Source organism: Babylonia areolata, chromosome 1, assembly GCF_041734735.1.
Source record: "Babylonia areolata isolate BAREFJ2019XMU chromosome 1, ASM4173473v1, whole genome shotgun sequence".
In the NCBI taxonomy this organism is placed as follows: domain Eukaryota; kingdom Metazoa; phylum Mollusca; class Gastropoda; order Neogastropoda; family Buccinidae; genus Babylonia; species Babylonia areolata.
The window spans coordinates 49,774,247-49,846,335 of record NC_134876.1 but is presented as its reverse complement, the minus strand read 5'-3'; the positions used below and the strand labels follow the sequence as shown (position 1 = coordinate 49,846,335).

Here is a 72,089-nt window from a genome sequence, read left to right as displayed (position 1 = left end):
CCTTTTTTCAATGGCATATTTTATCACACAAGCAGGTGTAGATAGGTCCTACAACTCGTCCGATCCGCCGATCACAAATTTGCCAAAAATAATTGAATCGAACGGAGTGATTACACTTGAAAATGCGTTTGACGATTTAACGAAACAAAAAAGTAGTGTCGTGACAGGGACAGTTTGTTTGATAGATCGATATATTGTGATCGTAAAACAATGAAATGTCGTTCGATGTGGCGTGCTTGAGAGAATTGCTCCGTTTCCAGCACACGTACGACAACACTCGTTTTTGATGACAAACAAAAAATATAATATCCAAATTTCCCGCTTCTCCTTTCTCTCCGTTTATTTATTTATTTTTTTTTTCATTGCAGGAATCCCACGTGAGCAATGAAAACATGAGTGATAAGTAAATGTCCATCTTTAGCAACCTAAATTGCTGGAGCTAAATCCACGGTATATTTCGTGTCTTTTCCAGGCATGAAGTATAATATCAATAACAATGATTTTTTTTTTTTTTTTTTACCTTTGTCATCCTCTCTGAGTAGGTAAATTGTGGTTTAAATAGACTGAAAAACCTCCGTCATAACCCAAAACAAACCTGATAAGGACATCACACGCTTTTCTGTAATTGCAATTTGTACAGGAAAGCGTGCATGTCATTATCAGGTTGGGATTGCGCTGTGACGGTGGTTTTTCAGACAATTTCTTCACAATTTACTTACTCAGAGTGGATGAGAAAGGTCAAATCATTGTTATTTATGTTATGCTTCATGCCTGCATTGCAAAAGACACGAAATATACCTCCAGCAATCTATGTAGCTAAAGTTGGACATTACCAAATAGACGATTTGCAATATGAATATATTTCAATGAGTTGAGTATAATGTCATTTGTGTATCGTTTTGCGTGACCGACTGAGGTTGAAAGACGACGAATTCGGTCAAGCAGTTATGGCGACATGCAACGGCAATAAAAAATAAAAAAAAAATGACGACAGTCAGCAAAGAAATCAGCAGGAGAAGCACACGCCCATAGACCACACAGACTGACACACGTACACAACCTACATGCAAGCACGTACAACGGATAAATCTGAGGACAAACAAACATGCAGCATTTGTGTCCTGGCCCAAGGACGCATGTAAACTCTGCTATTGATTCATGAAAATAAATGTATTTTTCTTGTTCCTGTGCCATTCCCACTTATTTCCATCCTTATACCACATCCCTCTCTCTCTCTCTCTCTCTCAGACGACGAGCGCGCTGACATTTGGCAACTGTACATGACATTGTTATAGCGGTGATCACCATGATGATAAAGCAAAAAAGAAAGTTATCGTACCCTTAATAAACATTCATATTTTAAAAGAAAAGTCTATCGCAAACATCTATCATCGCAAAATGGCCGCCTTTCTTTCCCACATTTTTTAAACTAAAAAGCACGCGGACACATGTTCCAACATACAGACACACGCATGCGCGCGAATATGAACAGAAGAATAAACAACGGGTCGCGGATAGTGACGCAGAACAGAAAATAACTTTAGACAGGCCTACCCATATGTTCCAGTTCAATAGCAATGTCCTCTCAAGAAATAGGAATTTTTTTATATTCTGTATTATGCACCTTAACCACCCACGCTGCGTGTGTGTGTGTGTGTGTGTGTGTGTGTGTGTGTGATCCATACATTTTCTTCAAAGTTGAGAAAAACATTGGAGAGGAAAAAAAAGTGTTGGAAAGTGTGACTGCGGAAGGGGAACCGAGGATCGAGGGGGCGGGGGCATGGGGGTGTGGGGGTGGGAGTGGGGTCTTGAGAGCCATCGTGTGTTGTTAATATATGCGGGTGCGCACGTGTGCGTGTGTGTGTGCGCGTGAGAGAAAGTTCACAATCCTTGACGGTCTACCCCACAAAGGTTTTTTGTGGGTTCTCTCTCTATTGTGTGGTTCGTGGTATGCATTTGCAAACCCACGGAAGAAAAAGGGTATGCATATGTTCGTCTGCAATCATATTGTTATTTCTCGCAATAGACTTACCCATCAACTTTCGCCTTCCAGCTTCACAATTATTAGATACACTTCGCTATTAATCTATAAAAATTAAATGCCAAAATTCAAAACCCAAAAAATCAAAAATTGAAAATATCTCCGTGTCGAAATCTTTAGGAATACACACAAACGCGCACTTTTTCCAATATTTGTCGTCACCGTAGTGACTCATGAAGCGATGACGTCAAGTGTATGTGACGAGTAGTGCGGTGTCGTGAAACGTTTAAGCATGACCGGGGAAAGTATTGTGCTGTTGAGATGCTGCAAGAAGATGGGGTGGGCACCATAAGAAGCTAGTGGCCCGCTTTCGAGGTAAGATACTGAACTGGATATTGTACTTTGGTTGTTCTACAAAAATATAAATAAATATTTCCGTAAAAGTGTCATTTTGGACTGCAAAAGAAATCGCAGTCATACCATTGTGAATACTTTGCTAGTCTCAAATCCCATTACCATTATTCGCAGACCATTTGTGGGAGTTTTGTGTTCGTGTGCAAAATCATATGCTGTTAAATTACTTTATCTCTCAGCCATTCACAGAAAGACTTTTTTGTCGACTTTATCTTTAGTTCTGTTTGATACCTTATTATCAGGTTTATCCCGCATATTTACACTAACCAATCTCTTTTTTGGCTTCCGTGGGTGTTTGACACAAGGTAAGTCTGTGTGATAACCCTGTATTTCGGTTCTTTCGCTCTCACTGTGTGTGTGTGTGTGTGTGTGTGTGTGTGTGTGTGTGTGTGTGTGTGTGTGTCCGTGGTAAACTTTAACAAAATCGTTTTCTCTGAAAATACTTAGTCTACCGACTCCAAATTTGGCTTAAAACCGGGAAAAATTAAGGTTTCCACACATTCCAATTATAATCACAATACACTTCTGTGAAGGGCACAAAAATTATAAAGAAGCCAAAATATTGCTGTAGGCATTTTACTGTTAGTGTTATATTATTTCTTATTCACAAAATTTAACACTTTTATTTGGCATACTGACACGCTGATTAATAGCAGCTGTAAAAAAAAAACACTTTTACATGACATACTTATGATACTGACACGCTGATTAATAGCAGCCGTTTTATCATTTTCTGTTCAAACTTGTTTGATATGGAATTAACCTTCACGCATACATCTCTCAAAATCAAAAGCAACAAAATTCTAGCACGTAATGGGACATTAATCTGAATATACCATGGGAAATATTTTTCAAACAGATCTCACTCATCTCATTTGAAATATCAAAATGTAGAATTTGACCCGAGATATAGTAAGGTTTTGTGTTTCACACCCAGTGTAAAGGTCTTGCGCTGTATTGATTCGCCCAAGTGGTCGTTTTGTCGTTGAAAGCATTGCAGAGTCTTCCTTTCATGAATATAGATGATCATTGCAGAGACCGAGAGAGTCTTCATCACAAAAATATAAATGATCAAGCACGTGCTTATATTAGTAACCGATAACATTACTGGAAGGAGGCGAAGGAAGCCGGTAATGATTTGTGTTTACGCCTCCTTTATGCCTCATCTTACTCAGTTACTGTAAAATGTCCTCGAAAGATGAACAAATAATTAAGCTTTATCAATAGCAAGATTTTTTTTTAAACGAGGCCAACTTGAACTTATGTTATTTTTCTACAAAGAAACGTTCATACATAACCGTAACTCTTAAAAGTTCAGCGTTCGTATTCATGACAGTAAGTACCCTTTTTTCAATGGCATATTTTATCACACAAGCACGTGTAGATAGGTCCTACAACTCGTCCGATCCGCCGATCACAAATTTGCCAAAAATAATTGAATCGAACGGAGTGATTACACTTGAAAATGCGTTTGACGATTTAACGAAACAAAAAAGTAGTGTCGTGACAGGGACAGTTTGTTTGATAGATCGATATATTGTGATCGTAAAACAATGAAATGTCGTTCGATGTGGCGTGCTTGAGAGAATTGCTCCGTTTCTAGCACACGTACGACAACACTCGTTTTTGATGACAAACAAAAAATATAATATCCAAATTTCCCGCTTCTCCTTTCTCTCCGTTTATTTATTTATTTTTTTTTTCATTGCAGGAATCCCACGTGAGCAATGAAAACATGAGTGATAAGTAAATGTCCATCTTTAGCAACCTAAATTGCTGGAGCTAAATCCACGGTATATTTCGTGTCTTTTCCAGGCATGAAGTATAATATCAATAACAATGATTTTTTTTTTTTTTTTTTTTTTTTTTTTACCTTTGTCATCCTCTCTGAGTAGGTATATTGTGGTTTAAATAGACTGAAAAACCTCCGTCATAACCCAAAACAAACCTGATAAGGACATCACACGCTTTTCTGTAATTGCAATTTGTACAGGAAAGCGTGCATGTCATTATCAGGTTGGGATTGCGCTGTGACGGTGGTTTTTCAGACAATTTCTTCACAATTTACTTACTCAGAGTGGATGAGAAAGGTCAAATCATTGTTATTTATGTTATGCTTCATGCCTGCATTGCAAAAGACACGAAATATACCTCCAGCAATCTATGTAGCTAAAGTTGGACATTACCAAATAGACGATTTGCAATATGAATATATTTCAATGAGTTGAGTATAATGTCATTTGTGTATCGTTTTGCGTGACCGACTGAGGTTGAAAGACGACGAATTCGGTCAATGGCTACAAGACGCAAAGAATGGGCACACAAATGAGGAATGAAACTCCCAAAGTTCACATAAACTTGAAGAAACATCCTTACCTCAGCTGTCGCTAAAAATGCCGTTGTCTGCATGTTTGCGTCAAGTCCGTCAATGCGCATGTCCACGGTTCATGTGACAATGAAAACTGAGAAGTCCGTGGAAGGAGTCACAACAGCTATTCACACAATGTGAAAGCATGGTGTTTTTGTTTGTTTTTTGGATGAAACGATAAAATCGTGGTCTTTTGCGTAGCAGTACACTTGGCTAAAGTAATTGTAATAAGGTTCATTGCTGTTTGAATTTGGATAAAAGGATTAAAACATGAAAAAAATATTCCTGAATAAATCCTGTCGACGACGCCGGATTTGTAACCGACCGTGAACCGGGGTGGTATGTGTACAAAGATGATTTAAAGGATTTAAGAATTAAGGCTATCAACAGTGACCAACGCGAACAACGTCAAACCATTTTGGCTGACGAAAGATTAAGGGGGTGGGGGTGGCCTGTCCTTTGGTGACATGCTGGTGAGCATACCGAGTTTCACGAGCGCAAATCTTCTTTGGCAAGAATTGCAATGAGTCAAATCAAATCAAAATAAATCATGTTGCTCATCACACATCCGATAGCAAAGGGGCAATTTCAGGCTGAGTTGTCATGTGTAATAATGAATAATACAGTACATTGAGATACTTGATTTGCCGCATTGTAGTGCCAGCAGCACAACATACTGCAGCACAGTATAGTATCTGCATTTTCAACAAGCTACCAGTCAAGCACCAAAGACCGCATGCCGTTGCTATCTTTGGTGTTTGTTCTTGATTTTGAAAAAGTATTGAATTATGGTGGATAATGAAGACGACGACGATGGATATGACAATGATTTCAAGGTATGTGAAGGCGCTGTTTGGGTCGTTGTGGTCAGATGGATGGCGAGGACGTGCTGGCCTACCTGTCCTTTCTGCAGGAGGTGACCAACGCTTACGCCACGGCGCTCATCTGGATACTGTGAGTCCAGTTCTGCTGTCTCGCTCCCTTTCCTGGCTGCATCTCTACTTTTCTCTGGGCTTCAGCTCTGTTGTGTCTCTGCTTGGTTGCAGTCAGGTCGACCTGATAAATGGTTGTCCTCATGTTAGAGCATTGGTTTGTCCTGGCAAGTTAAAAAAGAAAAAAAAGACAGAAATAAAAAAGTAAATGATAAATCTGTAATTCACGTACGGTCAAGCGGAGAATGCAAGCAAGGGACAGTAAAAGAGAGCGGTAAAAGCTGTTCACATTCTAAATCAAGAGACAGAGGAAGAGAGCGAGTGAAGAGAACAGGCACAAAGAGGGAGAGGAGGGGGATAGACACACGGACAGAGACAACTATAATTTCACGAGCTTGGAAAAAAAATAAGGTGTTGGGAAGGGTGATTCACGAATTGACACTTGAAAACGTCATTCGTTCATTTGCACACTCATTCATTCAATCAATCCCTCATTTGACTTTGCATCATTTCTTTCTTTCTTTTTTCGTTCGTTCCTTCATTTCTTTTTTTTCCCTCTTTTTTTCAGCGCCCTTGCACTGGGATTAACATGCCTGTACATATGGAGGGTGCTAGGTCTTCAAGAGGCAGCTCGCAAACATTCTCAAATGGTCAGTTCCAGACCCGTCTTTACCACAGTTCCCACTCAGTCCACTAAATCCATCTCCTCGACTTTCCAGTCGGTGAGTAGTCAGTTCCAGAACTGCTGTAGCTTGTCAGTGGAGATGCATAATGGAGTTGATATTGGGCAGCCTGGCTAACGATTCACAGGAGGACCGCAGTAGTTTTCTCCCTCCACCTGTGATGTTAATGTTTGTCTTTCGGTCCCGATTGCTGCACGAAACGCAGAAAGAAAAAAGAAAAAGAAAAAAAGGGGGTGTGGGTAGTTACCTGACTTTAAAAATGTTTGAGGTAAAAATTAATGGATGTACATGCAGATGCGAAAAAAAAAAAATGAGAAAAGGGGTTGGTGCTTTACTGTGTTTTCTATGCGGACAACAGCCTGATTTTACATACAATTTCTTTTAATGACAGTGTGTTGTAAAATACAATGCAAAGCAATGTAATGCAGAGTAATACGATTATAGTTGGATAACTGCGCAGTTATGGTCAGGGCCTTTTCATTTCTATTTAAAAGAATTAAAAGAGTTATCAGAACGATTGATTCTTCACATGCCTATAATACATTTGAATGAGCATGGCAAACAAAACCAACATCGTATTACAAAAAAGGCATGAGATATGCGCATGCCTTCTCGGTATAGCTGAAGCCATTGTGCATTCGCAGCATTGGTTAAGTGGAATGTTTATTTTGAGCCTTATATCTGCATTGTTCTCCACATCTGAAGCTTGCGGGAACTCTTCTCACTCTCTCTCTCTCTCTAAGCTGTATATATATATATATATAATATATATATATATATATATATATATATATATATATATATATATGAGTGTGTGTGTGTAATTATGTATATGTGTGTGTGTGTTATAGTATGCAGGTAGTGTCACCTATACTCCCCCATCCTTATTCCCACTCCTTCCGCAGTTCTTTCTTTGAGGTTGGGACGACACCTTACCCTCCTCCTCTCGCCTCCCCCACCTTCTCTGTTCCGCCGCGGTTCTTTGCTCTGTGATGTCAGGCCGACGCCGCGCTCCTCCGCCCCCACCTTCCCTCTTCCCCATTCCTCATTCTTGGTCGGTAGATTGATGCAGTTTCTGAGTCCTGTGTTTGATGTAACCAGTTGCTGGTGCGGCTTAGCAAGAGCAGTGTGCTCGCATGTTATATAAAGAAACAGGGCGTTCGATCTGGTGAGGAGATATGGCGTTCACTGCCTTTGCTTGTTCCTCCCCCCCCCCCTTTATTTTCCCCTTCCCAACCCTTCCTTTCCTCGGGATACCGGCCTATTTCTTTTGAGTATTTCCTGCCCCTGCTATTTTGCTACAGATATTTTAAGTTTTGTTACTATGTGTATGAGGGTACATCATTCCTTCTGTTCCTCCTTCCTGCTACCTCCTTAGTTTCTCATCACCCTTCTGTCCCATCTCTATCCCACCACCCTATTTTCACACATACACATACACACACACGCGCGCGCGCGAGCGCACACACACATATATATATATATATATGTGTGTGTGTGTGTGTGTGGGTCGGTGTCGACTTTTTTTTGGAGGGGCGGGGGGAAAGGGGTGGGGGTCAAAATAATAATTTTGAACGGGGAAAAAAACTTTTGACAATTAGACTTGTTGCACGTGTCTGAATCAGTGAATGGTTTCTTGGCTGTTCGTAGCTCAGGAGTGTAAGCTGTAAAAAAGCAAGATTTAAATTCAAAATCTGCCTCATCTCTCTCCCCCCCCCCGCCACCCCACCACCCCACTCACCCCCAATCCTTCCCTCCAAAACTAAAAGTAAACGACCTGACTTGGAACACAATGTCGAGGGAACCGTCTTGGCACAAGAGAGTTTTTTGTGTTTAACGTACAGAGCTTATGCAACACGGGAAGTACAAAAAAGCTTAATCTTAAAATGCGTCTATATACAGGGTTCACAAACAGTTAAGGACCACTTGCTAACTTGGAGTGTTTTCTTCTCGGGGGCATAATGAAATGATGCTGAATTTCTGGGAAACAGCGGTGTATGCAGCCAGTGTAATTAGCACCATTCATAACACGTCTATTTCCCTTTTTATTTTGTTTTTTTTACTATGAAAAACCACAGCTGTCGTTCACAAATCACTTGGTGAATCATTTAATGTCAAATTTTGGTCGAAACATCGATTTTTCAAACATATTTATCAAGCAGGTTATGGAGCACTTTTGCCTAAAACGGCTGTTTATGTATTTTATTCGATCCCAGTGGTAGATCACAAGCATCCTGCATAACGTATGATACAATGATCTCTCGATTTTTAACATTTAACATACCAGCTTTTATGGCATAGGTTTTGTGAACACTTTATCTTTCGAGAAGTTCCCACCAACAGATCCTGAAAGATATATCGCATTCAAAGACATGAGTAATATCGTTCACATACTGCAATGTATCAGGATCAGACAACAGAGTATACTTCACTTGACTGCCATAAAGAATTTCAATGTGACTTGGGCTGAAGGAAGAGTGACTGACATTTCATGTCTTTTGATGACATCGTAAGAATTGGAAAAGACATTCAGATTGCTGGTGGTGGTGGTTTGGCTGCAGACGATGCACGTGTTTGAGCCAGTATCTTTCTTCCTCACAGGCATACAAGAATCGATTTGCTCACAGAAAAACAGGGCAAGGTAAGTATTCTGATTTTCAATCTCAAAATTATCAAAGCTTCTGAGAAATGTTCACAATATAGTTATTCGCTTTTCATTCAGAAGGTGTCACTTTGAATCTGTTAAACTGTATGACTTCTGTCACTGGGAATATGAACAAATAAATGGAATACTTCGAAATCTTAGAAAATTGTTGTTAACCATCCCGGGATCAGATGAAAAAGATTATGACAATAATGACGCGTGCGATGTCTGTACCTCAATGCTGAATAACAACACTGCTACTACTGCTGTAGCTGCTGCCACAAGCATATACTGCTACTGCTGCTGGTGCTGATGCTGGAGGTTTAACAGAAATCTTTTAAAAAATTACCCACGGATTGATAGTGATGATAATAACATTTAAGAACATTATTACTACTGCTGTAACTAGTGTATACACCACATAGAATAAACCAATCATTTTCTTATCAATAAGAAGAGAAATAACTAGAATTTGCACATATATGTAAGCTTTTGATGTTCGCAACCCTTTAGCGGTGGCGGGGGAGGAGGGCGTCGGTCATAGACGATTGTGAGTGAGAGGGTGTGTGAACGCGCGTTTGCGTTCTTGTTTTAGTGGCTGGTGGTAGAAACAGCGATGGTGTCGACAGAGGCGATGGTGATTGTAGTAGTCATTTGATTCCTGGCTACCATTGTAGATTGTAGATTCACATGACGAAGATCGAAGACAGTCACCGACACCATAAGACGCACAAAGACAACTGTCATAACAACAGTGATAACCATCAATTAAAGCAGTGGTGATTACAGTAGTGTTGGCAGCAGTTGTGTATGGTTGTAGTAGCAGCAGCAGTAAACAAATGAAAAAAAAAGTTGAGTCACTCATGTTTAATGTTTCAGATGAACAAAGATTGAACGCTGTGGGATATGATGTTCTTCACACGTATGTTTGTTCAATATATTTGCCTGTCTTTTCCTCTCTCAGACTGTATATGTCTCTCTTTTTCACACACGTACCCAAAACATACCCAGACATTGTTACAGTGTGATGAATTATGTGTTCTTTTCATCCATCTTCTCTCTCTCACACGCAGGCGCGCACGCGCACGCCCTCTGTCTCACTCGCTCTCTCTCTCACACACACACACACACACATCTGTGACCGAGTTCAAGTCGTAATTCAGCTTGGAAAGGGCACGAGCAGTACTCAAAGGCGTGGGTGACTGCACAACTTAAAACAAAAATGCCAGTAACTGGGACTAAGTTCAGTACTTCCTGACAGATTCTCTTGGTTGTTATGACGGTACTTTTATTTTTTACATACATACATTATTTTTTTAAAAACCAAACAAACAATAAACAACAGAAAAAGACAAGACAGATAGAAAAAACAGGATGCTGGTTAAAGTATCTCAAATGAAGACTGGTATACATATAAACGTCGGGCACAATTGTGAAAACATGGTAGATCAGAGCTGCTTGTCACACAATAATGAGGCACATCTATGCACTGAGATGCAAGACACAGGATATAGTTATGTCAGTATCAGAATTGCAGAATACATAGGAAACTTATAACTGACTTTAATCTGTACTCATAAACTGCCCTTGTTGTGTTACAAAAACTAAACTACATAGGTCACTTTTCAGAGGCCCGATCTCATTTAGTAGAACGTTTGTTCCGATACATCTGTTTATAATTCTTAACACATTTATGCCCAAACTTTATTCTTATCACAAAATGTGTGCTGTACGATTGGTTTTTATGTATTTTAAACATATCTAACATTTATTTTTAAAAAAGGTTAGTAAAAATTTGATTTTGAGCATAAAATGTAACCGTCCCTTTTTAGGGACAGTGGGATCAAGTGGGATGGGGGTTTTCAATGTCATCACACAGTAAGAACACAAGCCTTTTCCTTCTCAGTTTGCCTTTTATTGATCTGAAATGAATTTAAATTATATCAGTAACAAACAACAAATCAAAAAGTTCAATTGTTGACAAGTTCATATCCACTCCCCCTCCGCCTCCCCCCTCCACACGCACATTTTCACCCGTTTCATCAAACTAGCACCCAACTATCGAAAACAACTCTTTTTTGCAGCTTAAGATAAAACTTAAATGAAATATTCTATATTGTTACAACATGTCTTGTCCATTCAAAAGAGTAATGAAAATAATAAATAAAGAAACGAAAACAGAATTTCAGCGTTTTCCCCCGCATAGTCGTACTTGAACTAAAAATGATGTGATTATCTTGTTTGAAAATAGTTTCAGTACCCTAGATGTTTCCACTGATTCAAGAAAAGTCACTATGTCTACAAAGAAAAGGCATAAAGCACAGGGTAACAGCAACTTCCGACTCCTCCAGAGTGTGGGCAACTCCATTAGTATCTAGGGCATGTGAAACCAATCAAAGCACTTGTCAAACACTCCAGCTTTGCATTTCTTGCATTTGCGATACATATTCTTTCCACAGTAGCAACATCTCAGTTGAGTTTTCCAGAGCAGAATGATGTGGTCGATCCTGTCATAGCGTACCTTTGAAGGCATACGTTTGCTTACAGCCAACGTGGGTATTCTTGGGCGGCCAACAGAGGATGCCTGTGATGCTTGCGCAAGGTAGACCCTGGCTATGGAATGCCTGATGTCCAGTATATTCAGGGGCTTATTCTCAGCTGCTGGTATTGCCCTGTGCAGGACACTGGCATCAACACTGAAGAGAAACAGTGACCACCACCACTTCTTGGAACATATGGAGATGACCTTGTCTATATTTTGGTCCATCTGATTCATCTACATTTTGGTCCATCCAATCCACACCACTCATCGTCTGGTTGTGGCGTTTTACCAAGAACGGCTGTGTGATGTCCAATCACTGTCCTTCAGCTCCAAACCAGCATTTTACTGTTTGGACGGGTTCAACTCCAACCTTGTTTGACATGGTGTCGACAACAAAGAGTTCAACTGGTTTAGATGCAGATGAGAGAGGTCAGTATCTTTAGCCTTCCAAGGGAAGCGTTCTGTCTGCCTTTTTGGCAGGTCCACTCTTCTGCAGTCTCTTCTAGGACCATCTTGGCTTGTGGTGGTAGGTGCTGCAGTAGACTGTTTTATTTTCCTCCGTTTTGTGGATGCTTGTTGACTTGGCAGAGTTGACCATGCTGAGGTTGATGGCACTGAAGATTCAGTTCTTGAGTCTGTCTCAACTTCACTTGGTAGCTGCACAAAAATGACACGTTATTGTTTGGCACACCCAGAAAACGACACTGTCTATTTATATACCTTATTTTTCAGTTATACTGGAGTACCCTGAGTTGATTACCTTTTTGCATGTGAACAATATTTTGAGTAACTGTTGGCGTTTCTGTAGGGAAAAATTGATATTCAAATTTTTCAGTCGGATTAAAATCAACCATAGGTCAAAACAAGAACAAAACAACCCCCCCCCCCCGCTCCCCCCCCCCCCCCCCCCAAAGAAAAGAAGAAGAAAAAGAAAAAAAACGAAAAAGAAAGAAATGAAAATCTGAAGTTGAATCTACAAACCTAAATTTGTAGCACCATACAAACAGATAAACACGTATAAAAAGAGTATATATATATATATATATATATATATATATATATATATATATATATCGAGATATATATATATATATGTGTGTGTGTGTGTGATTTCACAGACCTGATTACTCACTTTTCTGCTTTCAAGTATAAGCAAACTCACAATTCCGCCTGTATCAAGGTTTTCTCACACGCCATTCCTGTGTAATGCAGCAGTTGCTGCAGCGGTCAGCTGGTGCCTATTCTAGTTAGATACTGTGCCTCCTCAATCTTTGTCACCACTGATCTTGTCATTTTCAAAGCCACCCACAATGGGTGGATCAATGTAGATCCATGCTTCATGAAAGTCAGCATCATCTTCAGGTATGCTAACTACTTCATGAACCATGCATAGTCTGAAAACAAGTAACTTTTGCATGGAAATGTAATAGACTGCATAGAGAATAATGAACAGAAACCCTACCACTCTTGATCCCACTGTCCCTAAATAGGGACGCTTGTTTCAACCCACACAAAATCAACAATAATTCATTTCTGGTAAAAACAAAGAAATACGTTTTCAGGTTGTCATATAATGAACACTTTCTCTTCCTAATGACGTATAAAAACTTTTAAAACTAAAAAAGTGATTGGCTTACCTTTGAGGGTGACTCATTTTGCAAGCCGAAAAGCCCCCAAACTTTGCCTCCACAGTGCACTGCTTGGGATTCACTGAAAACAACTAGCTGTGAATGAAAGTAATGACTTCCATTGTTTATCTAAAAACAGGAAACTGAACTGTCCCAAGATTTAAATGGAAGGGGTGAATATTATTCAGCGTCCCTAAAAAGGGACAGTGGGCTTAAATGGGTTGATTGAAACCATTGCATTTTTACATCATTCATCCCATTTTGAACAACACTGGGGATATATATCGTTTAAAAGTATGCCACGATACAGTTTTGGACCTTTAGATATAGACATCAACTTCTTAATATAGACACATTCAAATATTTATCATTATCAACAGTTATATTCGTTTCATAGATGTATTCTTTTAATGCTGATTTATAACCAGTAAATGTAATAATGTTGATATCAACGTTATGTTTACGTTTAAATTTCTCATAAGAAATTTGGTGACAATTTTCAAGCAAAAAGTGCGCAATGCAGTGTATTCCTTTGTTGACCCATCTTTTACCCCTAATAAATGTTCCCCTATCTGTATTCTTTTGTTATAAAACACCTGTTCAGTTCAATAGAATTTTTACAGTTCATTTCATAGAAAAATTGCTTGCATACATTAAATACTTCTCTCCAAAATACATTTGATTTAGAGAAGAATGATGTTATTTCTGACCCGTATATGTTAACCGTTAAGTACAGGAAAATTGGACAATGCAACATTTTCCTATTTATCGTGTATGATCATTTTCCGCATCCAAGTCAGTTTTAAAGAAATCCAAGACCGCCATCTCTGATATACTTGTATGTGCTGTTTTTCTGTTGATTATATCATTCTCTTTGTTCCAGACAAATCTGTAACACTGATTTTGCAAAGTACGAAAGAAATTATCTGGTGAGTTAGGCAGCAACATCCATAAATGGATCAGTTTGACGAAATTATTTATCTTAAAACAGCCACCCTACCAGGAAGTGTTAGTTGTCTTCTTATACATACCCAAAATAAGTAATATCATATCAGCTTATTTTTTCTGGGTAGTTTATATTTGCACAATTTTGTAATTCTTTTTTTAACCAAATTCCTAAGATTCTAAATCTAGTGGGTTCCATTCTTTACCTAAACGTTCCATGTAATGAACACAGGAAATTTTCGTGTTCCCCAGCCAGATTGCAGTAGTTTCCCCAGAATTCATATGTAAGCCTGCTTTACATCCAAGCTTGTCCAGTATGTGTACGCAAGTTTCAAATCATTTTTTATCGCCTGATAAAAAAAAATTCAGTCTCATCTGCATATTGAGAAAGTTTATGCTCCATATATCAATCACTGTGCCGTGCACATCTTTGTTTTCACGTGTCATTGCCAGTATCTGGACACGTAAAATGAACAAATAAGGTAATAATGGGTCTCCCTGTCTACATCCTCGTTCTACACTGAACCAGCTAGATACATGACCATCAAGAAGAACACAAGGTTTAATATTACTATAAAATGTTTCTATCCATTTACACATCCCGTTTTTGAAGCCAAATACTTTTAGTACTTTGAACCTGGAATCTCAGCTAACTGAAACGAAAGCTTTCTCTGTCAATGTTTAACAAAAGTTCGAGTCGATCTACCAATATCACTCACTCACTCATTCCCTCGACCGCTGGGGTCGTTGGGGGGACATGAGGAAGATGTCATAGCTCGCCACGCCGTTCTGTTGGCAGCTGTGGTGAGGAGATCTGGCATCGTCATTTTGGTCCATTCCTTGACGTCGTCGGACCAGCTCTTTCTCTGCCGCCCCCGTCTGCGCCCTCCCTCTACAGTCCCTTGCAGGATGGTTTTGGAGAGGGTGTTATGTCGTATGACGTGACCAAACCATGCCATCTTCCGTCGTTTGACAGTCGCCAGCAGTGGTTCTTGGGGCCCAACAAGGCTGCTGACCAGGTTCCTCACATAGTCATTGGTCTTGTCCTCCTTGTAGGAGATGTGTAGTAGTCTCCTCAAGCACTTGGTTTCGAATGCTTGGATTCTTCTTTCTGTTTCTGCCATCAGTGTCCATGTCTCACATCCATATAAGAGGATGGAGACCACCAGTGACTTGTACAGCAGGAATTTTGCGTGGAATCTGATGTTGCTCTTCCATACCCTGTTCAGTCTGGCCATCGCTGCCGTTGCAGAATTAATCCTATTTCGGATTTCTGCTGTGCAGGTGCCGTCTTTGGACAGGGTTGCTCCCAGGTACTTGAAGCTGTTCACTTCTTCCAAGGGCTCACCATTCATGATTATGTTGGCACTGATGTTAGTTGTGCTGTTGACCATGACATTTGACTTCTCTGTGCTGAAGAGAATATCTACCAATATATCTGCTCCTAATAAATCCAGTCTGATCTTCTATTTCCCCCCCTATTCCTTGGTTTGTTTTTATTCAAAACATACAGCAACCAGTTCGTCTTCGAAAATAAATAGCTTAAAAACAACAGCTTGAAACAAAGCACTGTTATTAGAAAACAACGCCAGTGTTAGAGATTTCTAATTTTCAACAGAAAATACACGGATATTCCACGGATCTGTTTTTTGTTTTTTTTTTTGTTTTGTTTTTTGTTTGTTTGTTTGTTTGTTGTTGTTTTTTTGTTTGTTTGTTTGTTTGTTTGTTTTTTTTGTTTTTTGTTTTTCTGGGGGGGAGGGGGGGGGGGCGACTTTATTACTAAAATATTACTCCGTCTCTCACTCTCACTCTGTATGTGTGTGTGTGTGTGTTGTTGTTATTTGGTGGGGGTTTTTTTTAATATAAAGAGGACGAGAGAGACTTGAGAGGCTTATTCGTATGTATTCTTTTTTTCTGATTATATATACATACACATAAACATACACAGACAAAATATTCGTGTCAGCGTGTGTTCTATGTGTATATATGCAGTGTTAATGGTTTGAAAACGTACCCTAAAAAATCCACTTCAAAATAATATGCCCAAAAGTTTTATACTTTTATCATGGATGTGTGTTACTTTGACCCCATACAATGTGATGGTCAGTTTGAGGTGGCCTTAGTGGTCGGCGAGGCTCTAGGCACCATGTCTGATTTGCTCTGACGTTCCCAGAAACGGTATGCTTCCGCTCATAGACTAAGGAGTAATCAATAATTAAACTCAAACAGTATAGTACGGGCATACTTGTCACGCATTCTCTATTCAGTGTTCCCACGTCAGATACATATTGTTTCTGTGGGCAGGTACGACCTCAGCCCCTGCCCTCGTCGAGCCGTGTTCCGGGCGCTATGGAAACGCCACAGCAACGCATCGGATCATGAACAAACGCCGCAGGTCCAGACTGAGAACTACATCAGCGGGAATCGTCTGTGGGGTGGCGGCGCCCGGTCTGCTGGGCCTTGGGTCAGTCATTCCAAGTCTCCAGCCTTTTCCGCTGGCGACTTCAGTTCCTGTCCCGGTTCTAACTTTCCCAAGCGCGTGCCGGCACAGCGATATCGGAGGTTGGTCTGTAAGCCACCGTTGGTTGATTGGTTGATGTGTGCAGTTTTGTCTGCATGGGCTGTCTTTGTTATTGCAGGTTGGTTCCGTGCACCATGCATGGTGGCGGGCTGGTTTATTACTGCACTTCCTTGGTCTTTTATTGGCATTACAGTTGGGTTGGTTTGTGACTTGAATCAATGAAAAGCGTTGTTTGATTATCCAGTGCTGACCATTTATGCTTACTGAGCAGTTCTTTCAAGTATGCAGCATTCACTTTTCTCTTCCTCACTCCCTACACCCTACAAAAAGAATCGGCTCCCCATACACACGCACACGCGCATACACACACACACACACACATATACGCGCGCGCGCAACCCCGTTACCCCCACCTCTCACCATGGGCCCTCCCCCTCAAAATCAAGCCTACATACATTTAATGCACAGGGTAAGGTGATCTGATTCCGACCGATTTTTCATGGATCTAAACCCGACCGCTTTACACAGTCACCTTCTTCCCATGTTAAGCAATGCCGATCAATTCACGGCATCATCCCGGGGAATCCTTGTTCAGTTCGCCAACGGAATAAACCGATCATTTTGACCAATGAGAACATCACGGGAACCCGACCTGTGACGTATAGTGGCGCGAAAAGCGCCCAATGTGTGTGCGACTTACTTGACGACAGTATTGGCGCCAAATCGCTTTGACATGAACGCACTGGTTTGGCATGTGTCGCGTTACAATGTAAGAAACAGTTGATTCGCTAGTTTTGTCTCACATGCCTATGATTGGAACATGAGTCTGGGAAGTGTTTAGGTTAATTTCAGCTGGTTTCATGGCTGTTTTTGTCCAGGCAGTGACAGACAAAATCGGTCGAGGTTAGATCCATTATTTCAATTGGTGGATCTAATCCCGACCTATTCAGAGGTGACGTGGACTTTATTTGTGTGTACGCGCGTGTGCGTGTGAGTGTGTTTGTTTTGTTTCCAGTGAATATATCCCTTCTCTTGGCCATATATTGGTATAGGAATCACACACACACACATATATATGTATGTGTGTGTGTGTGTGTGATCCCTGTACCAATTCTTACACACTGCACAACACACAAACGCGCGCGCGCGCACACACACACGCACACTTACAACACTGTGGGGAGTGGAACAACATGCGTGACGACGATATCACGTCAACTGGCTTCAGGCAAACAGTTCAGAGCACATCACTTGACCCACTCCTGTGCGGAACCCCCACTACCCCCCTCCCCGTGGCGGGTACAGTCAATTTCAGCCTCAGCAAGTACATATCCAGATGCAGATACACGTATTCAAAACTCTGGTCGGCATTAGATCAACATGGTCGGGCTTAGACTAGGCTGGTCGGATTTAGATCAGGCACACCAACGTTTTTAACGGCTTCTGCAGAACTAAAAATAGGACATAGAAACATAATACACATTGTATTCAATCACAGACAGTCTGCGAACCAAACTGATATGCTGTTAGTCGACAGTAATGCCTTGAGAACCAAAATACTGTCTAAATCGGTCGAGTTTAGATCCACCCGGTCGGATTTAAATCAAGCACACCTAACTTTTTTAACGGCTTCTGCAGAACTAAAAATAGCACATAGAAACACAACAGGCGTTGTATTCGATCACAGACAGTCTGATAAAAGTTGCTGACTGTGCGAATCAAATAGGTATGCTGTTAGTCCACAGGATTACCTTGAGAACCAAAGGAGGTGACTGAACCGGTCGGAATTAGATCACAAGACCCTATATCTGTTCCCTCCACAAAAAGCCGTGGAATAATATATATATATATATATATATATATATATATATATATATATATATATATGTATATATATATAGATCCCTAAAATGATTGTTGAGAAAAATGGGTCAAAAGGTTCTTAGAATGAAGTGAATCTAACAGCCATGAGAATTCAAATTATACGTGACGCCTGGCATGTCGATCTAAAAATAGAATTACAGTACAAGACTGTTGTTGCCTGTAATTCTTATTATTGATCAAATTTAAAGACATCGAACATAACGCCTAATCTGGCAGTACAAAACTGTTGGCCGAAACATTCCCATTTTTGTAGTTTATGGACAATTTGACCAGACAGGGAAATATAAGAATTTGTTATCGAAAAAAAGCCAGATGTGATTGACTGATCTTGACTTTGTAAAAGACAGTTGTGAAGACAATCAGATATCAATAAATTATTTTACAACTAACATGCAACTCTATAGTCCTCAGTGCACATGACCACTTTCTTATCTGCATGATTATGTTGAAAAAAAAAAAGAGAGAGAAGATGTAAATGCTCAAAAGCAAGGCCTGAATGCATTTAAAAAAAAAATAAAAAAAATAAAATAAAAGACAAACTTCGCTGACAAGTTTGGCCAATTATCAGATATTCCAGCAACATCCGTGTACTTAAATGATATAAGCCATGTACACAAGACATGGATCATACACCTAAGGGTAAAGTTGACACATGTTGTTTTCAGGCCGGAAGACACCGAGGTCAGAGATACTCCAGTCAGAATGCCGATTTACCAGCCATGCCTGTCCAGCCGAACTCCAGATCAGCTGCAGAAACTTCACTATGAGCAGACTAAACAAAATCAACAAATGCAAAACAGCAGGAGGATAGACAACTGTTTCACCAGAAACCTCAAACACTGGCACATAGATCAGCTTGGTAATAGTGCGTCCGAAAGGCCAGATGGCATTTCGTCCCAAAGTTCAGATGATAGCCCTGATCTCTCAATGTATCCTGTGCCTTTGCCAAAACAAAGCAAGGTGACGGTCAGTCAACCAGTCAAACTCTCCAAACACCTGTTTATGCTCCAGCAGGCTGGTATGGAAATGAGCCATAGAGTTCGTACAAACGCAGAGAGACGTAAGAACGACAAAGAACGTGGTGATATGACAGAGAAAGCCCAGAATAAAGCACTCGGCATTACAGATCATAAGGAAGAGTTGACGGAAACTTCCCAAAATCTACCAAGTATGATCAAACAGTCGTCATCTTGTAACACAAAGCACAAACAACGTTTCAGTTCTGGTGATCACCAGGTCTCAGAAAGCAAGCTGGGCATGAGGGTCAGAGATGTTGAAAGGCACCCCAAAGGATACTGTGTGCATCAAAAAGAGACCACCACTGAACAGGAAACGAAGGAGGATCAAGTAGAGAGACAATCTGGGCAGTCTCAGTCTTGCCACTCAAAGAGAGTGAAAAAAGAACAGGAGTTGGCAGAGCCTTTACAAGGCAAGGCAAAGCAAGGCCTTGCAAAAAAAGAACAGGAGTTGGCAGAGACTTTACGCCACAAGCTGTTCAGTCAGGGTAGCTCTTTGTCGCAGCATAAATCAGTTTCTGTTCTGGAATTTAAGCGTGCAAAGTCCTTTTTTACCGATCGTCAGAAAATGGAACAAGAGACATCAGAGCCAAAAAAATCATCCTCAGTAGAAACCTTATCTTCAAAATCAAACAAATCTTTTCGAAGAAATTCGACCACCCATGATTGCCGAAAACGTTCCAAAACTACCCGCACACCAGAGCCTCAAGCAAAAGACTCATCACATGTTCGCAGAGAAACACTGGCTACACAGCCAAAAAAGAAACAAGAGCCTACAAGAAAGGACCAGTCACATTCCCGCGGTGAAACAAAAGCTAAACAGTCAGTTAAAAACAATCAAGAACATACAGAAAAACATCGATCATATTCCCCCAAAGAAACACGGGCTGAACAATATTCCCCTAAAGAAACACGGGCAACACGGGCTAAACAATATTCCCCCAAAGAAACACGGGCTGAACAATATTCCTCTAAAGAAACACGGGCTAAACAGCCAGTTCAAAAGAAACCAGGGTTTAAAGGAAAAGACCCATCACATGCCTCGAAAGAAACACAGGCTACAGAGGCAGCTGAAAAAGAATCCTACGACTCGGCGGTCCTTCGTGCAATAAAGGATGAAGAGGCGGATAATACATTCCACGAAAAGAATCTTAACAATTGTTTGAACACTGCAGAGACTTCTTCAGAAACAGTTGAGTCATATAGCAAGAAACGCAACAAGAAGGCCACTGGAGAAGACGAACATGATCAAAATACAATGCATGAAGCTGGTCGCCGCCTTGCCAAACTCCGAAAGCGCTTGGAAGATTCTATACAGCTGATACAGAAGCAGCCTGGTTTGAACATGGAGCTGTTGGAAATGGCATGTTCAAAGAAAACGAAAAGGCAGGGAAAAGATGAAGTGAAAACCATTTTCATGAAAGAGGATGTTCCTGAACTTGATTCACTTTGCAATAACAAAAATTCTCAGAATATAACCAGTCCTGAACTTACACCACAAGGACAGAAAATGGAGTCAAAGTGTGTGGAAACCACAAATGCAAGCAAACCTGATTATCCGCAGTCTTCACCAAAGGAATCTAACCAGACAAGTCAAGATGTCTGTGATGGAGAGCCGAACGTTCCCACCGAAAAAGCACAGACTGCATTACAATATTCCAGTGTGAATGTTCCAAGCACAGGTGCAATACAAGGAAGTAGAGCCTCTGCAGAGCTTTCTGGTGGTAAGGATGAATCATTTAATATAGGTAGCAGTTACACAGCAAAAGGAAAATCACCAACACGTGATGATAAAAAAGCATTCAGTGGAAAGGAGAAGAAGAATCTACCGGCTGATAACGCTATGGGTAATAACATACCTATTAGCCACACCGAAAAAAAACAAAATGATAATGCAGAATCGAAATCACATGCTATCAGATTTTTGTCAAGCAGTGGAAAGGTTCTCGACGAAGGAAGTTTGGAGGCTATTCTTGAACGCCAGAGCAAAAGAAGAGAGGACCTCCGGCAGCGGAAAAGAATTCACATTGAATCAGTGTTGGCAGGAATAACTGGACGTAAAGATAAACCTGCCGAGAATGAAAACCAAGATTCACATCAGGTTTTTGAAGCAGAATATCCCGGTTGGACCAGAGAAAATACTTACCAGAGTTCTGAACAACAGCCGCTTGGCCCTATGAATCGTTCCAAATTAGAAAATAATACCAACGTAACAAAAGAAACAGATTCAAAACAAATATCCCCAATCATCATGGACGGAACACCTTTCTTGGTCGACCCAACGGAAACGAAAGTTAGTGATCAAGAAGCTAGCAAAAACGGTCCAGACGAAACATGCAAAGATTCTGTTAACGAAGAAGGGTCGACACTGATTGATATGTTAGACGTCGGTTCAAATGTGTCCACACGACGCCTCAATTATTTGAAGTATGAAGAGCCTGAAGTGCAGCTAACTAAAGTTGACGCCACGAAGACCCGTCAGTCGTCTGAAAAGAGATTCAGTTTTGTGAATGGGGAACTGACAAATGGATTTGAAAGAGAAAGTTCAGCTCGCAGAAGAGTGAGATGGAGACGGCAGGCAGAGAGAGCTGAGAAACAGCGCATGGAGGCAGTAAACGGGAAGACACCGCCGCCTGTACCTCCAAAGATGACGCGTTTGAACTACATCGTTGATGCTGAAATACTTCAGCAGCACCGAGAAGCCAAAAATACCGAGTCAAATCAAGAAAATAATCACGCAACGGAATATAATCACACGATACTGATGAATCAAGTGGAAGATAAAAATAATGCTTCTGAATCGCATGAACCCACAAACCCTGAACTGTTTCGATCTACATCCTTTCCTTCCTCCAGACTGGTCCGCGGCTCTCTTATCTGCCCAATAAGTGAAAATAACGCAGTGCTTGCTGCAGGAGAGACTGGGCTTGCCAAGTGCCCTCCAGAAAACGTGGAAATATGCGAAGAAAATTCGCTTACACCCAGCGAAGCAGCCTCTGTGTTTGATCCCAAAGCTCAAATGGAGAAGGAGAAGGAAAAACACGAGGCAGAGCGAGCCTTGAGAGCAAACAACAGGGAAGGAATGCCGTCACTTCAGTTCAGAGCCAACATACAAATGTTTGAACGCGGATTGGCAGAGGCAACTGTTGACCAGCTTAATTATTCTAAGGTTAAAGCCAGTGTGAAGATGGTCAAGGACAAGTCCAAAGCCCAACGAGCACAGTCGGCAAGCCCTGAGCGACGAATCTGTGGGCGCAAAAAGCGTAGCCTTCCATCTCCAAAGCCAAACCAGGAGCGCATTTTTTCCAAAGAAATATAGAGTAATTCACCATCAAAAAAGGCTTAAGTCATTAATATTGCAGCATATTGGTTGGGTTTCTTAAATTCGAAACAATAAGAATTTCGGGACGTCACATACTAAGGATTCAGGATGGTAATTAAACATTGTTCTTACATACGGTTGTACAGTCACAGTGCATGCACGCACATGCACAATACAGCACCTCATTTTGAAATCAAAATGAAACTGTATAGGGAAAGAAACGCAACCACAAGCAAACTTATACCTTTGCCTGGATTGCCAGTATATACTTTTTGCTGTCAACAAAGTATTTATGACAATCTCACGTATTCTGCAAAGAATAAACTTAGAATTTAATTATGTATATTTATCAATTCAATTATATATTTTTCTAGCATTGCTTTTCACATAATTATTTACCAAGTGTTTCACGGAGACAGATTGGGTCTCATCAGGTGACTGGAAAATTCCTTGATCATGAACGTGTCGTGGAAAAGAGAGGCATGTGGTTTCTGCAAAATGACACATAGTTTTGTCTATCTATGGGTATCAGAAGAGATTATCTTATATTCTCTCTGAAGGTAGCAAACAGAAATATTTGATCTGCTGAAATGGGAGAGAATGTAGGGACCATAACTAGAAGAAGGCAAATCGTGTTCCATATTCACTTTGTTTACAACTGTGTCCACGGCAGAGTGATGCTGGGCATAATCTTACGCAAAATTGGGTCCAGTGATAGCATAAAGTTAGTCTCCTATGTACAGACAGATCCTTTTCTGGTAACGTTTTTGTATTTTTTCCATATAATCTGTGTTATGTGTTGTGTATTTTACGTTTATGATCAAAAAGACATTCCAAAATATTGAAATGCAGCCAACAGACCAATTGTAATGCGCTGTACGGTCCTTGTAGCCACCAATAATGATTTGCAAAATCATGGAGATGTAAATTCTCTTATTCAAACGCAATGACTGGATGTTAGTGAAAATGTATGGCCAAAAAAAAAGTGTTCTGTGTGCGTTGTATGCCCGTGTGCACTTAATTGCCTGTAACTAAAAACAGCGTTTGAAAGATATATGAACTTGTCTTTCATTCTCATATAACTGAAGTTTATTGAAAACGTTTTGTATTGTATGCCAATAATATAAAATATCACAGATCTTTATCCAGACACTCAAATTTTCATTGTTGAAACGAGAAGAATCCTGGCTGAGAGAAGTATCTGGAATGTAACAAAAAATTATCACAATTGAATAAAAATGTCCACAAGCTGTTGCTTGTGTGCATGTTTCTAAACTGTCACAACAGAATTAAAAAAAAAAACTGTTCAAAAACTGTGCTGGTGTGCGTGTTTCTGACTGCACATGCATGCATTCATATGTATGTGCAAGTATATGATAACCTCAGAATGTGCTGGGCGAGTATTTTGGTAAAATCAGTTATGTGTCAACTGTGGACAGTAAAGGGACATGTTACATAACAGAATTGTAGAAAGATGAAGGTATCATTAATTTCCGTGGCTTCACACACACAGACAAATTACACTGTTTGTACATATCAAATCCACCCATACGTACACTTCTTACTGAATAAAAAAAAATTCTGACTATGGATGCATGCATGTGAGAGAATGTGAGTATACATTTTTGTATGGATAGTGCATGTGACCACTTTTTCAATTTGTTTAATTTCTATTCATTGTTAACATATTAAACAATTGCTATCATATAGCTTGTCATAAAACTAATACCAGATGAAATTTTTAAAAACAAGCAGCCATTACATGGTTCCATTGAAGTAAGTTGGCTGGCTATTCCAGACACTACATAATGTGTAATGGAAATTTGATCTGTGAATTCACCAAGTTTTATGTATGGAATATCTTCCTTGAGAACTGGTTTCACAGGAAAGGGTGCTCGGTAAGCATCTGAATGCACTCACGTGGGCGCACTTGAAACATAAAATGTCCATTCTAGCATATCGATGTATCCCCCCTCAGCTTTCACACCTTTTCCCACTCTTCAAAAACCACCGGGTTTCCACATGATGACACTGACTGCACCATGCCTCAAAATATTATAGGTAGGCAGTGGCTGACATACCAGTCTGAGGTCACTGTCTTTCCATCCTGAATTGGTATGGCAGCTACGTGGTAGGGTTTTGAAAAGAAATACACAACCTTTTGTTTGTCTGCTATTCTGGATCTTCATAATTTGACACGCGAATTCTCAACTGGGAAACTCTAAAGACTGCTGGCTGTTGCTTCATCTGTTTCGGGATTATATTGAAATACCTGCGTCGAAGTCTCTATTTACAATGTCACAATCGTGATTTGATCTTTCTCCGTCATTTCTTTAAGCATGCCTTTATCTTTTGTTCATCAGAAAATTGTGAGGGACCCCATGCATGCAATGTGGTTCCCAAAGACAAGGTGATCATGGAAAATGACAGTGATACTTCCTGATGAAATGTTCAGTGAATTATCTGTTTCATCATAGGTAGTCATAAGATTTTCCTCAGTCATTGACCTTACCCAGGACACCTCTGGAATAATGTCGGTTACTGGACCTTTTTACACAGTTCGCATGCTGCTGTCACTGTGATGGTGGTCCTGCACCCTTGCCAACATGCGGTCGTCGCTTAAGTTGTTCCAGTCTACAGCTGTTCTTACGAAGAATGAGATTTTAAATTGTTCAGCTTTTATTTCTAGAACCTCAAATGCTGTATCATTTTGCCTAGGCTGACCTCTCCACGAAGTTGCTGGAGACAAAATCAGCAAAGCGCCTGGGTTGAACGCGGCATTTGTGTGTTGCTTGTTTAGTGAACTGGCCAGGTGGAAGGGCCGCTATTGACCCCTCATTTTAAGGGGAAGCAGAAGTCTCTTGCAGGCTTGGAAGCTGTAGTTCTTTCAGCATGGTTGAGACACAGCTGGGTTCTTTATTCCTGTTGTCTCCGTTCATGAAGCGTGCTGCTCAATGTTGTATTCTTTCAGTCTTGTCTACATCGCCTTGGTGGAAGGGGTCCCGAAATATTGTCTTCAAAAAGGGAGAAAAATACATAGCAGCTACTACCGCCCCATCTCCCTCACCTGCATAGCCTGCAAGCTGATGGAACACATCATCACCAGCCACATCATGTCCCATCTTGAGAAGAATGAGATTCTCTGTCCAGAGCAGCACGGCTTCCGACGCGGACGGTCATGTGAGACTCAACTCCTAGGGTATGTGGATGAAGCGACCAGAGAGATAAAGAAGGGAAACCAGGAGGGCACTATCGTCCTCGACTTCTCAAAAGCGTTCGACAAAGTCAGCCATACCCGACATGTCCACAAACAACGTCGTTACGGCATCAGAGGACGCACCAATGCCTGGATCAAGGACTTCCTCAAGGACAGACAGCAGGCTGTTGTGGTGGAAGGAACAAGATCTGACCTTCTGCCTGTGGAATCTGGCGTCCCTCAAGGCTCGGTTCTAGGGCCGAGTCTTTTTCTTATGTACATAAATGACCTCCCTGATGGTATCAAGTCGAAGATCCGCCTATTTGCCGATGACACCATGTGCAGCAAGACCATCAAGGGAAAAAGGGACGAGCAAGTGCTGCAAGAAGATCTACACTCCCATACCACCTGGGAGGAAAAGTGGTCCATGGACTTCCATCCACAGAAGTGCTCAACGCTGAGAGTTTCCCGAAAAAGGGACAAGACCATCCCTGCGTATGAGCTGCATGGACAGAAGATTGAAAATGTCAGCACCACCAAGTACCTGGGCGTCAACATTCAGGACAATATGCAGTGGGAATCCCACACTGACTCCATCACCAAGAAAGCCAGCAAGAACCTAGGCTTCGTCCGGCGCAACCTCAAGATCGACAACAAGAAGACAAAGGAAACTGCGAACAAATCCCTTGTTCGCCCACTTCTTGAGTACGCAGCCACCGTCTGGGATCCCTGCACTGCAAACGAGGTTGAGGCCCTCGAGAAGATCCAACGAAGAGCAGCAAGATGGTTCTCAAATCGCCACTGCCAAACATCATGCGTGGACTCCATCCTCGATTCACTCAATTGGCCTCCCCTACAACAGCGCTGCAAGAAAGCCCACTTGGAGATGTTCTACAAATTCCACCATGGTCTCATCTCCATCAGCTCCAAGTAACCTGCCCAAGCCATCTAAGAGCAGGCTGAGCTCTAGGACAAACAACAGCCTCAGCTACGACATTCCCTTCTGCACAACACTGTACAGGCAGATGGCATTCTTCCCGAGGATAATACCAGAATGGAACAAGCTGCCTCAGGAAGTTGTGACAGCCGAGTCACAGGACTGCTTCAAGTCCAGACTGGCCTCTCATCTCTAAAAAGTGACACCCCTCCCTCCTCTCGCCCAGCATTGGCCCCTCACCCTCCTCCTAACCACCCACACACTCCAAAATTACTATCTCCCCCCCCCCCACACACACCCAACAGCTGATGTAGAGGCTTGACATGTCAGTGCACGCTGAACGTGCACTGGCTGGCCAGGTCGCCATTTTTTTTTCTTTCAAATCCTCACAACAGCACAATCCTCAGCAACCTCTCCAAACTACAACAGAATCATCAATATAATGATGTTGGCTGTATAAAGGAAGAATAAGAAGAAAGATACTCAAGGATGGATTGCACGAGTGATGTGTATGCGGTCTTCCTACAGGTTTGTGGGCAGTGTCGCAAGTTTCGTAGCAAAAAGCTGAGGGTGAAATTGGCTTTTTGTGGCCCTAGCGACGTGAGAAGGATTTGTAGTGACTTTTTGTAGTAGTTCGCCACAAAGATTGCAAACTGATAAAAGTCAGTCTTATTGATTGTGACAATATAACATTTCTTTGCATTGAAGCATGTGCCCCAGTCTTTTGCCTACTTCTCAAGTTGCTTCGAGTCCCCCAAGAGAGCAAGATGATCAAAGAAGGTCCTTATCTGGTGGTACAGTAAGCAGTCATCTGGGAAAAGGCGTACTTGGGATTTGATTGCTGCTGACAGGTAATTGATGAGACCAAAGAACAACAAAGGGCCGAGCATCCTACCCTGTGGGACACCAGAATTAACCGCAACTTCACGTGATTCCTGGTGCCCTCACCATCCAAGACAACCTTTATGGTGCGATTTGTAAGGAAGTTCTGGATCCAGCAATGTATGGGGCCTCTGACACCATAGTGGGACAGTTTATGGAACAGTTTCTTGTGTGGCATGGTGTCAAAGGTTTTGCTGAATCAAGAATAGCCAGGTCCACTTGGGCGCCTTTGTCAAAAGAAGAGAAGAGGTCGTACATGGTGGTTAAAAAGCTGGGTCTCAGAGGAGTGTCCAGCTCTGAAGCCATGGTTCAGGGGAGTAGAAGTGTTACGCTCTTTGAAGAACGTATGCAGGTGGTGGCAAATGTGTTCAAGCAGTTTTTAGAAGACAGATGTGAAGGAGATGGGTCTGTAATTTACGGCCTGTTGCTTGTTTCCTTTCTGAAGGCACATGAGATGCTTGCACTGCGCTAGTCATGTGGTAGATCTGTGTCTATTGACCACTGGAAGATGTCCCATAGCTTATGGCAACAAAAGGGTTGTCCCTGGCAAAATTCTACAGAGAAAAATCCATTGTGATAGGAAGACAAATACACTTGCAGGCAAAAAAAGGGGGTGGCGTTCTCACTGTAGTGACATGTTCTCCCTGTGGAAAGCAGCTCAAATTTCACACAGAAAAATTAATGTGTTGTGACAAAATGTAATACAATCCAATACAAATGAAGGTTATATCAATATCTCCCCAACTGGAATCTCACCCCAGCTACTGAGCCAGAAGATATCCCAATGTGATATTTGTCAAGTTAAAACATTTCAGATTTTCCTTTATCCATGATAGAGAGGAACTGGGTTAATTGAAGTGATGTTGGTACTGTTAGCTTTGATTCAACATGAAATGTTTGCAGTTTGTGAAATTCTGTTTTGAAGAATGAACAATCTTCAGATTCATTTTTTTTTGTGTAGCAGATAACAATACTTAAACAATCAGCCTCGTCTTCCCGTGGAACCTTAAAAAATCACACCATGGAACACTGGTAGGTTGACACTTTCAAAGCACATTCTACAGCTGTTTTGTACAAAGTGGTGATTCACAGACTAAGCTGTCATCACCTCCATGTTCCAAACAAAATGTGCAACAGAAAGAATCATGATAGAGGATATAGGTCTCAACACTGACTTATCTGACTGCCAGGAGGAGGTGAAGCTGTCAGTGGAGACAAGAAATCTAATATGTGCTTATTTCAGGAGACCCCATGAGGGTACATGAAAATGTTACATATTTCATGTAATAAATACTAATATTTTACAATGAAATACATTTGGCATTGTGCTCATAATCAATTTCAATGGCCATATCATCTGATTGGTTAAGACATATCTGTCGAAAGACAAAAAAACAACAACAAAAAACATAATAATAATGGAGTCTCCCGTCGGCCCGACGGATGAGTAGGCAGGCAGGCTTATCTGTCGGTGTGTGTCCTCATATGGGAGAAGAGGCCGATTCTGGATGCGCAGCACTTCCCACAGGTGTTGCATGGGAAAACGTCTCCAGAAGTTGAGCCCTGCTTCCTTCTCCTTAATGGCCAGTATTCTCTTGTTTTCAAACGTCTTTATGCCACTAGAGCACAGCATCCTCCAGTGACAGCGGTCAAGGGCATCAGTTTCCCAGGAAGCGATCTCTACGTCACAGGCTTTGAGGTTTGTCTTCAAGGTGCCCTTGAAGCGCTTGCAGGGTCTTCCAAGTTCACGGTGGCCTTATTTCAGCTGGCCATACAAAAGCATCTTCGGGATCCTGCTGTCTGTCATGTGGACAACATGTCCTGTCCAGCATAGCTGGCACCGGATCAGCAGGCTTTCGATGCTGGGCAGGCCGCTCCTCTTCAGGACCTGGAGGTTGGAGACCCTGTCTTGCCACTATATGCCGAGGATCTTTCATAGGCATCTCTGGTGAAACTGCTCAAGTTGTTGAATGTGACGGCGATACGTCGTCCATGTTTCACAGCAGTACAACAAGGTGGTCAGCACAACAGCTCTGTAGGTTTTGATTTTGGTGCTGAGCCTGATGCCTTTGTTGTTCCACAGCCTGTTGTTGAGTGTGCCAAAGGCGGAGCTGGCCTTGGCGATGCGCAGCGTCACTTCTACGTCAAGGGCTCCGTTGCTGGATAGGATGCTGCCCAGGTAGCAAAACTTGTCGACTGACTTGATCTCTGTGTCACTGATCTTGATTGCAGGTGGGGGGCAGGCACTGGCATTCTGTGAGCTAGCCGGTTGGTACATAGACTCGGCATTGCTGAGGCTGAGGGTGAGTCCAAAGCGCCTGCAGGAGGTTGGGAACCTGTCCATAATGAACTGCATGTCCTCATGGGTGTGTGTAGCAAGCACACAGTCATCAGCGAAGAGGAACTCTCTCATCAGTGCCTCAAACACCCTGGACCTGGTATGGAGTCGCCGCAGTTTGAAAAGTTTGCCATCTGTGCAAAACTAAATGTAGATGCCCCGGTCACAGTCTTGGAAGGCATCAATCAGCATGGCAGAGAAGAGAATGGAGAACAGTGTAGGTGCCAAGACACAGCCCTGCTTCACTCCATTTACCACAGGGAACGGATCCGACATGTCAGTATTTTCCTGTACTCTCACTTGCATGCCATCGTGGAAGGACGCAATCAGCTGGATTAGGCTCTCTGGGCAGCCGAACTTTAGGAGGATCTTCCACAGACCATGGCGGTTCACCGTGTCGAAGGCCTTAGTCAGGTCTACAAAGACCATGTGGAGCTCCTTGTTCTGCTCACGGCACTTCTCTTGCATCTGGCGTACAGCAAACACCATGTCACATGTTCCCCTGCCTGAACGGAAGAAAGAAGAAAAAAAACACACAAAAAACACAAAAAAGCCATGCAAAAATTATGTATCAGCATTTTACAAAAGATAAGCATTGTACACTGCATACATGCCAGAAGTGAATTGGCATTTGTCCCAAACACAGAAAATGACAAATTCACAAGAAGGATTTGTAACAAGTCATCTGAGAGAGATGCACCTTGTTTATCAAGGTGAATACATTAATCATGATTATCAGGAAAAATGATACAAGTCAATAAACGTTGGCTAGGTGACTTTATGACCCAAAGTGAGTGAAAGTCTAATCGTGCTTGGGGGCTGTGCAGGTTAAATTTTCCCTACCAGAAGAGCCCGAATGAATTCCTGTTCTAACTGGGAAGCTGAGGATGCCAAAATATCAAACAATGTTTGAAATCTTATGTCTTTCTAGAATAGGCCTTATGTGTGGAATGGTTAGAGTTGGTATTTTTCAGGTAATTTTCTGATATCAGAACATCTGGAGGTACCAAGAGGGATTGCATTTGAAATTTCTGTTTATTGTGGTCAAGATCTCTTTTGCTTCCTCTCTGAATAACTGGAGATACACCTTATGCAGCTTGCAACACCACTGAAGTCTGTCCTTGAATTGCATCAACACCAGACCTTCTGTTATTTTTCTCCATTCACGGGAATATTTTATTTACATCAACATTTACTCCATTTCCACAATCATACCCCACAAAATTTCCCTTAATAACATAAAAATACAAAACATGATATTCTCTAACTTTTCAGAGCCTTCTGTAATAAAATCTCTTCTTGTCTATTCAGATCTTTCAAACTGATGAACATTGGAATCTTAATTCTTATGTTCTATTGAAAGGACAATGTAACAAGAAACTCTTCTCATCTTATAGTCAAAAGATTCATCCTTCAATCAATCCCTAAACAAATACCTAAATCAAATAATTATTAATCAATTTATCATCTTCATCCTCTTGTCATAACTGTAAACAGATAGACACAGAGTTTTTCCTTTCATTGTTCCTGGCTAGCAGGTTACTTTATATATATATATAACTTGACTGCTTTCACATGGTAAAGAACATTCCCCACAAGAAATGCCATGTGCTGTGTGGAGACTCACTGACCAGCTTCCTGAGCTCCAGTACAATTCTCTTGTGTTGGGGGAGACCCTACAACCAGCTCTCACTCCTCCAACTAGCCTTCTTTAAACTTCCGCAGCCACACACAACATTCTCTCTATATGTATGAATGTAAACATATATAGATATATGTATACATATTTCATAAAAGCTCTGCACTCATTATCCACTCCTATACCTCGTGAACAGAATTCAGAATACTTTATCATCTCTTCAACAAGAGAAATTTATATGTGGTGTACATTACACAAGCTATGCATGAGAATCACAGTCAGTCAATATGAATACATAAAAGATGTAAAATGCTTAAATACTAAGTTGATGTGATCCTTGCATACAATAATCACAATCATCCACATGCAGTAAGCACAGTAAGAGAACAGGCAAAAATATCGTACCATAATTGAAACACAAACATACATGATTAAAAAAAAAAAAAAAGGTATAAATTTGAAACCAAGCTATATAAACATACATACAGACATATATATCAATACTGAACCACTTTGATTAAGCACCCAATAAAAACACAAAATAACTGTTGAAATCAAACAATTTTATTACTTCAAGCTGTTGTGCTGCACAATTCATATGTGAAATGTCTATGAGCAGTGTAGACATATTAATGGCAATTTGTAAGTGCAAGTTATTTCACAGTCAAGGGGTCAAATACAAAAGTCTGCAGATAACATACAGAATACACACACGCAACTGAGACAGATCAGCTTGCTTTCTGTCACCTGCAGACTTTTGGATTATATATACATATATCTACATCTATACTCAGACACCTTTTCCACAGGTCTGCCCTACAAATGAACTCTTGTACCATTGCTATAACCCATGGACCCGAAAAGTATAAGACAAATCCTCCTTCCTACCTTTCTTGAATTTTACCCACTGATAAAAAAAAGACAAAAAAAAAAGACTGACCTTGCAAAGAGAAACTACATACCTTGTCTTGTAGTCAGTCTTAAACTTCCACACTTATTAATCCAATTAGGTCAAATTTATAGAACAAAAAAGATAAATGGGACATTACATGTTTATTTCCACCTGTTCCTATTGCTTTGATGCTAATCACAGTGATTATAGTTCTGAATCAAACAGAAATAGAAAATAACATTATTAGAAAAAGAGTGGGTAAAAATGGGAGAGGGAAAAGACCAAAAAACAAATAGTGGAGGAAGAGAGGGGAGGACAAAAAAGAAAAGCAACTGACACTTTTTCCAATACAAGCCAACTGACATTTCAGTGTTTGTTGTTTTTTAAGAACAGAGGGAAAATTCTTCAATCAAAATCTACTGGTGCCTAATCCTGCACACTGCACTGCAAGTCTCTTGTGAAAACAGCAGGCTGTACTTGGCTTATATCAGAGATTGAAATAAGCTCACAGCTGGGCCAACAGCTGAGTGAGAGCTGTGTGATCAATCATTGCAATTGGAATTCATTTACAGCTTAGTCTTTTGTAAATGAAAGATACTAGGGGACAAGATTATACGGGCACTTTGTTGTGCAGTCTTGGGGGCTAGTTGGCCTTCGGGGACCAGTCCAACACTGACTGTCCTAAAGCCCTCTTGGCTAAGAGATTGGGGATTTAACTTGGGCAAGACACTATCAACTGTAATCAAATTCTAGCCCAGTTGGGAAACCAGTTGTCTCCTCTGATGATCATTGTCAGAAATGACTGACTATCATGAAGACTGAACTGTGACAGGTGGATAGGAGACAGGAACAAAGGCAAAACAGAAAATGACCAGGGAGAGGAGGGGTGTCAGAACGTTGCTCTGAGAATATATCATCCTTGCACAAGGGCTACTGCTTCTCTTCGTTACTTTGGACCAGGCCTTCTGCTTCTTTTTGTTATGCACACACGCACACACATGTACACACACATACATGTACACACACACACACTGACACTCACAAACACACACATTAAAAACCAAAAACAGCAATGCAAAATAATACACATCAATACTTTGAACGTCTCAATACTCCTTTTGAACTGACACAGTTAAGTCTCTCATACCACCACCATTCCTTCTGAAATCATTCTTGGCCTCACTGCCTTTAGCGCTGGTTTCTCTTTGGTGGCCTGTACACACTGTCCCTTGAAGACCCCATGAACTGTCTCCAAGGCTGTTCCTTTGCAGGCAACAGTTCTGCCTTCCCCTTCAACACAGGAGCCAAGGATATGCGGGAGATGTAAAGATCACTGCGATCTTTGTCGACACGATAGTTTTCCTCGACCAATGTGGTCACTGACACCTCTGACAGGAGGAATTCCAGTTCTCCATCCCCATCCACATCTGCTACAGCTCCTGGTCAAAACAGGTACACAAACTTGAGATAGAAAACTATGACAGGAAGGATCAAAGCATGGCACACAAACCAATGAGAAGAGAAGCTGAAATAAAATGCACTCACACGTAAGCATGCATACACTTTTTCTGACAATAAAGAACATCAAAACAATGCTTTGCACTAACTTTTTTTCCCTACACTGACCAGTATTTTCCTGACAGATGGTTTGAGTTTCTCAAAATAAGCCAATCCAAACTCCAATCAAATAGCTGACCCACCAAGCCTTTCATTTCTGTTTTTTCTTCTTCCAAAACTGGATGGATGAAATCATTTTCTGTTCACCAAGAGTTTCAGTGTAAAAACACAAAGCTCACTCTCTTAAGTTTTTTCAGCTGTTTCTTTTAACATTTTTAAAAACAAAAATCAGCTATTCAAAATATAATCATATATTCAAAAAAATGCAGATGACGTTTATTTATGATTCGTCTATACGAGTGCCCATATCAACAATTCAGGTATCTAAGGTGACACCTTACATATTTCATGAATTCATTTTTTTTGCAGTGGTCATGTCTCTCGGCTCAGCATGTGGGCAAAGGGAAGTCACCGCGGCCAGCCCTGCACTTCAGGCACAAGCCACAGTTGCGTCCCATCCTCAAGCCACAATTTTGGCAAGTTGAAGCCAAAACAGTTCAGACATGTGCTCAAGTCATGGCTTGAAATAGTTTCAGTGAGAAGTAAAATACAACAGTGATAACTGATACTTACTGTGTGTTTATTGGGATAAGGCCACCAAGATCAAAATGTCTAAAACCAAATTTCTGAATATCATTGGTTAAAGGTCAATTGCCTCTTACAAACTATGGGGCTGTGAATTCATATCCACTGTGTCTACGGCTACACATTGGAAGGTATAGGTCCAATCCCCTCATTCCACTACTTTAACCTTCCTCAATTAGTTAGGTACCCATTCACATGTGGGCAGAGTGAAGAAACTTGGAATGAAGAGCATTTCCCCATGGACACAACACCATGCCAAAATGGGGCCTCCAATCCTAATGACTGACAAAAACATACCATACCAGAAGTTCAGATTCTGCCATGACACATTGAAATAACAGTGAATAATCATAAAAGAATACTGATTCCCAAGAAAGAATACTGGTTAAACTTAGCAAGCAATTCTCATGTGTATGATGTAATATGGAAAGATTATTTCCAAACACCCATTTCAGCAACAGAAAAGTTAGGATAATTGATGGCAGGACTAAATTAACAAGCACATAAGAAAATCTTAAACTTGTTCAAAACAAAAAGGTTTTTGAGACTCACCAGTCCTTCCTTCAATGTCTGACACAACACATACATCTGCCAGGTTTCTGTTGATGGGGTTCAACTGATGACAATGTCGGCCAGGCTCTTTCACAGGTAAAGCTGTCATCAGAATACTGAACAGTCAAATACACTGCAAGGTGAAAGAATTATTTAGCAGAAATCAGGAAGAAAATAAGCCAATGCAACACATGCACACAAAGCTGGTTTTCATTACATATGCAAAGACCAGTAGTTAGAGATGGTGCATACTGAGTATTTCCATGATTATTTCAATAACTCATCATCAACATGGTTTGCAGAATTTTGAAGGTGCCTAACTGATCTGTATGCATAAGCACATGAAGGGGGTTCAGGTACAAGCAGGTCTGCACATCTACAGACCTGGCAAAATCTCCACTCTTAACCCACCATGTGCTGTCAGGACCCTCAAACTAAGCATCCAACATTCTAACCAATCTACCACCAAACCTTTTATACAAGCACACACATGTGTATCAACACAAAGTTACTTTTCCTTTCAAGAAACTAAACTGTTTGCTTCAAAACTGTTCATACTGATTTGCATCTGCATTGTCTGGTAACCACTGTTTTGTACAGAATCAGTACCAATTATACAACACATAATTTAGAAACCAATGTTTTTTTGTTTTGCTTTTTGTTGTTAATAGAATCGGTATCAATTGTCTATACAACATGTAGTAGATAACCAATGTTATGTTCAGACTCATTAACTATCCAACACATAGTTTGAAAGCCAGTGTTCTGTTCAGACTGAGTATCAACTATACAACACATAGTTTGATAACCAATGTTCTGTTCAGACTCAGTATCAACTATACAACACATAGTTTGATAACCAATGTTTTGTTCAGACTCAGTATCAACTATACAACACATAGTTTGATAACCAATGTTCTGTTCAGACTTGGTATCAACTATACAACACATAGTTTGATAACCAATGATCTGTTCAGAATCAGTATCAACTGTGCAACACTTACTGTAGTGGAATGGCTTGGGAAAAACAGTGTGAATAGGCTGAGGTGAATCACAGGTTGGTTTGTCCATCACAAGCACCTCCTGTTCCCACTGACTCAGGTCCATGGAACAGGATTTGTGTTTCTCGAAATATACTCGTTGTGAGTCATCACCTGGCCAGGAACAGAATCAGAGATTGCAATTAACACAAGATACACAAACAGTGAACAGAATCAGTCTGGGGAGATTTTCAACATATATGACGAAACAAGATTTTTAAAATGAGATATGAAGACAAAGCAGATAGTAATAATTTCATTATTCTAACAAAATGAAATCACGGGCAGCCTCAAAATCAGAAGAAAAAAGAATGTTGTAATTGACATCTGTTTGCTGTTAATGCTTTACACACTGGTAAATATATATCAAATGATCTCTTTTTGGCAAGTATGAAATATATCTTACAAAGTCAGATCACATCAGTCTTGCTGGTGTACTTCCTAGCACAATGTATGCAAATGCAAACAGTATAATGGAAATCAGTTCATGCTAGAAACCAACAGTCATGAATCAAAACCACATCAAAAAGGTTAGAATGGGTTCTGAGGCAAGTGGTAAATCAAATCTTTTAAAATGATTACCACTTAGTGTTTACTTCCATGTTTACACAGGTTACTGATAATCAAACTAAATGCACTTCAGTATGCTGGCTTCAGGGAAACTCACAGCAAAACTGTGGAAGCATTTCCAACATCACCTTGAATAATGGCTGTCTCATGTGGCAATGTCAACATTAATGGAAATTAATAAACATAAGTGCTCTTCATTTTCACTGTGATGGTGTCACATCTGTCATCAACACACCATTAACAAAATACAAAATCAACACACCATTAACAAAATACAAAGTGGTATTCAGACAAACAAAGCTGTATTAAGACCATATTCACACAATACAAGGAGAACCCAAAAGGTGTCTGGGGACACCACTAACACATTACAAATGCAAACATGTGTTTAACAAAAATAATACAAAGGTAAAATTAACAATAGGCAAAGCATTCTAGACTCACTTGTGCTTCGTGCTTTATTCAGTAAAGGAATCATGAGAGAAAAAAAAAGATTTAAAAAATCGTTGAAAAGTGCTCTGTATTATATATATTTCAGATAAGCTTTGGAGAACAAACTTAAAAAAAAAAAAAAAAAAAAAAAAGGGCATGCGAGCGGTATCGAACCACGCATGTTCAGATGCAAGCAGACTAATCCCCAAGCCTGCGACACATCCAACGTTAAAGACTAAATTTAAAACTTAAAGCAATGCTGACGTTTTCTTCTTCGTGAGATAAATAGATGTGATTGTATTGGATGTAAAAACGCCGTTTAAATCATGTTTTTTGTGCGTTTTATTATATCTCGATTATTCTTTTATTTCGGCAGTAAAGGAAACATTGCCATCTCCTTCAAGCACATTGCAACACATTGTAGATCTCTAGATCTGAACAAACCAATCTACAACAGGCTGAAAAGAAATGATCGATTCAATTTTTCTTTTATGTTCATTCCAGTTAATTCAGTGTCCAAATTAGATTATTTGTATACAGTAACCACATCGATGGTGTAGTTAGTATCACTGTACGTTTTCTGTCCAGAATTTGTGTTTCTTTCCTTTTAATTGTGAACAAGAAACACGAAGTCATGTTGTCTTTGAAAATGGCCTACCTTCTGGTCAACCAAACTCAGTGGACAGCGTTTTTTTTGGGTTTTTTTTTTTAATTTTCAGATTCTGAAACACATCTTAACAAAATAAACTGTTAATGATTCAGAAATACAGCTTAATTCTGGAGATTTACAACCTGTTACTGGTATGACTGTGAAGATTTTTTTTCCATACTATGTTTAAGCGGGTCAATTCTGGTATTGGCAGACAAAGTATTTTCAGAGAAAATGGCAATGTTAAAATTTACCACGGACACACACAGACAACACTGGGTTAAAACATACACTCATTTTGTTTACACAAGTGAGTCAACCAGTCAGACATACATGCTTCCTGGAAACTTTCCAGAGAAGAATCGTTGGGCTTGAACACTTGACTTGCATGGGATGCACCATGGCGTTTCTGCTCACAGAAACACAACCGAGACCATTCTCCTTGCAAACAAAAAACTCTATTACTGCAGTGCAACTCTGACAATGTCTTTTTTTAAGCATTTACTCACTGTCATTCATGTAATTGTGTAGAATGGAGTGATGTGCATCTGTTTGCATATACACATGCGTGTGTGAGTGCATGTGCGTATGTATGTATGCGCCAACCTCCCAACTTGAAAAAATATTTCTCTGAAGCAGCAACAACAGTTTTTAGTGGTCAGACATGCTTTTTTCTTTTTCTTTTTTTTACACCCCCTTGTTTGCTGATTTTAAGATGTGTTCTTTTTTTTTTTTCTCTTTTTTTTTTTTTTTGCTGTCTCAACTTCTGCATCCTTTGAGTGGCATCACCATCATGACATCCCTCCTTCCCAGCCCCAGACCCCTCAAAAAACAACAATTTTCACATCTCTACTCGGGTTTATTCTCTCAAAGACTGTACTGCTGTTGATTATCTTTGGTGGTGTTCAGCAATGCCTGATAATAATCACTTTGAGCCAGTCAACCCATTTCATCCCCTTGTGACCTGAGTGTGTACTCCAAGAGATTATGAAACGAGGTACTCATGTCTCATTTCCTAGTTCTTATTCCAGTGCAATGATACTGGTTTTTGTATTGTTTTTTTTTTTTAATGAAGGGAGATAAAGTCTGCCAGTGTCTGTCTTGCCATGGGCGTGTACTCACAGAAACCATGAATACTCATGTCTTGAATCCTACTTTCAGCTCACTGTTATAATTTGCTTCTTTTATTTTGTTGATCATAGTACAAATTTACCAGTTTTATGCTCGCTCTCTCTCTCACACACACACACCACACTAGGTGAACTGACAAGTGAACAAGCATGATTAATGAAATGTCACAACTGACTTCCATCGCCCATTTTCATAACCACAGCAATTTCCTGTTATTATTACATGTCGTGTTCCGTGGGTGGTGGGACCAGCAGAGGAGGTGGTAGAGTCTGCCCGTGGCAGAGCTACTATCCTGACGATGAACAGGTCGTGAGGACCCGTGGTGTGCAGGGTGAGGGGCGAATCCCAGGCAACCATCTGACACTGTCTCTCCCACAGTACGCCCCCGTCCCTGCCACTCATTACGCTGACCTGTATGGACAGGAATAGAAACTGCTGAAAGAGGGCAGTGCGTGTGTCATGTTGTGTGTGCGTGTGTGTGCGCGCGCACACGCGTGAGCGCGTGCATATGACTGAGAAAGAGAGAAATGAAATTAAATGAAACAAAATAAAATGAGATTTTATCTAATGAATCAAAAGCAAATGAAATTTTATTTAAGCAGGAAATCTAATAAGCATCAACATGTGGTTTTTTTCCACCCAATCCTGGGGCATAAAATTTTTGTGTATAACCATACTGAAAGAAAAAAAAGAGTTACCACAAGAAAAGAGAGAGAGAGAGAGAGAGACAAAGAGAGAGAGTGTTTTTATGTGAGTGTGTGTGTATTTGGAGGGGTGGCAGTAGGAGGGGGGGTGCATGTGCATAAAAGTGTGTGTGTGCAAATTTGTGCATGTCTGTATGTGTGTCACTGTGTGTGTGCATGCGTGCACATGTGTACATATGTCTGTGTATGTGCATGTGTTTGCATGCGTGCATGCATATGTGATGGAGAGAGACACTACGCTTGCCTCACATGAAACACATATAACACAAATACATAGAATTAGCAACAAAACGTGTAGCCTGGCTGAATGATACGACTGGCAAAGAGAGCAGAACAAAAACTCAGTTCAAGAACCAAAAACTTCTTGTCTAAACGCAAGTCTTTCAAATGAGGAACCTCTGAAAACAGTGTATGGCTGCCTACATGGGGCCGGTTGCACAACAAACTGATCCGCTAACGCCTAGCTGATCAGCTTCTTATCTGGGCAGTTAGCTTAGCGGACCAGCCGTAGCTGGCCAGTTAAAGATTTGCGTTGCACAAGCAAATTTAACTGGGCAGATAGCTACCTGTCCAGCTAAGGCTGTTTCATTGGGAAATCCCGTTCCGAAAATAAGTTTGCCCCGTTTCCTTGAAGTGTCTCCTTTCTTTTTTCCAAGAAGCACGTAGGCCTGCTTTCAGTTGCCGAGAATTTCACACTGTTGGATTCAACAAGATGGAGGCAACACCAGCAGCTAAAAAACCTAGGAAGGCCAATTTCTCAGCAAGCGAGACGTTGACTTTGATCGAAGAATTCAAAAACAAAAAGGAGATACTTCAAAGCAAGCTGCGTGCTTCTCTTTCAAACAAAAACAAACAAACTGCATGGCAGCAGATCACGGATGCAGTGAATGCGGTAAGCACAGTGAAAAGAACTGTCAGTGAAATAAAAGAGAAATGGTCGAAACTGTCTACTGAGGCCAAATCACAACTGAGAGCCCGGAAAAACCCTCCTACCGGCTCTGGAAAGTCAGAGGAGATGCCTAACTTAGACATTATGGCTGATATATTTGAGGGGTCAGCACTGATTGAAGGAATCAAGGAAGGCAGCATTGACTCCAGAGAAGGTGAAATTAAAGGTATGTGATGACTTATCCATTTGGAGATTTGGGCAGGGGAAAACACACTTAAGCAAAGAATGTTCATTTCGCTGTCATGCATCTGTGTGTGTGTTGGGGTGGGGGGTGGGGTGTTGGATTACATATTATGTAACACAACGTCTGTAGGTGTCACACTACATACAATTTGGAAAAAAAGGCCTATTACTGGGATAAAGGTTGGAGATGTGCTAGTGTGTGTGTGTGTGTGTGTGTGTGTGTGTGTGTGTGACAATAACACAACAACAATAAAAATAACAAATAATTTTATTCAGTCTTTCCAGGCCATATGGCCCATAGTAACAAGGAGACATACAGTAGTTAACACAATGAGTAAGGTAAACCACAACTCCAAACCCCTACACCCACCCCATCCCCACTCTCTAATTTATTTTTTTTAACATTAGTTTCATATTTTCCACAATGTGTACATCAGTTCTAACAGCAAGTTTACCATGTACAGTTTGAGATTCATGTGAATCTTTGAGAAGTGTGTGTGTGTGTGTGTGTGTGTGTGTGTGTGTGTGTGTGTGTGTGTGTGTGTGTGATTTGATTTCTACTTTGTTAAAATTTTCTGACTAAGTAATATAAAAAAAAAGTAACCTATTATATGAAGATGCTCTTGCTGAAACAAATTTAGTCCTATATCCAGTTATCCAATGCCACAAGTAAAATGAATGAACATTAAACAACAACAACAATAACAACAACAAAATAAGGAACATTAAAAAAGGCAGCTTATACCAGTGAAATATAATAAAAAAGAAATATTAATCATTTATGTGAGATGACATGGCAGAGTGTTTAAATTGTTGAACTTGGAAACAAAAGGCTCCAGGTTTGATTCTGCCTAACGCCATGCTGTTGTTATCATAAGTAAAAGGTGCTTCAACTACCATTTCTTCTCTGGACCTGAGTGTTTGAGTATCAGGTTTGCTGCCAAGGAATAAAAGCAATAGAACCCTGTCAGAGGGGTGACGTGATCACTCATTTGTTAAACACCTCATTATTCATAATGCCTCTAAAACCTAATGGCCTTAGGAAGATATTCACTTCTCTTTTTAAATTAGTCTTATTTGTTGAACAAATAATAGAAATAAAATAGGTCTTCAATTAGCTTTGAATTTGTATTTCTCCTTGCTTTGAATTTGTATTTCTCTTTCAGGGTGTTCCATCAGTCTTCCACCAAATCCTGACACAACACTGGAAGAAATGCCCATTCTGATTGTTTCGGATGATACAGGGCACATTGTCTGGAATACAGTTGCTGTTCCTGCCACATCCCTGCCATCTGCCACTGCCACATCCCTGCCATCTACCACTGCCACATCCCTGCCATCTACCACTGCCACACCCTGGCCCTTTGCCACATCCCCACCATCTTCCACTGCCACATCCCTGCCATATACTACTGCCACATCCCTGCCATCTGCCCCATCCCTGCCATCTGCCACTGTCACATCCCTGCCATCTGCCAAATCCCTGTCATCTGCCACATCCCTGCCATCTGCCACAGTGACATCCCTGCCATCTGCCACATCCCTGCCATCTGCCACATCCCTGCCATCTGCCACTGTCACATCCCTGCCATCTGCCAAATCCCTGTCATCTGCCACATCCCTGCCATCTGCCACTGTCACATCCCTGCCATCTGCCAAATCCCTGTCATCTGCCACATCCCTGCCATCTGCCACAGTGACATCGCAGCCTTCAACAAATCTGCCTTTCCCATCAGCACATGCTTCAGCTTCTTCACCTGCTGGTTTATCATCAGGCCGTCGTCGCTTTACCAGAGTGCCCCCTGCAGAGAGTGAGACAGAACAACTGTACACAAAGTATTTGACTGTGTCAACAGAGTTAAAGGAGATCATCAAGACCCAACTGCAGAGTACTGCCAGTGCAGACAATGAGCTGAAGGAACTTCAAAAACAACAACTGAAGGCAGAGATTGAGCATGCTGCTGAAGTCCACAAACTACAAAAAGAGAAACTCTTATTGGAAATTAGGCTTTTGGAGAAACAACTTGGCCAAGAATAACAAGTGACACATCTCATGATCCCCCCCCACCCCCCCAACAGTCCCCATCCAGCACTCGCTCTCCCTCAACACACACACACACACATGCACACACACACACACACACACACATACACACACACACACACACACACACACAAATCAAAGGACAACCAAAAGCTTGTACATTTTCTGTTAATGTTCATGATTGTAGTACTGGAGTACTAGATTTCTTTAATGATTAGTCAATAAATGGTGGCTTTAAATTTATAATATTAATTATTATTTTGATTACTGTGAAAATGTTTCCCATTGACCATATGTAACTCAATTAGGATACTCACATTTAATTGAAAGGTTTAGTGGAAAATATGTCTCTTTGCTGAATGCCTTTTCTTGGTTTTGCATCACCCAAAATTTGTTGGTTCCATTTTTAATTCACATTCTGAGCACATAAACTTGTATCATGAGTAATTCAGTTATGCACAAGTAGTGCATTCAACCAGTGCTTAAATTGCATTTAAGTTTACAGTCAGTTTTTTTTTTTTTAAACAAGAGTGAGGTACCAGTAAGGTGTGAATTGACAGTTTTCTTGGTCAGAATGTTGTGGTGAATCTGAATCAAGCTGAAGTATTTCCATTAAAACATTTAACTGTTGAAATGTGTTGCTTTAGCTGCTTGCATTTTGCCAAATTTGACCTCTCTCTCTCTCTCTCTCTCTCTCTCTCTCTCTTCTGTTTTTTTAATGCAGATTACTCACCTTATTAAGGGTGGCATCTAAAACCATGCAACAATGGTCTGTCGAGCAGCTCTGCCAGTACGTGCTGGTTGCATCTCGTACTCATTGTCATTGTCACCATCATCATTGTCATTGTCTTCCTCATACTCCATTGGAGCTCCCAAGTCTACTGCCATGTTATGGAGGACTAAACAGGCAGTGATGATCCTGCATGCTCGATTTGGTGTGTATCGCAGCTCAGAATGCAGACAGTGGAAGCGACGTTTCAACACCCCGATGCATCTTTCCACAGTGCTTCTAGTTGATACAAAGGCAGCATTATAATGTCTCTCTTGACGAGTTTGGGGGTTCAGAAAAGGGGTCATTAACCATTGACGCAGGGGATAGGCACTGTCACCCAATATCAGTCCATCTAAAAGAGGTGGTTGTCTTTCAAAATCTCTCCAAACAGAGCTCTCTCTGAGCATCCTTGCATCATGAACAGAGCCTGGGTTTCTGACGACGCAGTTTATGATTCTCAGATCACTATCACAAACAATTTGTACATTTATACTATGTTTACCACGCCTGTTCACAAATTCATGTTCGTTTTCTGTTGGCGCCTGGATTTTTATCTGAGTTCCATCTATACATCCTATGACATTTGGAAAATTATTCTTTACAAGAAATTGTCTCTTTTGTCTGTTGGCATCAGCTTGATTGGGGAAATAAATGAACTCCCTGGCATGTCGGCACAAGGCTGCAGATACACGGTGAACTATTCTTGACACTGTACTCTTATGCACATTCACAGTGTCACCTACCACATTCTGAAAGCTTCCAGACGCATAGAAACGCAATGCTACAAGTACCTGCATTTCTGCTGATAATGTATCTCGTCTTCGGATGTCAAATTCCAAGTCATTTCTCAACAAATCAACAATCCTGAGGATGTCTGGCCTTCGAAAACGGTAGCGTGAATACAGTTCTGCATCATCAAGTTGTTGAAGAGGGTTAAATCGTTCTCTGAAGACTCGATTTCTTCTTTGTATTCTCTCCCAAAAATATTGATGAATAAATCCAGCCATGTTGACACACATTTAGCTGATCAGCTAAGAGATTTAGAGCTGCTGCGAGCACCTCTAAAGTTGGGGGGCTAAATTAGCTGGGGAGCTAGAGATAACTGGACCTGTGCAACCCAGTTAGCGTCGCTTGCAGGGAATTCCCGATTTTAGCTGTACAGCTAAGCGATTTAGCTGTACAGCTTGTGACATGTGCAACCGGCCCATGGTGGGGTAAAAACGGTTATACATATAAAAGCCCACTCCTGTACATACAAGTGAACGTGGGAGTTCCAGCCCATGAACGAAGAAGATGATAAACACAGGTCTTGACAGATGCTTGTGTATTCAATACACATCAGCGTACCCTTAACAAATAGTGGCTGTTCCTTACTAAATTCAGTTGCCAAACCCCCTTTCATTGGCAGACATGCAGAAAAACAAACATGCAGAAAAACAAACACAGAAAAGGGGAACAAAGAAGTTACAAGTGGTAGTTCCGCATCACAGAACATTCTTTCCTCAAAAACAGCAGTTTAAAGACCTCATAAAATTTACATTCATTCATTTCTGAAAATAAAATTTGGGTACAGAAGTTGGTGTGTGGTTGGTGGATGAGTGAGGGGGGTGGGGGCTTGGTTTACAGGAGATGGGTGATGGTGAGAGGGTTGATGTGTGAGATAAGAATGGAGAAAAGTCAGATCGTGTTGTTTCATTGTATCATCAGTCAAGTTTTCAAACTTTCTGCAGGTTTTCATTAAAATGACAATGGCAGATTTATCATAAAAACATTTTTAGGAATACAGCTGACAAAATGTAACATCTTGTCTTTGAGACATGCACACATGAACTAGCATGGTAAAGGATGGATATGAACTGACAGGGAGAGGAGAGATATGACTTACAATGGCATGGTCATAAACGTCCCATCTCCCTTTTCCCCACATCATCATGAAGTCCAGTACGTCATCATCATCAAACCGGCCCAGCGCTGGAACACTGTCATTCAACAGAAGCATTTAAGTGTCAGTGAAAATCACATCGTGTGTGTGTGTGTGCGTTTGAGAGGGAGAAAGAGAGAAAGATGATTACTGATTTTTGTATGAAACCCCTTTCCCTACACATTTGAGATCACACTATAAACTCCTGTTTAATTACTATTCTGCTCTATTCAGTGGTGCTCCAAAGCGCTGAATTACACTGTGATGAAATGTTGCCTTGGATTGTAGTGCACTATATTCAACAGTATTGTACTGCAATGTTTTTATATGGATCTTCTTCATGGAATGCACCCAAAATGGTCATCTCTTCTATGAGCATTGGCTTTTCTGTGAAGGACCTTTTTTTTTTGAGTCCCGACATTTAGGCATGTATCAAATGGGTCAACACCTTCCTTTCCATCTGTCTTCCTTCTCATTTCCTGTCAGGCTGTAAATATATATTTGTATTTCAAGGTGTCTTTCATTTAGTTTTTTTTTTTTCTCCAGAAAGAGTAAATTCTGGTATCAACACTTGTACTCAGTTGTAGCTGAGGTCTTTTAAAGAAAGAAAACAAACAACAAAAACATTTCCGAAATCTAAACAGATGAAAAACTAAAAAAACAAAAAACAAACTATCACCACCAGAATTTACCAAAAACTAACATGATTTTCAAAATCCACAACTGTGAGGATAGACTGGGTGACACCCTGAGAGAGACAAGGAACAGGAAGAAATAGAGAAAATTGGTTGCCAGGCTATCTGTGGTGCCCCCTATGGTTGGAAACTGGGTTAGAAGGAGGAAAAGAAGAAAGAGACAGTAGAAACAGTCATCCCAAACCTGTAGCTCTCCATGTCAGGGTTGTACTGGCTGGTCACCTGTCGGCTCCACACTTCCCGCAGGGTTTCCCCATCGTACAGAGCCACGACCCCTTCAAAGGCATTCATCAGGATGTCCAGGTTCCCGTCACCAGTCAGGTCCACCAGGACCGGGGAGATCATCACCCCTTTCTTTTTGCCCCTGTCATCACCAACTTGGGGCAGTTACTGACTCTGCTTGTCCATGCAGCATACTGGTGTATCTGGGGCATGCTGCGTACACTCACATACTCTCTCTCTCACTCTCCCATATAATCACTAATACATGGATGTGACTGCACGCACACAAGGATACATGAATACAAACGCAAGCAAGGATGTCATTCATCACAGGTAGCCCCTTGTTCTGTGTAACAGATTTGGCATAAATGGCATAATCATTGCAGAAGACAGACTGAAACAGTATGCAGGAGTGCTTAGCATGGATATACAAATGTCCTCAAATACAATGGAAAGCGGAACTACATGCATAAACCAATCAATTACTATATAACTCAATCAATAAATTTGAGAATGTAAACCGAATCCTTTATCTGTCATGGTGTGAAATGAAGCAAACGTGACACCTTGGATACTCTGTAGACTTGCTTTTCATCAGCTTTCAGCCTCACCTCAAGATCTTCAACAGTTCTACTGTTCTGTGAGACTGCTTTTGCTTTCACTGGCAACTTCTGACCTGGGGTCAACACGGTCACAAGGAGCAAATGGACACAGTACTCATCACCAAATGGGAAGGCATGGAAAGGAATGTAATATCCTTGCAAAACATTATCACACATGTGTTTTTCCACAATCTTGGATTTGAATAAAAGGAAATTGAAGCAGCTTGGTTTCCAATGACATAAAACAACACACAAGATACATTGTTAGGTTCATGTATGTGTGTGTCAAAGCTCAACACAAACACACACATTGCAGATTGGGGGCAGTTAAAATCCAGTGTTTTTTTTTGGTTTTTTTAGTTACGGTTCCTCTTCAGTGATTTCTTGGGACTCCCTTATGGTTCTCAGCTGAGGAGGTATAAAATTTCTCATTCACACCACCACCTCCCTTCCCTTTTAATGCATCTGTGATGGGGTGTTAAGGTGGTGTTTGTAAAGGCGAAGACAAGCAGGTGTTTTGCAGAAGAGAGTCGCAGCCAGCCAAGGTAGACTTGGGAAGGCGGTGCACTGGTTTTCTTCTTTTCTTCTTCCAGACAAGGAGAGTTCTGAATTTATTTTGTCTGGCACTTGCTTACTTCTTATATTCAGCTCCACCGAACTGCATAGCCAGCGCCATGAAGCCACTCACAAAATCAGCCCTTCCCGAGCCTTAAGTGGACAAACTTGTGTTTGTTTGACCAAATTTAGCAGCGTCTGACTTTTGGCTCGGGGAACTAATATAGACATATTACGCATGACTCAAAACTGCAAGAGACAAGCATTTTCTTACACTAAACCATTTTCTAAAAAAAATAATGTAGTTAAAAACTGTAAACAAAAAGAGTCACTGAATGAACCAACTTTCGACAGGCACAATAGCCAAGTGGTTAAAGCGTTGGACTGTCATTCTGAGGGTCCCGGGTTTGAATCACGGTGACGGCGCCTGGTGGGTGAAGGGTGGAGATTTTTACGATCTCCCAGGTCAACATATGTGCAGACCTGCTAGTGCCTGAACTCCCTTCGTGTGTATATGCAAGCAGAAGATCAAATACGCACGTTAAAGATCCCGTAATCCATGTCAACGTTCGGTGGGTTATGGAAACAAGAACATACCCAGCATGCACCCCCCCGAAAACGGAGTACGGCTGCCTACATGGCGGGGTAAAAACGGTCATACACGTAAAGGCCCACTCGTGTGTATGCGAGTGGGCGTGGAGGTTGCGGCCCACGAACGCGGAAGAAGAAGAACCAACTTTCAATGAGTTCGTGTATCATTTCTGTACATTGCAACCATCAATACGTCGTGATATGTAATATAACTGTAACAGTTCAATGACTGAAAATCCTGAATTTCCAAACATATAAAAACTATCTATAGAATCTGCTTCTGGAGTAAATATTTTTATGTCATTATTTAAGAGAAAACTTAACAGACAGCTCCCGTGTCTGCACCGCTTGGCGGTGCTTTTGGCACTCATGACTGGCACTGAAATATTTCATTTGAACCAACTACCACCAAATTATACATGTATGATATAAATCAGATTGATAACAGAAATGCAAACATCTGCAAAACACACAATAAAAATGTCTAGGTATTGTAAAAACATATTTTTTCTCAAATCGGCACTGACAAATTCCAATGGCTTAAAGGGATAGTTTTGTGGGGCCGAAATGCTGTCAGATATTTTGTACCATCGCATGCCTATAACTTAGGTGTACATGGAAAGCAATATACAAGAAGAAAGCTTAATCATATATATTTTAATGCACAATCTAAATTCCACAGCAACCATACTGATTTATACAAAAGGAAGGTATTTTGTACTGAGTAGATTTCGAAGATGGCAGCATAATTCCTTCACATAAATATTAACTTAAAAGAGTTATAGGCTTTCTGGCCTAATTATATCATTACAGCTAAGAAGTATGATCTTTCTGAAGTCCAATAACATAAAAACTATGATCTCATATATTAGGAAGTGTTTATAATTTAACAAATTAATGAGAAATAATAAGGTTCCCAGTAAAGGGAGATAACGTGTGACTGATTTACCTACTTCCTAACCTTCAGCGAGTCACGAAAGTTGTCCGCTAAGCTGACCCAATCAAGATTGTAGCCAACCTGGCTACACATCCACCAACATCCAACTGTACTATGTTGTGCCAGGCCAAAGCTGCTGGTGACAGTGGTATCAGCCTTGCAGGACACAACACCTCATGGATGCCTCATGACCAGACCAACGCAAGAGGAGAAAAGAAAATGTACCAATTTCACAAGGGTCAGTTTTGCTCCATGTCTGCCTACTGAATGCTTTAACACAGAATCAAGAGCAAAAAAAAAATCTTTGATTTGTTTTTTCATTCACCTGTAGATTGTGCGAAGTTGAGGAGGTTTAATGCCCATGATGTAGTCACGCAGGTCTGAGAATGAGATTATGAACAGATCGCCTGGAACCAGAAAGCAAACACCTTCATATGTCATGTTTTGCATATAATGCGGAGGTAGTCACCACTGCACACAATGTCAAGTTCTCTCTATCTCACTCTCTTACACACACACACACACACACAACACACTTAAACTGGAAGGACGTTGAATTGAAAACTATCAGTAATACTACTACACAACTACTACACAACACACATATACTCAAAACACGCTTAAAGTGGAAAGATGTAAACTGAAGACTACCACAACTACACAACACACACATACATTCACTTTCATCCCTCACCCTCCACATACTGATTCAACCCCCCTCCCTCATCCACCTGTCCCACATGGCAGCTAAAGGAGACCATGATGTCCTACTCACCAGGAATCGTCTCTCCTCCACTGCCCAGCAGGATGTATTCTGAACCGTTTGCCGTCTGGTACCGCACGGGACTCATGTAGGTCTCCCTGTTCTCCGGCAGTGCCAAGTAACGTCCCATGGGTTGGCCTGACCGTCCCGAGAGAAAGATCACCCTGCCTGATTCCCTGTTGTGATCCTGCCAATGAGGGGAAACACAACATGTACACAGGGTCAGTGCTGCAATATGTATCCACTGGCAACTGTGCAGAACTTGAGTGCCACTATTTCTATTTCTATTTAGGCTTTTCATGTGTGGGATGCTTGATTGCAAAAATATCAATTACCAGTCAATACATTGTGATTAAAAGACCATCATTTTGTTGCCTCATTATTTAACAACTGCTGAGTCTCATGAACACACTGCCATTTTGAAGCTAGTGTGTCCACACAGGTGAAGTCACGAAAGACTCCTGCAGTGTTTAAGTCACGTGGCTGTCTTTACTGTGATCCCCATATGTGGGCCACAAAGCCTCTGATGAACAATACAGAGTAAAAAAACAAACAAACCTATACTTAGACTTGCAGCACACAGTTCAGAGGTGCCTTTTTATTATATCTTTTAGGGAAGGGGTAGAGACTATACAGACAAATCGCAGCACTAGATTGATGTAAATACCCCTCAACAGACTGTCCCTTTGAGATTGTGTTTTGTGCTCTCTCTCTCTCTCTGACACACACACCCATACACACACACTCTCACAGAGATACAGATGCATCCACAATCCATGTGAAAGAAACATTCAAACAATTTTTTTGTTGTTGTTTCATTACCGCTGTTAACTACTAGTTTGTACGAATAATGAAAAGAAAAAAACAGAAGAAGAAAAAAAAAAGACAACTGACCTCTGCCAATTTCTCTGGATCTCCACCGTGAGTGACCAGAATGTCATCAATGCCATCCTTGTCCACATCAGGGATACTTATGGCCTGGCACACCAGCCACAAGACCATGAAATGGTTGGACCATATGTTATCCTGTGCATCTATCACCCAGTGAATCTTGCCTGAAAGAAACCACACAAACACTCTCTTCATTACACAAACAAAGTCTTTTATACACTCTTTCTGCACACACAACAGTCTTGTACATACTCTTCATTTTGCACACACAACAGTCTTTTCCACACTCTTCATTTTGCACACACAACAGTTTTTTTGCACTCTCTTCATTTTGCACACACAACAGTCTTTCACTCTCTTCATTTTGCACACACACAACAGTCTTTTCCACACTCTTCATTTTGCACACACAACAGTCTTTTCCACACTCTTCATTTTGCACACACACAACAGTCTTTTCCACACTCTTCATTTTGCACACACACAAGTCTTTTCCACACTCTTCATTTTGCACACACAACAGTCTTTTTCACACTCTTCATTTTGCACACACACAACAGTATTTTCCACGCTCTTCATTTTGCACGCACAACAGTCTTTTCCACACTCTTCATTTCTTCATTTTGCACAGATATCAGTCTTTGACTGAGTTATGCTTATCACTCTATGTACAGCGCATTGAGCTGTATTATGTAAGATTATATGCTAAATGAAAATGATTTAATGTCATTATCAGTATCATTATTATTACTATCATATACATATACTTTGAATATCCAGACACAACACTTTTTTGTTGCCATAGGTTCTTTTTTAGTGTGCCAAGTGTGTGCTGCAAATGGGACCTCAATTTATCATCTCATTCGAATGACTACACACCCAGTTTGATTTTCAAGTGAAATTTAGGAGAAAGGGTGAGAGCAAGAACTGAACCCAGACCCTCACAGACACTCTGTTGGCAGATAAGTGTCTTAACCATTCTACCACCTTCATCCTTCCAGAAGAACTAGGACACACACCCTTTAGATAACCAGACTCAATAGAAGGAATTTATCATTTGACCAGATGAACCAGGACACACTCAAACAGCACTGAACACAACCTACCTGTGGCAAGGTCAACAGCCTGTAAGGCAGACATCCTGCCACTCAAAATGCAGTCAGGTTTTAGGTCACCATTCACATCGATTCCATTACAGTTGACGAAGATAAGATCAAAGTGCATCCAGGTCCTCCACAGCTCTTTACCATCAAAGCCACGTAAAGCTACCACCTGACTGATGCAGGGGTACTCAAGTCCTATAGATAAATAAAAAAAGACAGGAAACAAAAGAAAGGTTTAAAACATGCAGTAAGAATCATCCCTGTAAATCATCTAAATAACAAATTACTGTTATGTGACATTCATACTTGTATGAGGCACTACATTCTTTGATAATGTGGACTTGCTATACAAACACACGTACACACACATGTTCATCCCTTCACACACACACACACAATGTAATCTAATCTTATTTCACTTGAATGGAACAACATAAAGATGAAGATTACAACTGCTGCTACTACTACTGCTACATGCAAACACAGAAACACACACACATATTACAGACACATCAAATTATATGCACATGTGCTATACCTCTTTTTTCGCAGGTTTCTTTAAACGTCAAGCCAGGTGTGAGAATATTGTTGTTGGAAGTGTCTGCTACAAAGGCCCCCATCAGAATATCCTCCAGCCCATCCCCGTCCACGTCCACCAGTACCACACCAGACTCTGACGCTGAGACCAACAGTCATTCATCTCCATGCACTGACACACTGACACCAACAGTAACTTAAAAAAAACACAAAAAAAACAAACCTCCATGCACTGACACATTGACACTGAGACCGATAGTCATTCATCTCCATACACTGACACACTAGTCTCTGATGCTGAGACCAACAGTGTCATTCATATCCATGCAGTGATAACCACTGACACACCAGTCTCTGACGCTGAGACCAACAGTGTCATTTGTCACCATACACTGACATTGAGACCAACAGTCATTCATCACCTTACAGTGACACACTGACACCAACACAGTCATTCATCACCATGTAGTGACACAGCGACATTGAAACCAACAGTCATTCATCACCTTACAGTGACACTGACACCAACACAGTCGTTCATCACCATTCAGTGACACACTGACATTGAAACCAACAGTCATTTATCACCTTACAGTGACAAACTGACACCAACACAGTCATTCATCACCATGCAGTGACATTGAGACCAACAGAGTGAATATTCATCACCATACAGTGACACACTGATGCTGAGACAGGCATTCATCACCATGCAGTGACACACACTGAAGCTGGGACCAACACAGTCATTCATCACCATACAGTGACACAATGCTGGGACCAACACAGTCATTCATCACTATACAGTGACACACTGATGCTGACACCAACACAGTCATTCGTCACCATGCACTGACACACTGAAGCTGGGATCAACACAGTCATTCATCACCATGCAGTGACACACTGACACATCACTTTGACGCTAAAACCAACAGTATAATTTCTCATCATGCAGTGACACGCTCACAATCACCTGCCTTTGCCTTCAATTCTTTTTTCAAATGATGATAATAATGTGAATTCATATAGCACCTATTCTCTAAATAGGGCTTTTGGCACTTTACAAAAATGGGTAAATATACAGGGCAGACTCAGACTCAGAGACACACACACAGAGACACACATACACACAAACTTTCATAGACATGGAACCAAACCCAGCTATTACATACCCCACAAAACCATACAGTACAATCACATACTGCACACTTCATTGTGGACATCTAGAAAAACAAACCGTTGATCATGCTCCACAGTTGTTCCAGTTCTGATGTTTATCGTTATTTTACTGAACTTTTTAAAAATTTCACTGTGCTGAGAAAAAAGATGAGAATAAAAACAGTTGGGTTTGTTTTGGTTTCTAAAAATCAGTTTTCCCCTCTCTGATTTGGACTACCTATATGAACTGATGACCTGTGATATGGTAACAGACTCCATGCCAATTTCAAAATCAATCAAATCAAATCAAAAACACTTTATTAATCCACATAGAAATGAACTTGTGCAATCACAGGCTCATGAATGAGCTTGACTTCCACAAGTAATGTATTTAATATCTTTGTATAGCTTTCAAACAAATACTCAGTTTATCAACTGTTTACTGTCATAATTATCTTATGTTGTGAAGAGAAAAACTGAAGACTAGTACAGTAGTTGTAGAGGTTATCTATCTGAATGAACAGAAGGATACAAACAATAAATGATATCACAATACATCAGGCAGACTTCATTCAGTGACCACTATCAGATGAATTCAAACCAACAACAAAAAACAGAACTCTATCTTAATTCAGTAAACAGTCTGGTGAATTCATACCAGTCAAAAGAGGTCTATCACATGAACAGAAGTAAACAGGCAATACAGACACATGAAATTACATATTTCAATAATAATTCACTTCAGTTCATGCATTCACATACAACATAGTAAATTTCAAGGCAATCTTTTTTATTAACATGTTTTTTCTTCTCAATGAACTGTGTATTTAGTGACTGAATGGTGACCACAGAAGCAACACACATAATACACTTAAACATATGACGAGCAAATATGCACACAAGCACACATACCAAGCGAGCACACACACACCCACAATCACACACACACATTCATACACACACACACACACACAAACGAAAATTGCTTGCTTACTAATATTGGCCATGAAGATAGTCCAGTCACCATGTCGTTTGGAGGGCACATCATGGATCAATCCTGCATTGAACTTATGACTAAGGATGGCAAAACCGGCGGAAGCCATCACTCCAACAAGTAACACCGATGCCACCACACCCACGATGATCACCCATCTGTTCCTGCGCTTTCGGTACCTCATCACTAGATCATCCCTTTGAGCTTTGGGTCCAGGTTTAGGTGATCTGAAAGCCTTGAACTGCAAGGCCTTGTGCCAGTTTGCTGAGGGTGGTCTGCCCACCTTGCCATTTTCCTCACTCACCAGGGCATCACTTTCATCATCACTGGCTGCTGACTGAAGGAGAGGTGTGTACTGCACTGTCATGTCGTTCATCATCTCCAATCTGAAAAGGATTCTTTAAATTATTATAGGCTGAGGGAATATTCATATCAATGATCCTTTACAAATAAGACTGACAAGAACACACACACACACACAAGCATGCAAGCAAAAAGAAAAAAAAAAAGAACTGGCGAGTACAGCTAGTACTTTTTAATCGTCTCTCTCCTCTGACTCTAGCAATTCTCTTTTCTTTTTTTTTTTGCTTAAAAAACAAAAACAAACAAACAAACAAAAAACACACAACAACAACAAAAAACAAACAAACAACAACAGAAAACAACCTGTTGTCAATCACACTATTCTTATCCTCAGAAGACCGGTGCTTCCTGACTTACTGGTCCCATGAGTATTATACTGTGAACATGAGAAACTATAGAAAAATTGCTATCCTCCCACAGAACCTCTTGTACTGTTTATGGTAGGTGAGAAATATCACTGCAGACTCTGTTAGACAGCAGCATGTTTTCTCACTGTCTCTGTCATTAATATATCTTGTACAGTGTGACAGCAGGAAAAAAAAAAAAAGTGCAGTCCCAAGATTTATCACCTGGTACAGTCCATCTGTTCACCCATGGCAATGATCAGGACAATAAGTCTTTGAGCAGACAGTGCTTTGACAAACTGTCTTCTTATTGTATTAAGTCTGTAGGAGGGAATTTAGAGCACATGACTGGAGGCTTTTTGTGTTGTGTGTTCATAGCCACCGTCTTGTGCATGTTCAAGAAAATGGTAAACAACACTGATCCCACTTCAGAACTCAGGTAACTGGACCTTTTCTTTTTGAGCTGATTTAACCCCCTTGCCTACCAGTGGGAAGCCTAACATGAAGTTAACACAGCCATGTCAACATACTCTTTTTTTTTCTTTCTTTCTTTCTTTTCTTTTCTTTTTTTTATATATATTTTTTTTACTACTTTAAAATATTTTTCACAACCATCACATTATCAAAGTGAAATAAGTCAGGGCTCCACCCCCACCCGCATCCCCTATTCTAAGGTTTTGACACTTTTGTAGGCCATCTCAAAAAGAGGCTCAGCGCTAGTTTAGTGGTTTAGTAAATTCCTCAAGTACTTGTAGTAAAGGGGTTAACAAGACTTACTGACTGCTGCCTGTGTGTGTTCAGTATCACTTGGCTCAAATTTCACTGTAGAATTCTAATCTGGAGAGTGTGTTCTGCTGTGTCAGGCCAGAGAAAGCACACAATGAGGTGAAGTATGGGGATCAAGGTAAAAGAAAGGTCACATGCTAATGCCCCTGTGTACACACACACACACATACATGAAAACACATACGCATATGCAAACACACACACACACACACACACACTCTCTCTCTCACCCACAGACACATGCCATCTCATTTGATGATACATGCACGGAAAGACATTAAATAAAGACACCACTGCTACTACCATGCAGGTGGAGATATGGGAAGCAGACTTGGGAGCAGGTAACAAAGGTAATTTCCCTCCCCCCAAAAAAACAACAACTTAAACATGTTACAAGGAACAGAACACTGAAGGCTGAGAACTGTATAATTTCTACCAGTTCACATTAAAGATGAATATATATATTTGAATGTGTGTGTGCATGTGTGTGTGTGTGAGAGAGAGAGGAGTGAGAGTGAGGAGAGAAAGTAACAGAGAGGGAAGGGAGGGGAGGGGAGGGGAGTGGGAGTAAGCACTGTCACTTCAGAAGAAAGTGAAATGGAGTACAGAACTGATCAAAATAACTATGACAAGAAAGGTTTTCCAAAGAAATGACACAATCCAGCAAGACACTGAAGATCAGGTAATCGCTTGCCACACATACTAGAACGCAAGCAGCGCAACGCCAGAGCAATTATAAGCTAAACAAATGTACACAGTCATCAAAATTTCTTAGAACAAACACCGCAAGACATACTGGGGCAAAGACTGCACCAGGAGGATAGGTAATGATGAAAAGGTATTAGTAAATGTGTGTGTGCTCATGAAAGATCAAAACAATACTGAAAGAAAAACACCCTCAAAACAGACCTGTGGCAAAGAATGAAAGGCCATAAAATAAAGATAAGAGTAAAATCTAAAAAAGTGGGTAAAACAGGAGGATGGAGGTGATAAAAAGAAATATAAGAAAGTGAGAAAACATAGAAGGATGGAGGCCCCACAAAAACAACAAATAAACAGAATGAAAAAACAAGAAAAACTAAAGGTAATGAACTGTAAGACAAAGAGGAAACTTCAACCAAAGCTCACAAGCATGCTTTAGGCCAAATGTTCTTACTTACTCATCTCCGGATGTTTTAGGCACTTTTGCAATCTCTAAATGACCATTTTTCCTTCTTGTCACTGACCATGATCTCCATTCAGAAAGTCTTATTTTCTTTCTTCCTTTTCTTTTGTTAACTTTTCTCCTTTACTTGTCACAGAACTGACAGCTTTTACCCCAACAGCACTGAATTTGTGAGGTCTCCTAAAGTCCGTGGTTTTGTGTTTTGTGGGGGTTTTTTTGTTCGTTTTGTTTTTTGGTTTGTGTGTGTGTGTGCGCGTGTGCTTGCGTGCATGTATGCGTGTGTATGTGTGTGTCTGCGTGTCTGTGTGTGTGCATGTGAATGTTTGAGTGTCTGTGCATATGTGCCCATGTGTGTGTACATGAGAATGTATGCATGTGTGCACATGTGTATGCGCCCTGCATGCTGTATCTATGTGTGAAACCATACTTGCAAAGCAGGATGTTTCAGTCTGTTTCCTCCTCATACAAACACACCGATGTATTGATGCACACACACACAAATACACCCACACATGCACACATGCACAAAAATACATATGCACACACACGCTCACATTCACGCACACACATACAGACTAGCATCCATGATAGGTTTTAAACCTTCCCACCCCAAAACTAAAACAATTTCCGCTAAAGAGGAAACATTACCCTGCACTGCACCACAAAATCTATTTTACACTGCTACACATGCGTATATTGGACTCACCCACATGAAACCATGGTTTTAAACATCCTGCCACCCCCAAAAATAACGAAATGTCAAACCAACCAAAATAAACCCCTGTTATACAGAAAACAAAACCATGCATTGAATATAATCCATTTTCCACCACTGCATGTGTTTTATTTAACACCTACCTATAGTACAAGACATATCTACATATCATTGCCTGGTGTTGCTGAACAACACATACTAACAAAGTCTGAGAGACCCCCACACTAAAAATTAAAAGTTCTGTCAAAACAGCATTGAACAAGAGAGGCAAGGCCTTCAAGACTCACTTGTGATGCACTTTAAAAAAAAAATCTAATCGTTAAAATGTGTTCTGTATTTGTTATTATAAAGCTTTGGGTTAAAAGAAAAAAAAAGGTCCTAACGGCAGATTCGAACTCCGAGTGTACGGGTGAAAAAAGAAACTGTCTTACCCATTACACTATAGTGGCTCCTTAACTAACGTTCAAAAATATAATATTTAAACATGCTTTTTTAAAGGGTGATAAATCGATTGCGGTATTTGCGGTGAGAATGCTGTTTAAATCTTATTATTCTGGTGTATCCTGGGCATTAAAAAAATCTTTAAGGGCAATTAAAAATTCTTTTTAAGTCCGCGGTAGAGAAGACGTGGCTATCGCCGCAATCACACTGCAGCATTTAGCCGTTTTCTCTGGTTCTAGATAGATGTGCAAGTTTCAGTTAGTTACACCCCCGGTTGACATGGTCGATTCAATTTCTCTTTTATGTTCATTCTAGTTTTATAGTTTTAAAGTTGATATGAAAACTGAGTATTTTGTTAAACTAATAACACGTAGAACCAAGAACAAGTACTTCTAAACGTCTTATGAAGCGAAAAGGATTTAATTTTGAGAAAAGTCAAGACTGGAAATTTTTACGTTTCATCAATTCAAGGGTATTAACTCACAAGGTTTATTATTTTTATCTGTTAATTCCAACTGATTCTGTGGATATTTTTATGGCAGTTGGGGCATAATCCAGTAAGTGATGAGGCGTTCACAAATCTTTCTCTGAATAAATATTTAACGGTCTCCTTCTCCAACTTTCCATCACATGTTATTGTGTATTGTCCATTGAATATAGGATTCAACAGGCAGGTCAACAACTTGAAACAAAATGGCGTCGTTCACGTTCACGAAGAATATGAGCACGTGCTTTGAATGTGTATAAATATGTGTATGCAATTGATTTTTGCCCATGACCTTCAGGGCTCAGCCAACAGAACTGTAAAGTCCACTCGTCGTATTGATTTTAGTATTTTCCGAAAAAGACCACTTGGGCGAATGAACATAGTGAAAGCCCTGTACACTGAGAGTAAAACACACAAGCTTTTTATGTATTGAGTATAATTTCAAAATGTAATGTTTAAGATGAGAAAGATCAGTTTAAAGCAAATTAAGTCCCCTAGCATTAATTACAGATTAATTTCCCTTTTTTACTATCTGCACCAAAACATTTGCAAAATAAATATAACTTCCATGCTTAGCAAAATAAGTTCCTGTTTGAACAAAAAATGATAACAATGACTGCTCTTGTTGTTATGTCAGAATATCAGATCAAAGTGCCAAGTTTAGAGAATAAAAAAATATAAACAGTAAATGCAGTTTGCATATAATTTGGCTTCTTTTTTATTATTTTTTGTGCGCATCCCAGAGGTGCAATATTGTTTCAAACAAGATGACTGGAAAGAACTGAATTTTTCCTATTTTTATGCCTAATTTGGTGTCAACTGACAAAGTATTTGCTGAGAAAATGGCAAAGTGAAAGTTTACCACGGACACACACACACACAGACAACCGAACACTGGGTTAAAACATACTCACTTTGTTTACACAAGTGAGTCAATAAGACCAGGTAAGTTTGTAAAAAAACAGTCAAACAATGCCTGTCATTTACAGCTGAATTTCAAAATTTTACATCAGTATGTTTGCTGATGCCTCCTTTGCAAGACAGGCTTGGGAAATCATGTGGGCAAATACACTGAAGGATTCTGTTCTTCTTTCTCTCTGCCCTCTTTTTGTTCAAAGCAAAAGGTGTTTAGTACATGATGTCTTGTTTGTATTTGTTTAAAGCACATTTTCTTTTCTAACAACTGTTCATTCAGCACCATTTATGGTATCTTTTCACTTCGCTGTTGATGTCTAGAACACAGTTTATAGCACAGTGTTTTCGTTTCAAAACTGTTCATAGTGAAGAGCAGTTTATAGCATGTCTAAAGGCACAGTTCATAATAGTACATTCACTGTCACTGTCATTCTTCTACTGTGTAATTTAGAAATTGTCTTTCTTTCCCTAGAACACTGTGTCTAGAACACAGTTTATAGCACAGCGTTTTCGTTTCAAAACTGTTTACAGTGAAGAGCAGTTTGTAGCATGTCTAAAGGCACAGTTCATATAGTACATTCACCGGCACTGTCATTCTTCTACTGTGTAGATTTAGAAATTGTCTTTCTTTCCCTATCATCCTAATCTTTATAAAAAAAATTTAAAAAGTTGAGCCGCTCTTAATTTTACCTTCAAACTATATTTAAACTATCGTTAATGTCTCTTCAATTCAACAGTTCAAAGGTTTAATCTATCTGGCTTCTTTATTTCCTTGCCAAATCTGGTGCAGGCAGTTGGCTTGGGGTCATGTGTTGGCTTTGGATGCTGCACAAGGGCTGCTGGCAGCTGGTGTTGAGCTGGGGCTGTTGGCTTCCACCCTGGAAGCTCCAGTTTCAATGACTGCTGGTTGTTGCAGGTGAATGCCTGTTTCCTAGTTGGTGGTGGTTTTGACGGCTGGTGGCAGTTGTTGTTTGGCACCTGCTTCCAGGGTGATGGCAGGTTCAGCACTGGCAGTTTCGGCAAAGGTGGCTTCAGCAACGGCAGCTTCGGCAAAGAGGGCTTTTTGATGATATGGAAGAGATCATAGGAGGCAGGAGGACTGGATGGGGTTTGGACATATGGTGGTTTGGGAGGACCTTGGACTTGGGGATGGTCAAGGGTAACAGCTTGACAACTGTGACAATTGGAGCGCACCAGTCTGAAGGTTCTGTTACCAGATGAATAACTTCAAGTCCCTCCAGTCTGTCGATTTCTTTCTTGACCTTGCCTCACAAAGGGAGTGCTAGTCGTGGTGATGTGGCGACTGCATAATATGGTTTGGCATCTTCCTTCAGTGGAATCTCGTATGTTGCATTCAGTCTTCCAAGATCTGTGAAAAGTTTTGGAAAGTCCTGACTTGTTTTCATTTTGTTGATTTTCTCTACCAAATTCAGTGCATTGATGGCTGGTCTGCCAAGCAAGGGCTCCTCCAATCATTTTATCACGTAGATTTCTTGATTGGTTTCTTTCCCTTTGTATTTCACCTTGATGATGAATTTTCCCTGGAGCGGAATTTCTATCCTTCCTGGTCCATGGAACTTCTTCTTTGCTTTCTGAAGAGGTTGTTTGTTTGTGGGAATCAACGTCGCTGGAATGACAGTCACGTCTGCACCTGTATCGACTTTAAACTCTAAATGCGTCTGTTCAATTTCCACGCTGACCATCCACTGGTCGCTGGTCACTTCGCCTACAATCATGCCAAGGTACACATTCTCAACCTCTTCTTTATATTCAGCTTCATCTTCTTGCTCCTCTAAGAGATGAACTGCTGAAGAATGGCAGACAACGGCATAATGTCCCTGCTTTCGACAATTTTGGCATTGTGCATTTCTCGCTGGACACGTTTCTACTGTCCCACATCTGGGGCATTTTGACAAAGGGTGCTGCTGATATTGTTTGGCATATCTGCATGGCTTTCTTGAGAATGGCTTGTTTCCTCTTCTGGCAGCTGGCCTACTTCCTCTATTTTCTATTTGCTGCTTGCTGATGTCCTCTACCGGCTGTGTTTCCTCCTCTTCTGATCCTGTTCCGAATTTTGATAAGACTATGTCAATGTCTTCTTTGCTTTCGTCTTCCCCATAGCTAAGACCTTAAAAAATTTCTTGGGCTTTACCACCTACACAGGCTAAGAAGACAGCTGTCTGGTAAGGCTTTTCTTCCTTACTGAGTCTACTTGCTTTGCAGTAATTGTCCCGCTGTCTGCGGAATTTTTTCCAGTCTGTTCTCTACAGAATGTGTTTTTTTTTTTCTGGTACAGGTATGCTTGACGTCAAATATTTTTGCTGGTTCTCACTCCGCATATTGGAAGTTTTTCAAGGACTGTCAGTATCACCAGTAACGCAAACTTTTAACTGTATTGTCGGTATCAGTCTATCACTGGCAATGAAAAGTTCGACTGACATCACAACTTGAAAATCGTTATCACGCTAGATCTAAATTGATCTGTTTTTAACACACACACAAACATATATATGTAACAGCAAAGCGTCAGGCACGAGACTGGCTGCGGCAAAGCACACATAATTTCTTCTAGCATGGGGCATATGACTGAATAGAACCGCAAATATCAAGCGTCTCTGATATGATTAAATTGTGACATCGCACACAAAAAGGAAACCGGTCCGTTGGCGGGACTTGTAACAACTGAGAATCTAAAGGGTTAGTGTCCGACAGTGTTCGACCTTACCGTTTCAAAGCTAGCACTTCTGACACCATGTGTGATTTGTGTATGAACGTGAGCGTGTGTGGGGGATGCATGTGTGTAGCACAACAAACATTCACTCTTGCAGAGCACTGATCAGACACGAAGATGTCGACATGTTTACAAGCCTTGTTGCCCGGATGTTTCTTCAAAGGGTACAAGTACAGTTTCAACAGTTTAGTAATAAACTATATGTAAATACAAAGCTAACCTCAAAATGAGCTCACACACACACACACACACACACACACACACACACACACTTGAGCGCGCATGCGCACAATTGACCCAGATCTATAATGCAATCGAAAAACAATAATGTGCCGGTCGACAGTGACAACCCCTTCCCACCCCCGCCACACCCTCTCACACACATACACACTTAGCTCTGGATCTATACATGGTCTGTGGTCTAGATCTGTGTTGTGAAAAAACAAAAAAAACAAATGAAATCCCGTCGACAGTGACACCCCACAATCACACACACACGCACGCACACACACACACACACACACACACACACACACACACACTCCCTCTCTCAGTCTCTCACGGAAACACACATACACATCAGTACACACACGCGCGCGCGCGCGCGCTCATGCACACTCACACACGCTCGCGCACTGTCTCTCTCTCTCTCTCTCTCTCTCTCACATACTCTCTCTCTCTTGTGAATAAGAATTAAAATGTAACAGTAATTAAACTTATTGTGCAAATAATTTCGCATCTTTAAAAAAAATATTTTTGTGCCCTTCCTAGAGGTGCATTGTCATTAAAACCAAAAAGAGTGGAAAGAACTGGATTTTTCCTATCTTGATGCCAAATTTGGTGTTAAATGACAAAGTATTTCCAGAGAAAATGATAATGTTAAAGTTTCACACACACACACACACACACACACACACACACACACACACATACACACACACACAACCGGAGCCGGGTTATATGATAGACTCACTTTGTTTACACAAGCGAGTCAAAAATGTCACACAAATTTTCTGATGAAGCGACTTCAAGTTCGCTACAAGTGTGACTCTCTCTCTCTCTCTCTGTGTCTTTCTTATAGCTGTTCCTGTTTTACGCCCCAGTAACCCTTTTGCATACAATGTGCCATTCAGTCCCTGATAAATGCAGCCCACAAGAGTGTGTGTGTGAGACAGACAGAGAGAGAGAGAGAGAGAGAGAGAGAGAGAGAGAGAGAGAGAGAGAGATTTATTCATATAGGCCATTGCCTCTCATGAAGGGGTGCAGTGTACAACATTATTAAACATGCAAGTGCGGAAGGCGAAACAATAATCAAAGGAATTTTGGTATCATTATTGATCTGAACTTAAATGCTTTATATATGTAAATGGACAAATTCCTTTCAATGCTTTCTTTATTAGATGCCATCAACAGGCTTAGTCGAAACTGATTTGGAAACTTAAAATACTTTCTTGGAATATACTGTTCTCTTAATTTACTTAAAGCAGTACAACATAAAAAAAAGAAGTGAAACTCATCTTCAGCACCACTTCTACACAGAGGGCAATTCAACTCAACCACAGTATATGCTTTCAGTACCGATAATGATGTTGAGCAATTTCTGAAATACCTAATCTAAATCTTGCCATTATGAATTTTAAATGTTTGTCTACGCTAATTTGCAAGTACGTTTTCACTTCATGAGTAGTATAAAATGTCTGTACATTTCAAACCGGTCGCTGTCTTCCTAATGTGAGTTCCATTCCTGCCACCTGCACACAATCAATCTTTCTTTAAATTCAATGAGAAACTGTTTAATTTCCTGGACACCTTAAGCTTGATTCATCCATACATATCCAAAACCATATTGGTATAATTTACATCGAATATTTGACACCCAATTTCCTTTACCTTATTCATCTAAATTATGTAACATTCTCTTGGCTTTACGTGGCAGTCTGTGATTCTCGTTAACTTCAACCAAAAGCGAATACAACGTATCTGACAAGAAGAGAGTGGTTAGTTATGTCAAAGGCCTTGGCGAAGTCAACAAAGAGAATACCTGTGAACATTATTGTTTATATTTGAAAGACATCTTTCAATAATTTGTATAAGAGCTGTGTGACAGGAGTGGTTTTCTCAAAAACCTGACTGGTTTTCGTGTATCAAATCATTATATATATACTTCTTGATACAGGAATAAAGGTGAGATTGAATATGTTTTTCAAGTGGTTAGGACAAAAAAGACAGAACAGAAATAAGTCAGTAATTTGAGGGATTATCGTAGTCACCTGCTTTGTACAGAGGTATAACCTTAGCTTGCTTAAATCTTAATGGGAAATGCTGTTTATCAATACATAAATCATAGACATAGGTAAGAGTGTAGTATTTTACCATGGATTTCATCTAAGTATCTTATTCCAGATTGATTCAGACGCAGTAAGCTATTAAATACTTCGTTTATTGTTGTCACTGTTGGTATATCAAAGATGGCTGAGATGTTTTTCAAGTCACAGTATTGTTTCAGTAATTTTAGTTCGTTTTCACTTGTTTTATCATTAGTATGTGATAGAGATTAGCTTGGCAAGGGGCCTATAATTTATATTTAGAGATATTAAAGAATTAGCACATCCTATGTTTGCTCACAGCGCCAAGTTGTAACAAGGTACACTTGGTGGTAAAGGACTGTGGTTTAGGGATGGATTGAATTTGGATAAAAGAACTGAAACCTTAAAGGGATAATTTAGATCTGTCTTGTGATGGATCTTTATCCTGTAATACAGATATTTTGAAGGATCTTTATCCTGTTGGCGACGCCACTTTTGTAGCCGAACTGAGTGGTTATTCAAAGGTACGGCGGTACCAAAGAATTTACTAATAATGATGATGATTTACTGAATTAAAGGATAGATGAGAATTCCCGTACACAGGCTAGGAACATATAGAGGCCAGTCACAAATGGATTTTTCTATTGTTTTATTTAGAATAGTTATGTAGAGAAGAACTAAGAAGAAGAAATAATAAGAGAATATAAGAAAGAGAAGAAGAAATAATGAGAAGACTAAGAAGAGAAAACAGTGCAGTGATACGTAGCGAGGTGTCAGCCGTTGTGAGAACACACACTCACACTGCCCGCGACGCAGCAAGAGAGAGAGAGAGAGAGCAGCTCTGGTCAGGTGACTGACCAGGTATGAAATGACCACTCATCACTCACCGTGCCAATTTATGCAAGTTAAGCAGACTGCAAAGACAGTCACGTGTGCTGTGAGTTAGTCAAAATATTAATGGCATTCCAAACTTATTTCGAATTCTGGGAAGAAGACTCTAAATTTTGAAAATATTTAATCCTACTTTTTCGCTTCATAGAATTCACTTCTTTCTTTGTTTTCTTTACAGTCCCTTTCCTTTGTGAACCACGGAGGTTCAGTTTTATGTTTCATTCTTTTTCTTATAAAAGAAACATGTCGATCATACTGTCGTCACACTGAACTGAATGTGCTTACCCTATAGTTAATGGCATCGTCGGGATTTCTCATTTGATAAACATGTTCTAAACCAGAATGAAGCAAATCATTGATGAATGTATTCTTGTCGAAATGGGTGAAACTTCTGTTAAAAAAATTCTTTATGACCCGATTTAGGAATTTTAACACCTTTCTTTTTCCAAATTTGACACTGAAACAGACAAATGGCCACTACTGCCAGTTTGAACAGAACATGTTTCCACTATATTTGATTTTGTGTTGACGTAAGTGTGGTCAATGAGAGTTTCAGTGTGTTCAGTGAGATGTGTAGGGCGATTGATTATTTGTTATTCTCCGTACATATAGCATAACTAATATTCCATTTGTTCCAGGTACTATCAAGTCAATGTTAAAATCTTCCAAGAGAATAATTTCTTTAGACTCAAGAATAGCTGCATCCATCATCGAATTAAACAGTTGTACCAGTCAACAGTTTCGGCTGGGTTTCTGGTACAGGAATCCTATCATAATAGGTTTGCAACGTTTAAGATTAATTTCTATCCAGATAGATTCAATGCCATGATCGATCTTCTTCTAGAAGTGTATAATGATGATGATGACAATGATAATTAATATAATAATAACAACAATTCAGTTTCTATAGTGCCTTTCAATAAAATACAACAAAAAGAAAAAGTGCATAAAAATCATCACACACACACACACACACACACACACACACACACACTAGTGCTTCAAAACATAACGCGAATTTGTTGAGTTTGTCAACCACGTGCATGCTGCACGATCGCACGTGTTAGTAATGCCCTCCAGACACAACAAACCAATGAACTCCAGGCTGAACAAACCAAGTGTGAATTTCACTCCTGCAGCAGCTGACAAGTATGCGCACGGGGGAACTTAATCAGGAAAACCCCTTTCTTTAAATAAGAACGAAGGCGTTGTCAAGAACTATTTGTCAGAGGTCCAGCCGTTCCTTGTCATACCTTCGCGCCCGCCCCATTAATACAGACTTTGCTGCGGCAGAAGTCTTGACATTCAAAGTCCAGACATTGTGCTTTACGCCCGACGTACGCAAGTCAGTCCCCATGAATACAGCCCCGGTCTCGGTTTAGAGTCGCTTTCCGACATTGTCTGCAAAAACCGAAATTTGAAACTTGGGTTTTTTCATGACTGATGTTGGCAAACACAGCATAGCTGCATTAGTGATTCCATTGTCAAATGTTAAGCGCCTGTACCATCAATTTCTGAAAGGAATATTTATATCTCGAGACAGTGATCGAAATTTTGTCGTTCATCAAATTATGACATGATTACAGTTCGATCCGGGTAATTCTACTTACATATTTCGTCACGTTTCAGGAAACAATCGCACATTCACAAATCAAGACGAAATAACTGATAGTGATACAGTCTTCTGCGTGGCGTAATTTGAAAATTTTCAACAGAAGGTAATCAGCTGTTCAACCGCCCGAAGTGTGTGTGTGTGTGTGTGGCAGAAAGCGTATCGACACACAGACACTCTGTAAAAGAACAATGAGACCCACACACAAAAATATACTGAGACTCGTACAACACACAAGCAGAAAAGTGCAGCCAACTCACCAAGGTGTGTAGAACACAACAGTCTGAATGACAACCCACAACCCGGAAGGTAAGAAATTGGAATCCAGGAACTGACGAAGGCTGTCTGCCAATGGGTGAATAAAACACCCAGGTTGGGCTTGGCACAAAGGGTGTCCATGTCATGCTCCACTGAACCTAAATGCACATGTATTTTGAGGAATGAAGTTGCCGTTGCAGCACACACGCACCTGGCCACGGTCTTGTTTGTTGAAGGGGCGAAAAGTGGCATTGTTGCACATGAACACGCACACACACACACACACACACACACACACGAACGACACACACACACAAAGCTGTGTACACTCCCAAGCATTCACAAGGACAGAGCATGAAAACACATGCATATACGTACACGTGTGAGTACACACACACACACACACTCTCTCTCTCTCTCTCTCAACAAAGCATGAATGCACATACATGTACTGGACGTACACGTGTGAGTACACACACTCTCTCTTTCTCTCTTTCACACACGCACACAATCTCTCTCTCTCACGTATTCACACATTCACACACACAGACACAAACACACACACAAACCAAACCAAAAGCTACCCACAAAAACAACAACAAAACAAACAACAGCCCAAAATCACTTTTTCAATCAGTGTTGTTGTTTTGTTTACATATTAACACGATGACTGCTGGTAATCACCACCAAGACGTGCATGGATATAGTTCGGAAGCATTACTGATACACATGAATGTGTGTGGTGTGTTGATTGAAAGGTTCCCAAAGTAGTGTTTACTGATCGAGTTTATCCAATTCAGTGATAACGTGTGTGTGTGTGTGTGTGTGTGTGTGAGTGTGTGTGTGTTTGTGTGTGTGCGTGGACAAATCCATAATAAGCTACTCCACATCTGCTAGGCAGATGCCTGACAGCAGCATAACCCAACGCGCTTATCAGCCCTTGAGTGCAGGCTTATATGCTTTGTACCTATCAGAGCGGATTTCTTTTTACATAATTTTTCTACGGGTTCTTTTTCAGTGCGTCAAGTGCGTGCTGCACACGGGACCTCGGTTTATCGTCTCACCCGAAAGGCTAAACGCTCAGTTTGATTTTCCAGTCAACCTTGAGAAAAAGGGCGAGGGCGGGATTCAAACCCGCAGCTTCACGGACTCTCTGTAATGGCACATTTTCTTCCCAATGAAATATACTGTAATTCATCATCAGAAAAGGCATAAGTCATTAATATTGCAGCATATTGGTTGGGTTTCTTAAATTCGAACGAATAAGAATTTTTCAGAGCGTCACATACTAGGGATTCAGGATGGTAATGTATGGGGACGAGGTGTGAAGGGTTGTTGTGTCATGCACCCATGCAGACTCGTACCACAATCACGTCCAATTCTCCATTCAATTCTTTATTCAATTCCATACCAAAACCAAAACTTAAAACATGAATAACAAAAAAACCCACAAAAAAACAACAAAAACACACACACAAAAAACACAAAAAAACACACAAACAAACACACAAACAAACCCCAAAACAAACAAAATTAATAGCAATGAAACAAAAAGGTTACTACTATGTCAACCTGATCATGATGAATCCATAATTATCAAACAACAGGGTTTATACCATGTCCACATGATCATGGTAAATTAATGGTGCTTAACAAAGGAAATTATTGCTCTGTCCGCATGTTCATGGCAAAACAGTATAACAAGAACAGCATCTACCATGTCCACATGATCATGGCATATGAATGGTGATTAAACAACAGAATTTATTACCATGTCCGCATGATCATGACAAATTAATGGTGATTAAACAAATATCACCATGTCCACATGATCATGGTAAAACAATAATAAAACAACAACAACAAGAAACAGCATCAACCATGTCCACATGATCATGGTGAAATAATGTCAATGAAGCAAAACAACATCTGCCATGTCCACATGACCATGGCAAGTTAATAATGATTACACAAAATTACAGATTTATCATTAAAACATATTGTATTATAGAATGCATAAAAAAGGAATTACTTGCAGTATGAAGGAACTCGCAGAAAATGAGCCAGCAACCAGTGGAATTTCTCCACAGATAAAATCATGCAATTCTGTGAAGTTCTTCCACACACAAATATATCTACACATAAGACTAAAATCATAATCAAGATGTTTTCTTGATTAGCAAGGGGTTGGTAGCTATGTTTTCCTAAAATAATGAAAATAATATTCTGTGTATGGGGCCTTGTGAACACTACCACATAATGAGTCCTTAAAACAACAGCAATAAACAAACATACACAAAGATACCAACACACACCTCAGGACTAAGATGTTCCCACAGGCGCTCGTGCCCGCTGCCTGTCAGCCTCACACACACATTCAGCCGGTGAACCTAAGTAACTGAAAACAAGTTTACAATCATCAGCACCTAAAAACATTAGTCCAGACCTCAAAATGACTGGACATTAGGGAACATCCAAGCCATCGGAAACCTGCTATACAAAGGAACATCACTCCAATCTCAGCTTAGTACAACGCTCTCTCTCTCTCTCTCTCCCTCTCTCTCTCTCACTCACACACAGATGCACACAATAAGAATCTTCGTCAGCAACAACAGGATCAGGATCACGATCTGTACGTCACAGAGGCCAATAGGGCCATCGTCGCAACGGAACTTGGGAGAGCGCATGCAAAACAACAACAAAAAAACAACAACAAACAACTGCTACTGTTATTGATGGAAACAGTAGCTGGCAGGGGTCTTTTGATGGCCGCTTTGAATGCTGTGGTCGTCCCTGCACTCACAACTCCTTCCTCCAGCTGATTCCATTCACAAAGAATGAGTTCTTTAGCTGGTGTGTCCTGCAGAATGGAATGGCATAGCTCTTGCTGTTGTTGAAAGTTATTCTTTCTGCTATATTGTCTATATTGTGGTCGTTATAAGATGTAAGCTTGGATCTTCTGCTGGTCTTGCTCGCAGGTGTCAAGAACTTCCTGGTGGTGAGGCTGGTATTTGATTGTCAACAATCCTAAACATTGTAGTAAGCCCTTTGGTTTTACGACGATCCTCTAAAGGTGATAATTTTTTATTTCGTAGCACTTGCATCACGCAGCCTCGATTCCTTGATCTGTAGTCCTGGTAATGAATCTGGTGGCCTGGCGTTGGACTCTCTCAAGCCTTTCGATGTACTTTTTGAGGTGGGGGTCCCAGACTTGCTTTGTATTCCAGCGTTGAACGGACAAGTGAAATATATGCCATTCGGCGGCTTTCTGGAGGACAGTTCCACAGGTTACATCTGAGAAAGCTGAGTGAGCAGTTGGCTCTTGTGCAGATGTTTGTCACACTAATGTGGCCAGTCCATTTCAGGTTGTTTGAGATCTGTACTCCCAGATACGGGTTTTGTTGAACTTGTTCACTCCATTTAGCCTGTAAAAGTATGGAGATTTTCCTTTGCTGGACAGAATGTAGCATTTCTGTGCATTAAATCGCGTTCCCCAGTCTTTCGCCCATACTTCCAGACTATCTAGGTCTTTCTGTAGGGTGATATGGTCTTGGAAGGAGTGGATTTCTAGGTACAGGAGGCAGTCATCCGTAGAAAGGCATACTGTTGATTTTGTGGATTGTGGCAGGTTGTTTATGTAGCAGAGGAAGAGTAAAGGACCCAGTACTGTACCTTGGGGAACACCTGATATCACCTCTGTTTCCTCAGATTGCTCTCCCTCCAGGATCACTCTCATTTTACTCCGGGTCAGGAAGTTGTTGATCCATGTATGGATGGGTCCTCTGATCTTGTAGCTTATGTAGCCGGCTATCGTGTTGTACAGTGTCGAACGCCTTAAGTGAAATCCAGGATGGACCAGCCGCCGTGGCAAAGTGGTTAACGTTGCGGACTGACGGCTGGGAGAATGCGGGTTCGAATCTCAGCGGAGGTGGGTTTTTCGGCCCGTGGCCGGCTCCTACCCACAGTTGAGTGTGCTGTGGGCTTAAATGGTGAGACTGGGACCACAGTCGAGTGTCATCCACTTCAAGGATGCGTCTTTGGGTGTGTTGCTCTAATTACTTGACCAACACTGCAAGTGTCTGTATCTCTCTGGCCTGGTTAACGGCGGGAT

At 40.6% G+C, this 72,089-nt stretch overlaps 1 protein-coding gene across 3 annotated transcripts; it reads right to left on the bottom strand.

Moving 5' to 3' along the window:
- Nucleotides 1-31,346: 31,346 nt before the first annotated feature.
- LOC143283726 (protein FAM234B-like) lies at nucleotides 31,347-68,151 on the bottom strand. Of its 3 annotated transcripts, none has more exons than XM_076590016.1 (14): nucleotides 67,981-68,151; nucleotides 54,965-55,350; nucleotides 52,811-52,951; nucleotides 52,276-52,467; nucleotides 51,173-51,333; nucleotides 50,291-50,465; nucleotides 49,841-49,922; nucleotides 46,793-46,972; nucleotides 45,878-45,971; nucleotides 39,563-39,751; nucleotides 38,543-38,618; nucleotides 36,523-36,672; nucleotides 35,519-35,620; nucleotides 31,347-34,203 (listed from the first exon to the last, which is right to left on the bottom strand). In XM_076590016.1, exons 2-14 carry the CDS (start codon nucleotides 55,341-55,343, stop codon nucleotides 33,953-33,955), a joined length of 2,172 nt encoding a protein of 723 aa, XP_076446131.1. In that variant the 5' UTR covers nucleotides 55,344-55,350; nucleotides 67,981-68,151; the 3' UTR covers nucleotides 31,347-33,952. The 3 variants fall into 3 exon arrangements, with proteins under 3 accessions (XP_076446131.1, XP_076446122.1, XP_076446140.1); XM_076590007.1 differs by lacking the exon at nucleotides 67,981-68,151 and adding an exon at nucleotides 67,719-67,929; XM_076590025.1 differs by lacking the exon at nucleotides 67,981-68,151 and adding an exon at nucleotides 64,615-64,660.
- Between the last annotated feature and the right edge of the window lie 3,938 nt (nucleotides 68,152-72,089).

Coding starts and splice junctions, on each gene's coding strand:
- LOC143283726 (XM_076590016.1), bottom strand. CDS start 55,343: ATGATGAACGACATGACAGTGCAGTACACACCTCTCCTTCAGTCAGCA. Junction 52,468..52,810: donor AGAAACCTGCGAAAAAAGAG/GTATAGCACATG, acceptor ATTTATCTATAG/GACTTGAGTACCCCTGCATC. Junction 35,621..36,522: donor TCCCAAGCCATTCCACTACA/GTAAGTGTTGCA, acceptor TTCTGATGACAG/CTTTACCTGTGAAAGAGCCT.